The sequence below is a fragment of the Zea mays genome, chromosome 8, assembly GCF_902167145.1.
Source record: "Zea mays cultivar B73 chromosome 8, Zm-B73-REFERENCE-NAM-5.0, whole genome shotgun sequence".
Classification (NCBI taxonomy): domain Eukaryota; kingdom Viridiplantae; phylum Streptophyta; class Magnoliopsida; order Poales; family Poaceae; genus Zea; species Zea mays.
Genome location: NC_050103.1, coordinates 128,459,733 through 128,529,425, shown reverse-complemented (window position 1 = coordinate 128,529,425; position 69,693 = coordinate 128,459,733). Strand labels below are relative to the sequence as shown.

At 51.0% G+C, this 69,693-nt stretch overlaps 5 protein-coding genes and 2 non-coding genes across 10 annotated transcripts in view; 5 read left to right on the top strand and 2 right to left on the bottom strand.

The window, feature by feature from the left end:
- Nucleotides 1-14,111: 14,111 nt before the first annotated feature.
- LOC100170236 (starch synthase IV) lies at nt 14,112-23,021 on the bottom strand. 2 transcript variants are annotated; one of them, XR_556671.4, is made up of 16 exons: nt 22,612-23,021; nt 22,007-22,115; nt 21,691-21,766; nt 20,677-21,604; nt 20,510-20,561; nt 18,149-18,271; nt 17,994-18,069; nt 17,736-17,920; nt 17,439-17,630; nt 17,279-17,347; nt 16,045-16,254; nt 15,831-15,969; nt 15,475-15,624; nt 15,097-15,158; nt 14,929-15,004; nt 14,112-14,829 (listed from the first exon to the last, which is right to left on the bottom strand). XR_556671.4 is itself a non-coding variant. In NM_001130118.1 (16 exon segments), coding segments are annotated over 16 exon segments (2,730 nt in total). In that variant the 5' UTR covers nt 22,737-22,895; the 3' UTR covers nt 14,232-14,658.
- A 1,674-nt stretch (nt 23,022-24,695) lies between these two features.
- TRNAV-UAC (transfer RNA valine (anticodon UAC)) lies at nt 24,696-24,768 on the top strand. The gene has a single exon. It is a non-coding gene; the product is annotated as a tRNA-Val (tRNA).
- A 754-nt stretch (nt 24,769-25,522) lies between these two features.
- Nucleotides 25,523-26,071, top strand: LOC100277828 (uncharacterized). The gene has a single exon (NM_001321545.1). It carries the CDS (start codon nt 25,655-25,657, stop codon nt 25,919-25,921), a length of 267 nt encoding a protein of 88 aa, NP_001308474.1. The 5' UTR covers nt 25,523-25,654; the 3' UTR covers nt 25,922-26,071.
- Nucleotides 26,072-28,944: 2,873 nt separating this feature from the next.
- LOC100277841 (uncharacterized) lies at nt 28,945-31,577 on the top strand. Its single transcript, NM_001151304.1, is given in 3 exon segments — nt 28,945-29,210; nt 29,782-29,892; nt 29,994-31,577. Coding segments are annotated over 3 exon segments (1,611 nt in total). The 5' UTR covers nt 28,945-28,994; the 3' UTR covers nt 31,278-31,577.
- A 431-nt stretch (nt 31,578-32,008) lies between these two features.
- On the top strand, nt 32,009-32,081 carry TRNAK-CUU (transfer RNA lysine (anticodon CUU)). Its single transcript has one exon. It is a non-coding gene; the product is annotated as a tRNA-Lys (tRNA).
- Nucleotides 32,082-32,302: 221 nt separating this feature from the next.
- LOC103635877 (uncharacterized) lies at nt 32,303-37,068 on the bottom strand. 2 transcript variants are annotated; one of them, XM_008658260.4, is made up of 9 exons: nt 36,344-37,068; nt 35,350-35,589; nt 35,033-35,246; nt 34,822-34,931; nt 34,511-34,632; nt 33,674-33,777; nt 33,161-33,348; nt 32,889-33,088; nt 32,303-32,700 (listed from the first exon to the last, which is right to left on the bottom strand). In XM_008658260.4, the coding sequence occupies exons 1-9, from the start codon at nt 36,582-36,584 to the stop codon at nt 32,458-32,460; spliced, it is 1,662 nt and encodes a 553-aa protein (XP_008656482.1). In that variant the 5' UTR covers nt 36,585-37,068; the 3' UTR covers nt 32,303-32,457. The 2 variants fall into 2 exon arrangements, with proteins under 2 accessions (XP_008656482.1, NP_001334121.1); NM_001347192.1 differs by having other exon boundaries at nt 32,384-32,700; nt 34,511-34,710; nt 36,344-37,038.
- Nucleotides 37,069-67,672: 30,604 nt separating this feature from the next.
- LOC103635876 (flowering locus K homology domain) overlaps nt 67,673-69,693 on the top strand; it is a 3,303-nt gene continuing 1,282 nt past the window's right edge. The window contains exons 1-2 of one of the 2 annotated variants that reach the window (XM_020543267.1): nt 68,966-69,236; nt 69,380-69,611. In XM_020543267.1, coding sequence (XP_020398856.1) covers nt 69,108-69,236; nt 69,380-69,611 — 361 coding nt within the window. In that variant the 5' untranslated portion in view covers nt 68,966-69,107. Of the gene's footprint in view, nt 68,122-68,965; nt 69,237-69,379; nt 69,612-69,693 lie in introns of those variants that run through there. The other variant, XM_020543268.1, reaches the window with a different exon arrangement.

Here is a 69,693-nt window from a genome sequence, read left to right as displayed (position 1 = left end):
ATGGAGCAGAATGGGGTCACACCAAACCTGAACTGGCAGACCCCGTACCTAGAATATCTCCTCTGGGGAGAGCTGCCCCTCGACAAGGCCGAAGCTCGGTGACTGGCTCGGCGCGCCAAGTCGTTAGTTTTACTGGGTGATGAAAAGGAGTTGTACCACCGCAGCCCCTCAGGCATTCTCCAACGATGCATATCCATCGCCCAAGGACAAGAGCTGTTACAAGAAATACACTCGAGGGCTTGCGGTCACCATGCAGCACCTCGGACCCTTGTAGGAAACACTTTCCGACAAGGTTTCTACTGGCCGACCGCAGTGACCGATGCCACTAGGATTGTACGCTCCTACCGAGGGTGTCAAGTCTACACGAGACAAACACACCTGCCTGCTCAGGCTCTACAGACAATACCTATCACCTGGCCGTTTGTTGTGTGGGGTCTGGACCTCGTCGGTCCCTTGCAGAAGGCACCCGGGGGCTTCACGCACCTGCTGGTCGCCATCGACAAATTCTCCAAGTGGATCGAAGTCCGACCCTTAACCAGCATCAGGTCCGAGCAAGCGGTGGCGTTTTTTACAAATATCATCCACCGCTTCGGAATCCCGAACTCTATCATCACCGACAACGGCACGCAGTTCACTGGGAAAAGTTCCTAGACTTCTGCGAAGACCACCACATCCATGTGGACTGGGCCGCCGTAGCTCACCCAATGACAAATGGGCAAGTGGAGCGCGCCAATGGCATGATTTTGCAGGGGCTAAAACCAAGGATCTACAACGACCTCAACAAGTTTGGCAAGCGGTGGATGAAAGAGCTACCCTCGGTGGTTTGGAGTCTGAGGATGACGCCGAGCCGGGCCACAGGTTTCTCGCCGTTTTTCCTAGTCTATGGGGCCGAGGCTATCCTACCCACAGACTTAGAATACGGCTCCCCGAGGGCAAAGGCGTACGATGACCAAAACAACCAGACCAGCCGAGAGGATTCATTGGACCAGCTGGAAGAGGCTCGGGACGTAGCCTTGCTACACTCAGCGCGGTATTAGCAGTCTCTGCGACGCTACCACGCCCGAAGGATTCGGCCCCGAGGCTTCCAGGTGGGAGATTTGGTGCTTCGGCTACGACAAGACGCCCGAGGGTGCCACAAGCTTACTCCCCCCTAGGAAGGGCCGTTCATCATCGCCAAAATTTTAAAGCTCAGGACGTACAAGTTGGCCAACGACCAAGGCAAGGTCTACAGCAACGCTTGGAACATCGAACAGCTACGTCGCTTTTACCCTTAAAATGTTTCAAGTCGTTCATGTACCTCGGTCACTTTACATGTGCAAACAAAAAGTCTAGCTGTTAAGGGAGGATCGGCCTTGCCTCAGCAAAAACCGACCCTCCCTTAGGGGCTAGAAGGGAGGAACCCCCTCTGTGTCAAAATTTTCCTCGGAAAAGTTTTCTACCAAAACAACTTTCGTGTCTTTCGACTATGTCGATAGCGGAATCCTAAAAACGACGCGAGAGACCTTGAACGGCAAGGCCGACCGAGCCGAGGGACTCCTATGCCTCCGGGATACGGATACCTCACTCATCACCTTCCACGAAAGGTAGCTCACTCTCGGATAAGTGATTCTGCTATCGAAAAAGTCCTAACGCTCGGGTAAAAAATGACTTTCGTGCCTTTTCGACTATATCGATAACAGAATCCTAAAAACAAGCGAGAGAGACCTTGAACGGCAAGGCCGACCGAGCCGAGGGACTCCTACGCCTCCGGGATACGGATACCTCACTCGTCACCTTCCACGAAGGGTAGCTCACGCTCGGATAAGTGACTCTGCTACCGAACAAGTCCTAACGCTCGAAACAAGAGGAAAGAAAACGCAGCTTTATACTCTAACATTGAAAATGTTTAGGCCTCAGCGGCCGCAAGAAACTTATACCTACTTAGAATAAACTGTTCCCCACAGGCTCAGGTCTCGGTAGGGGGAGGAGCAACACCCTCGGCGTCGTTCCTACCCGTGGCGCAATCCGGCCCGGCCTCGGACGGTAACACGGGCGGAAGGACCTCCACCTCAAAGAAGGAAGCCAACGCCGCGCCTGGGCCCTCGGCAACCGCATCAAGCCTTTGGACCTCCACCAGGGCGGCATCCTCGTCATCAGGTAGGCACTAGCCCTCGCTGACCAGCTCCAAATCCACGTCGTAGTGGGAAGCGAGGACGGTGAAGGCCCGCCTAACGCCGTGGTGCAGCGCCCCACGGAGTCTGCTGCGCACGTGGCCGCCCAAGGCCCGCAGGCGACTCTGGGGGGAGTTGCCCGATGGGACGTCGTCGAGGCCAAAGGTCCGGAAGAAGGCCGAGATGGCCTCAGACATGGCCGTGCGGTCGGCCTCTTTCTGCTCAGCCGCCTGGGCAAGCGCCTTGCAGTTCTTGACGGACTCGTCGAGAGCCGCCTCGAACCCTGAAGACAGCCGAACGATGTTCCTCAGACATGGCCGTGGCGGTGCAGTTTCTTGCACGTAGTAACCAGCGCGCCGATTACATGACGTGTGGGCCTGGGCCTCCATGCTGGACGCGTCGAAGTCGAAAGGGTGCGCCCCCCTGGGTGCGGTTGCATGCCGCCTGCATGGCGGTCTGCCCTTTCACCCGCTGGCCTGGGCGAAAGTGGAATAATGCTTGTAACCGCTGGGCAGTTGCGCGCACCATGTGCGACGGTTTGGCTTTGTCTGCCCTGGGCCAGCTTGCATGACGCGTGGGACCCAGCCCCCGTGTCGTAGGGGGAGGACCTTGGAGCGTGTTGGAGAAGACTCAGCCCGCGACGGCTGAGGACGCAAGTGGGGAGAGTTGCCTTTAAAAGGAGGGTGACCCCCTTGAAAGGCAACCATGTCTTCGCGCTCCCCTCATGCATCGCGTCTTTCCACCTTCCGAGCCCCCAGATGGGGGGCGCCCGCGGTTCTTCCGCCTTATCGTCGTTGGGGGAACGCAACTTCGCAGAAGTTGGTGCCTTTTAGCCATTGTTCGGCTTCAAGGATTTTCATCAGGCAGCCCGGCTGCATCCCCTCGCCGGTGGTCACCCAAGACGGTGACCACCAGTTTGATGGTGGGGAGAAGCAAACCGGGCTGCGGCCTCTGCCCCTCCCTCAGCTTCAAGGATCTTCATCATCCTTGCTGGGGCGGAGAGCGAGGCGAGCCGGGGCTCTACCTCCTGCACGGGTCGACCGGCCACCTCTTCTTCCAGCTTCTGGTGGTGGAAACCATCCTCCAGCTCTATGGAGGGGGCGTCCTCCAACCATGCCGGGGAAGGCGAACTGTTGCTGCCCAGCTAGGATGCAACATTCCGTCCTCTGTCCTCGCTTTCATGGCGAGGACGAGAGTGAGGACCTGCCGGTGCGCTTTGGAGCGGCCTGCGCTTGCTGGTGCGGTGTTGAGGTGGTGGCAGCCGGAGAAGGCTTCTCTGCCGACGAGATTGCCAACTCCGCCTGCACCCCCAGACCTCCGTCCCCTGACTTGAATGGCTGGTTCTCGTCCTTCGTGGGCGAGAGCCCTTCTACCGCAGCATCCGCCCGGAAGCCGTTGCTGCAGCTATTTCGCCGCTCGGGGCGGAGGTTTTTGTCGCTGCTGCCGAAGCGGGCGGCGGTGAGCCACGTGGAGCCTTGTCGCCCTGCCGGTCCCCCAATGTGGGGGGTTGTTCGTACCCGCGGGGGCGGAACCGGAGTTCCGTTTGTAATGGCACCTTGAGTGCCGGTGTTTGTTCATTGTGGCTGTCGGGGCTAGAACATGTATGTATTTTTGGCGTGAAGCCGTGTTTTTTCGCTCATTTTTTAGCACTAGGACTCGCCTGTCAGCTAACTGAACCGCTTCACCAAGTGTGAGTTGCCTCGTGCGAAGATGACGAGTGAGGTATCCGTATCCCGGAGGCGTAGGAGTCCCTCGGCTCGGTCGGCCTTGCCGCCCGAGGCTTCTTTTGCTTAGTTAAAGGAAACCCTCGGCCGCTCTTCGATGAGCCAGAGCCGGAGGCAGCGGTATCAGCGTGGACAGAGGCAGAGTTGGCTCGAAAAGAAGACTTCGTCGGCCAGAGCCTGACCGGGCCATCCACTGGCGGGACCGGCACCGAAGTCGAGTTGCCGAGGCCATGGGTCGGGCTGATGTCCTCGGGGGATAGCTGGCTGAGGCTTCGAGGCGATCGGCCGAGCCGTCTGCTCGAGCCGGACTCCTAGAGGAGACCCTGGCGGCGATGGACCGGGCGTGGTGCTGACGTCGTCCTTCGGAGCGGAGATCCTCCGACTGTGTTGCCGTTCGAGGCTCGGTCGGACTTCGCCGAAGGTGGTGTTGACGCCGAGGGTGCTGCTGCTCCCCCTCCATCGAGGTCTGAACCTGCAGGATCGGTTTATCTTGTAGTGTGCGTATGTTTTCTGCGGCCGCCGAGGCCTAAACATACTGTCGTTGTGTTGTAAAGCTGCGTTTCTTTTTCCCTTTGTTTCGGGTATCAAGACTTATTTGTTGGTAACAGAATTGTTTGTCTGAGCGAGAGTTACTTTTCACGGAAGGTGATGAGTGAGGTATCCGTATCCTGAAGGCGTAGGAGTCCCTCGGGTCGATCGGCCTTGCCGCTTACGTGTACTCTTACTCGTCCGTAGGATTCTGCTAACGATGTAGTCGAGAAGGCCCGAAAAATCATTTCAGCAGAAAGGTCTCCGAGCATTAAGACTTGTTTGGTCAGCGGAATCGCTTATCCAAGCGTGAGTTACTTATCGCAGAAGGTGATGAGTGAGGTATCCGTATCCCGGAGGCGTAGGAGTCCCTCAGCTCGGTCGACCTTGGCTGCTTACGTGTACTCCGTCGTTTTCAGGATCCCACTTTTGAAGTAGTCAAAAAGCACGAAAGACGTTCTGGCAGAAAGACTTTTTCCGAGGAAAATTTTGACGCAGAGGGGGTTCCTCCTTCTAGCCCCCGAGGGAGGGTCGGGCTTTGCCGAGGCAAGGCTGACCCTTCCTTGATGGTTAGACTTTGTACGTGAACGAGGTGCACGAACAACTTGAAAACATCTTAAGGGTAGAAACGACGTAGCTGTCGGATGTTCCAAGCATTGTTGTAGACCTCGCCTTGGCTGTTGGCCAGCTTGTATGTCCCGGGCTTCAGAACCTTGGCGATGACGAACGGCCCTTCCCAGGGAGGCGTGAGCTTGTGCCGCCCTCGGGCGTCTTGTCACAGCCGAAGCACCAAGTCGCCCACTTGGAGGTCTCAGAACCGAACCCCTCGGGCGTGGTGGCGTCGCAGGGACTGCTGGTACCGCGCCGAGTGTAGTAAGGCCATGTCTCGAGCCTCTTCGAGCTGGTCCAGTGAGTCTTCTCGGTCGGTCTGGTTGCTTTGGTCGTCATACGCCCTCGTCCTCGGGGAACCGTATTATAAGTCCGTGGGCAAGATGGCCTCGGCCCCATAGACTAGAAAGAACGGTGTGAAGCCCGTGGCTCGGCTCAGCATTGTCCTCAGACTCCAGACCACTGAGGGGAGTTCCTTCATCCATCGTCTGCCGAACTTGTGGAGGTCGTTGTAGATCCTCGGCTTGAGTCCTTGCAGAATCATGTCGTTGGCACGTTCCACCTGCCCATTCGTCATGGGGTGAGCCACGGTGGCCCAGTCCACCCGGATGTGGTGACCCTCGCAGAAGTCCAGGAACTTTCTGCCAGTGAACTGGGTGCCGTTGTCGGTGATGATGGAGTTCGGGACCCCAAAGTGATGGATGATGTTGGTGAAGAATGCCACCGCCTGTTCGGACCTGATGCTGTTCAGGGGTCGGACCTCGATCCGCTTGGAGAATTTGTCGATGGCGACCAGCATGTGCGTGTAGCCCCCGGGTGCCTTCTGCAAGGGACCGACGAGGTCCAGTCCCCACACAACAAACGGCCAGGTGATGGGTATTGTCTGCAGAGCCTGAGCGGGCAGGTGGGTCTGTCTTGCATAGAATTGACACCCTTGGCAGGCGCGAACAATTCTAGTGGTGTCGGCCACCGCGGTCGGCCAATAGAAACCTTGTCGGAAGGCGTTTCCAACAAGGGCTCGGGGCGCTGCGTGATGACCGCAAGCCCCCGAGTGTATTTCTTGTAAGAGCTCCTGGCCTTCGGCGGTGGATATGCATCGCTGGAGGATACCGGAGGGGCTGCAGTGGTAGAGCTCCTTCCCGTCACCCAGTAAGACGAACGACTTGGCGCGCCGCGCCAGCCGCCGAGCCTCGGCTCGGTCGAGGAGCAGCTCTCCTTGGTGGAGATATTGCAGGTACGGGGTCTGCCAGTCTCGATTAGGCTGGACCCCATTCTGCTCTTCCTCGACGTGCAGTGCCTCACCCTCGGGGGCCGAGGGTGCCTCTGGCCAAGCCGAGGGCACCTCGGGCTGAGCCGAGGGTGCCTCGGACTGGGCCGAGGCCTTCTCGGGCTCGGGCGTGTCGTCGGTCTTGACTGAGGGTTGCTGTAGGTCTCGGGAGAAAACGTCCAGGGGAACCGTTGTCCGCCCCGAGGCTATCTTAGCCAGCTCGTCCGCAGTCTCGTTGTATCGTCGGGCGATGTGGTTGAGCTCAAGCCCGTAGAACTTGTCCTCCAGGCGCCGAACCTCATCGCAGTAGGCTTCCATCTTCGGGTCGCGGCAGTGGGAGTTCTTCATAACTTGGTCGATGACGAGCTGCGAGTCGCCGCGAGCGTCGAGGCGTCGGACCCCTAGCTCGATGGCGATGTGCAACCCGTTGACCAGAGCTTCGTACTCAGCCACGTTGTTGGATGCCGGGAAATGGAGGCAGAGTACGTAGCGTAGGTGCTTCCCGAGGGGCGAGATGAAGAGCAGGCCCGCGCATGCCCCTGTTTTCATCAGCGACCCATCGAAAAACATGGTCCAGAGTTCTGGTTGGATCAGAGCCGTCGGGAGCTGGGTGTCGACCCATTCAGCCACAAAGTCCGCCAAGACTTGGGACTTGATGGCCTTCCGAGGGGCGAACGAGATTGTCTCGCCCATGATTTCCACCGCCCACTTTGCAATCCTACCCGAGGCCTCTCGGCACTGGATGATCTCCCCCAGGGGGAAGGATGACACCACAGTCACCGGATGAGACTCGAAGTAGTGTCGCAGCTTCCGCCGTGTCAGGATCACCGCGTATAGCAGCTTCTGAATTTGCGGGTAGCGGATCTTGGTCTCGGACAGTACCTCACTAATGAAGTAAATCGGCCTCTGGACGGGCAATGCATGCCCTTCTTCTTGTCTCTCAACCACGATCGCGGCGCTGACCACCTGAGTGGTAGCGGCGACATAGATCAAGAGGGCTTCTCCGGCGGCGGGGGGCACCAAGATGGGCGCGTTCATAAGGAGCGCCTTCAGGTTCCCGAGGGCTTCCTCGGCCTCGGAGGTCCAAGTGAAGCACTCGATCTTTCTTAAGAGGCGGTACAGAGGTAGGCCTCTTTCGCCGAGGCGCGAGATGAAACGGCTCAGAGCCACAAGGCATCCCATGACCCTCTGTACGCCTTTCAAGTCCTTGATGGGCCCCATGTTGGTGATGGCCGCGATTTTCTCCGGGTTGGCCTCGATGCCCCGCTCGAAGACGATGAACCCCAAGAGCATGCCTCGGGGGACTCCGAAGACACACTTCTCGGGATTGAGTTTTACGCCTTTCGCCTTGAGACACCGGAATGTCGTTTCAAGGTCGGAAAGGAGGTCGGAGGCTTTCCTCGTCTTGACTACGATGTCATCGACATAAGCCTCGACCGTTTGACCAATGTGTTCGCCGAACACGTGGTTCATGCACCTTTGGTACGTCGCACCCGCATTCCTCAAACCAAATGGCATAGTAACATAGCAGTACATGCCAAAAGGTGTGATGAAAGAAGTCGCGAGCTGGTCGGACTCTTTCATCCTGATTTGGTGATACCCTGAGTAGGCATCGAGGAAAGACAGGGTTTCGCATCCCGCAGTGGAATCCATGATTTGATCGATGCGAGGCAGAGGATAGGGAACTTTTAGGCATTCTTTGTTTAGACCAGTGTAGTCTACACACATCCGCCATTTCCCTCCTTTCTTTCTCACAAGCACGGGGTTGGCAAGCCATTCGGGATGGAATACCTCTTTGATGAACCCTGCGGCCATCAGCTTGTGGATCTCCTCGCCTATGGCTCTGCGCTTTTCTTCGTCGAATCGGCGTAGAGGTTGCTTCACGGGTCGGGCTCCAGCTCGGATATCCAGCGAGTGCTCGGCGACATCCCTCGGTATGCCAAGCATGTCCAAGGGACTCCACGCGAAAACTTCGGCGTTTGCACGAAGAAAGTCGACGAGCACTGCTTCCTATTTGGGGTCGAGCTCGGAGCTGATCCGGATCTGCTTGGAGGCGTCGTTGCTGGGGTCGAGAGGGACGGACTTAACCGTCTTCGCTGGCTCGAAGTTGCCGGCATGGCGCTTCATGTCTGGCGCCTCCTTGGAGAGGCTCTCTAGGTCGGCGATGAGGGCCTCGGATTTGACGAGGGCCTCGGCGTACTCCACGCACTCCATGTTGCATTCGTACGTGTGTCGATACGTGGGGCCGACGGTGATGACCCCGTTGGGGCCCGGCATCTTGAGCTTGAGGTAGGTGTAGTTGGGGACGGCCATGAACTTGGCGTAGCATGGCCTCCCCAGCACTGCGTGGTAGGTTCCTCGGAACCCGACCACCTCGAACGTGAGGGTTTCCCTTCTGAAGTTGGAGGGAGTCCCGAAGCAGACGGGCAGATCGAGTTGTCCGAGGGGTTGGACGCGTTTCCCGGGGATGATCCCATGAAAAGGCGTCGCACCGGCCCGGACCGAGGATAGATCGATCTGCAGGAGCTCGAGGGTCTCGGCGTAGATGATGTTGAGGCTGCTGCCTCCGTCCATGAGGACCTTGGTGAGCCTGGCGTTGCTGATGACGGGGTCGACAACGAGCGGATATTTCCCCGGGCTCGGCACGCGGTCGGGGTGATCGCCCTGGTCGAAGGTGATGGGCTTGTCGGACCAGTCTAGGTAGACTGGCGCCGCCACTTTTACCGAGCAGACCTCCCGACGCTCTTGCTTGCGGTGCCGAGCCGAGGCGTTCGCCACTTGCCCACCGTAGATCATGAAGCAGTCGCGGACCTCGGGGAACTCCTCTGCCTTGTGATCCTCCTTCTTGTCGTCGTGGTGGGCCCTGCCACCCTCTGCAGGTGGCCCGGCCCTGTGAAAGTGGCGCCGAAGCATGGCGCACTCCTCAAGGGTGTGCTTGACGGGTCCCTGATGATAGGGGCATGGCTCATTGAGCATCTTGTCGAAGAGATTGGCGCCTCTGGGAGGTTTCCGAGGGTTCTTGTACTCAGCGGCGGCGACAAGGTCCGCGTCGGCGGCGTCGCGTTTCGCTTGCGACTTCTTCTTGCCTTTCTTCTTGGTGTCGCGCTGAGTGGACGCCTCGGGAACATCTTCCGGCTGGCGGCCCTGGGGCTACTTGTCCTTCCGGAAGATGACCTCAACCTCCTCCTGGCCAGAGGCGAACTTGGTGGCGATGTCCATCAGCTCGCTCGCCCTGGTGGGGGTCTTGCGACCCAGCTTGCTCACCAGGTTGCGGCAGGTGGTGCCGGCGAGGAACGCGCCGATGACATCCGAATCGGTGACGTTGGGCAGCTCAGTGCGCTGCTTGGAGAATCGTCGGATGTAGTCCCGGAGAGACTCTCTCGGCTGCTGGCGGCAGCTTCGGAGATCCCAGGAGTTCCCAGGGCGCACGTACGTGCCCTGGAAGTTACCGGCGAAGGCTTGGACCAGGTCGTCCCAGTTGGAGATCTGCTCCGGAGGCAGATGCTCCAGCCAGGCTCGAGCGGAGTCGGAGAGGAACAGGGAGAGGTTGCAGATGATGAGGTTGTCATCGTCCGTTCCACCCAGTTGGCAGGCCAGCCGGTAGTCCGCGAGCCACAGTTCCGGCCTTGTCTCCCCCGAGTACTTTGTGATGGTAGTCGGGGTTCGGAACCGGGTCGGGAACGGCGCCCGTCGTATGGCTTGGCTGAAAGCCTACGGACCAGGTGGTTCGGGCGAGGGACTCTGATCCTCCCCGCTATCGTAGCGTCCCCCACGCCTGGGGTGGTAGCCTCGGCACACCCTCTCATCGAGGTGGGCTTGATGGTTGCGGTGGTGGTGCTCGTTGCCGAGGCGACCCGGGGCCGCAGGCGCTGTGTTGCGCGTGCGCCCGGTGTGGACCGAGGCTTCCCGCATGAATCGGGAAGTCGCGGCGCGATACTCCGAGGGGTATCCCTGCCTTCGGGAGGCAGAGCTTTCGGCCCGTCGGACCGCGGCATCCTCCAGGAGATTCTTGAGCTCTCCCCGGATACGCCGCCCTTCGGTGGTTGATGGTTCCGGCATTGCGCGGAGAAGTATTGCTGCTGCAGCCAGGTTCTGGCCGACCCCACTGGAAGCCGGTGGTGGCCTTGCCCTGACGTCGTCGGCGATGCGGAGCTGGATGCCCTGGGGTAGATGACGCGTTTCTCCAGCCGGAGCTTGGTCTGCCCATTCCTGCCCGATGTTCCGGCAGAGCGGCTCAAGTGTTCCTGCTCCCTCGTCGAGCCTGGCCTGCATCTCGCGGATTTGCTCGAGCTGTGCGTCCTGACCCCCCGTAGGGACTGGGACCACAGCTAGCTCCCGAAGGATGTCAACGCGAGGCGCAGGCCTAGGGGGATCACCGATTTCCGGTATACCAAGATGGTTGCCTTCGTCGGGACCCCCTAGATCGACGTGGAAAAATTCACGACTTGGGCCACAGTCTTTGTCGCCGAAGCTGCGGCTACCGTCGGAACAATCGGAAAGGCAGTAGTCGCATGCGGTCATGAAGTCCCGCATGGCACTGGGGTTACCGAGCCCTGAGAAATCCCAACCAAAGTCAGGCTCGTCATCTTCCTCGGAACACGAGGGTCCGTAGGTCGAGACGGCCGTCAGCCGGTCCCAGGGTGACCGCATATGATACCCCAGAGGGTTGGTGCATGCCTCTATGAAGGCTTCCACCAAAGCGGGGTCGCTTGGTGGGTCGAGGCTGAATCCAAAAGGCACGAGATGGGAATCGGTCGGTACCTCTTGGTCGACAGGCGGTGACGAAGTCACGTTAGGGGCGGACTGCACCGTCGTCTCAAGCACGAGGGCGACGCCCAGCAAGTCCTTCGCGAGCGTGCTGGTGTCGTCCGCCCGCTTGGAGTTGGCGTGTTGCGGGGAAACGGCGCTCGTCTTCGTCTCAGGCGCGAGGTCGACGCCCGACGTGTCCCTCGTCGGGGCGCCGGCGCCGTCGACTCGCTCGACAGCCGACGAGGTGTCGCCTCCTGCTTGGCCACGGTTGCCCCACCTTCTCCTCCGTCGGCGGGGGAGGTGACGGGACAAACTCGGATGTTGTTCTTCCGCCTCGTGGGGAAGACGTCGTTGATTCCGTCGCCGGCGGGCGGGTTGTCGGTCGCCATTGTCGCTATCGCGCGGCGGAGGAAGGAGTATCATGTCGTAGCTACCGTCGAGGGACATGAACTCAAGACTCCCGAAACGAAGCACCGTCCCGGGTTGGAAAGGTTGCTAGAGACTACCTATCTGGAGCTTGATGGGAAGCTGTTCGTCAACAGCAGCAGGCCCCTACCTGGCGCGCCAACTGTCGGCGTTTCGACCCCGGGGGGTCCCTAGACTGACGAGTAAATTGTCGCCGCGTGTCCCAGCCCAGATGGGTCGGCGCGAGACGGAGCACGAAGGGGGAGAAGAGAGGAGGGAGGCAGGCAAAAATGGGAAACCCGCGGCCTTCGTGTTGTCCTGCGCCCAGGTCGGGAGCGCTTGCAGTAGGGGGTTACAAGCGTCCGCGTGGGGGAGAGCGAGGGACTCTACGCGTCGTCCCATCCTCCCGCGCGGCCGACCTCCTCATAAGAGAGCCCTGGTCCTTCCTTTTATAGGCGTAAGGAGAGGGCCCAGGTGTACAGTGGGGGTGTAGCAATGTGCTAACGTGTCTAGCAGAGAGGAGCTAGCGCCCTAAGTACATGTCGTCGTGGCAGCCGGAGAGGTCTTGACACCCTGTTCATGTGATGTCGTGGTCGTCGGAGGAGCGCTGGAGCCTTGAGGAAGGACAGCTGTCGGGGCTGTCGAGTCCTTGCTGACGTCTCCTTGCTTCCGTAAGGGGCTGAGAGCCGCCGTCGTCACGGAGCACGCGGGGCGCCATCATTATTATTTGTTTACCGGGGCGAGCCTGATGGGACGCCGGTCTTGTTCCCCGTAGCCTGAGCTAGCTAGGGGTAGGGTAATGATGGCCCCTCTTGCGACGTGGTCGGTCCGAGCCCTAGGTCGGGCGAGGTGGATGCTCCTCCGAGGTCGAGGTCGAGTCCGAGCCCTGGGTCGGGCGAGGCGGAGACTATCGTCCGAGGCCAAGGCCGAGTCCGAGCCCTGGGGTCGGGCGAGGTGGAGTTCGTCGTCTTCCGGAGCCGAGGCCGAGTCCGAGCCCTGGGGTCGGGCGAGGCAGAGTTCGTCGTCTTCCGGGGCCGAGCCCGAGTCCGAGCCCTGGGGTCGGGCGAGGCGGAGTTCGTCGTCTTCCGGGGTCGAGGCCGAGTCCGAGCCCTGGGGTCGGGCGAGGCGGAGTTCGTCGTCTTCCGGGGCCGAGCCCGAGTCCGAGCCCTGGGGTCGGGCGAGGCGGAGTTCGTCGTCTTCCGGGGCCGAGCCCGAGTTCGAGCCCTGGGGTCGGGCGAGGCGGAGTTCGTCGTCTTCCGGGGCCGAGCCCGAGTCCGAGCACTGGGGTCGGGCGAGGCGGAGTTCGTCGTCTTCCGGGGCCGAGCCCGAGTCCGAGCCCTGGGGTCGGGCGAGGCGGAGTTTCCTATGGCGCCCGAGGCCGGACTTGGCTGCTGTCAGCCTCGCTCTGTCGAGTGGCACAGCAGTCGGAGCGACGCAGGCGGCGCTGTCTTCTTGTCAGGCCGGTCAGTGGAGCGGCGAAGTGACTGCGGTCACTTCGGCTCTGTCGACTGAAGGGCGCATGTCAGGATAAGGTGTCAGGCCATCCTTGCATTAAATGCTCCTGCGATACGGTCGGTCGGTATGGCGATCTGGTCAAGGTTGCTTCTTGGCGAAGACTGGGCCTCGGGCGAGCCGAAGGTGTGTCCGTCGCTTGAGGGGGTCCTCGGGCGAGACGTGAATCCTCCGGAGTCGGCTGCCCTTGCCCGAGGCTGGGCTCGGGCGAGGCGAGATCGTGTCCCCTTGAGTGGACCAAGCCTTGACTTAATCGCACCCATCAGGCCTTTGCAGCTTTGTGCTGATGGGGGTTACCAGCTGAGATTAGGAGTCTTGGAGGTACCCCTAATTATGGTCCCCGACATATGGACAACCGACTAGTTATATACTCAAATATAACTATTGTTTATTTCTAAATACTAAATTACGTGTGGTCTGGTGATTAACCCTAAATTTCTGATAACAGGGGATGTGGGTTAAGTGCTCACTCTACACTATTTTTTACACGTTATGGTGGGTGAGCCTAAAATGTTAGCGTGGGGGTGAAGTCGTAGTATCTATCACCATATGCTCATATTAGTTTCTTAATGGATTAGTAAGTATAGACTAGTCTATTTAATAAAGCTTCACCCCACCCCGTCTAGATTGGATCTAAATTCATTTTATTAACAAACATTTTTGGATCCAATAGCTCTACTGTGATTCAGCTTTACTAATACCATGAGAAAACAGACTTAGATTCATCTTTTTAGCCAAACGTTTTTTTATCTAGGAAATCTACCCTGGATCTGTTTCACCAATAGATTTATTCCAGGTTATGGAGCACCCTAAAGATTCTTTACAAATTCTAAGTTTAAAGTTTTTTTTTAAAAAATAGCATACGAGTCATTAAAAAAGTTATATTTTTTCTTTCCCGACTTTGTTGAAATTTCATTGTTTCCAGAAGTTAACTTCAATCAGCCTGTTGTTGATTTTGAGGCCCGTATCTACTGCAGAAGTTAACTTCAATCAGCTTGTCGCAGCACTTCCTTAGTGGAGATCTCATCGTTTGCAAAAAAATGTCATATTAAAGTATTATAAAATATGGATGAAACTATATTATTCACAATACATAGTCTAGTTTTAGTGTTTTATAGGGAGTTTAATTCCAAGACTCATATAGAGCTAGAAATGAAGGCAACCGAGTTTCATACCCATAAAACTCTTATTTTCTCTCTTTTCTAAAAACCCCTCTCGTCTTAAACGTCATTTTAGCATTTTATACCAAGCAACATTGTTGAGACAACACAGACTTCGCACTGGTCACTGGTCAGAGTACATAACTCACACTAGTTTATGAAAACGTCGCGTGAATACACTATAGAAATCTTTCAATTCACAGCTTGATAGAGCTGAGCAATCGCGTGTATAACTGGGTATTTGCTCGCCCTGGCAGGTCTCGTATATATGTGCTTCTGCACCGAAAGTAGCTGCAGCACCAAACGTCCTGATCCCAATGTGTGCTTCACAAGATATCCGTTCTGTACAGCTGTACTTCTGTCTCTTTGCTTCGTTGGGGACTGCACGTAACGCCACGTCGCCCCTTGTACACCCGAGTCCGGATGCACCGCGCTTCCTCGGCAGATGCTTAATTCTGAGCTGATACAGACCATATTTCTTTACCATACGGTTAAGCACAGCATCTAGGAGACTTCATGGAGACAGCAGGGAACTGTCTCAATGTCTCTGCTGTTTATGCCGCTGCCCTGGCTCGAGTGGCTGTTTTCTGATAGATTTCTTCGTATTGAGAAACTGAAGTATCCCAGCTGAAATCTATCTTCATGTCTTTCTGCACCAACTGTTTCCAAACTTCAGGTTTTCTGTGGTAGTAGTTGAAAGCTCTTTCCAGTGCATTACCAAAATCCTATCGAAGTGAAACATCACACGTTAGCTGTACCGCAGCCACCAAAATATCTTAAATTCCAATGCTTTATGTTAGGATGTACACAGACATGGCAACCACCTGCTCATCAGCCTTCAAAAAGGTGAAGCCATTTCGCACCTCCATGGGTATCGTTTCATCGTCCAAATCGAAGACACTAAAATCACAGGTCACATCAGCACGGTATTATCAATACATGTTTGAAGGTGAGTAACCTTTTGGTGAATGAATAGCTGGTTTAGGATTTACCTGTCATTCAAACCGCCGGTTCTCCGAACAACTGGCACAGAACCATATCGCATAGCTACCATCTGTGGATGAAAAACAAGTTAGAACTGCACATCAGAAGACTAGCAAAAATCATCAAGGAATGAGTTGCGCAATTACAATATGATATACTATGATGAAGATGGTAAAGACAGACTGATCGACAGAAAATCGCACTCCCTCGGCTCCAAAATGTCAGTTTAGTTTTGTCACAGGTCAAACTTCTCTAACTTTGATCAATTTTAACTAAAACAACCTTCGTATCGTACTGAAATCGACAGGAATTTCCTGTACATACTAATCCGCACTCTGCACAATGCTAATCGCTAAATCATTAGATCAAATATGAAGAAAGCATACCTGAGTGAGGCCACATGGTTCAAACATAGAAGGAACAATGAACATGTCTGATGCTGCAAAGATCATATGTGCCAGAGCATCATCATACTTCAAAAGCAGCCTGACATTGTTGTTGTTCTGAAATTGGTCCGCAATACCCTCGAACTCTCTCTGAAACAAATGAACAACAAATACATCAAGAATTACGACCATAAGCAAACAGCTGTTCGGCCCAGGGAGCAGACAAATACTGTATTTCAGACAATAAGGTCGTGCTGCTTCATGATTAATTAGCTATTCATGAGGAGCTCAAGGCTGTTTTTCTAGATTTCAAGATTGGCCAAATGCAACTGCATGAATACTCCAAGAAAACACACCTGGATATGCTGTACTGGACTTGAACCCAGCAGAACAAATTGACCACCCAACTCAGTTATTTTATATATTGCATGCCTGATGAGATGTACACCCTTTTGAGGAACTAGCCTCGTAATGCAACCAACCTGCTTGAGGAAACTTCAGTTCTCTAATAAATCTTGGAGAGAGGAAGATGTTCAAACAAGTACAAGGTTGTGAGGATAGAAAGCATACTAATGGTTGAGAAGCTTGTGTGGAAGCAAGCTTCAACTGCTTCCTAAGAGCTGCTTTGTTTGCTGACTTTCCATATAGATCATTAGCACTGTATTGAACCTTGAGAAACCTATCCGTAGACGGATTCCAAGTATCTGTGTCAATGCCATTAAGTATTCCAACAAATTTCTTGGAGTGCACTTTGAGTGTATCTTGGAGCCCACGCCCACCCTGAGCAACAGAGTAAATTCGTCAGAAACAAAGCGAGGAGACACTTCATTTCACAAAGGGGTAAAACTCAATGAGATTAACAATGATGACAAAGCTTAATACAGAAGACATGGTTCTAAAATATATTAATCTCAAATCAAAACACCAGAACCATTTCAGGCCTTATGTAAGATAGTGTATCTGAATTAGGAAAGTTTCAAGCATTCAACCTCTTGATCCAACTCCTTACGATGCAAAAATAAAACACCGACGGATAGTTTCAGGTCAGTTCATTTTATCCCATTTGTCCAGATTAATTTAATGAAAATGAGTTTCAGATAATGTCCCGTTTGGATCATTAGAATTAAATTCCATTCTAATAATAGTAATTTAGGCATATATCAATTAAGCTAATTCAGTTTTATACAAAATATACTTGTATACTATTATTAGCAAGATGTCGAAGATATTTATACGCTATATTTTTACTATAGAGGAGTGAGGCGAAGAGTGTCACGTAAGTTACAGAGTAGAAACAAATTCTACTACTGTATAAAACCATTTCTCATCCTCCACCCCATGAATTTAAGATAGACTAATATCTGAACTTTGGAAAGTGGTGGAATGTCAAATTCCAAACTAAATAAGTTACTTTATTGAGTGAATTCCAATTCCTCTAAAATGAAGGGATCCAAACGCCCCGTAAGCAAAATTTGCATCCATAGCAGCTTTTGTGTAATGATCTACAATATTTTTTTATCATGAAGAAATATCAAGAAGAAAACAATGGAATGTTGCACAATTGGATAAATACTAGATCTTTTGGGGAATATTTATTGCATTGTCTCTTTAGTTTTCTTTTAGATGTCTTTACAGTTTTTAGTAAGAGAAGGAAAATATGGGTGCGAAAATGTTTCTATTATAGAACATACAAGAGAAAAGGCCAGAATTTTTTTTTCTTCAAAACAGAAGACCAAAAGTCAATACATTAGTTGCAAAGTTGCATCCAATGGAGCCACATTGGACCTAGAGGTCATAATATTACCTCTGAGCGAACCTCTTGTGCATATGTTGGTGATACAGTTGTCACAATGTTGGAATATACAACTGCACCCTGAACAATAAGTGCATAAAAGTGTTAGTGCTACCATAAGACTGAAGTCTAGTCCCAACTCTCCTGTTACAAATTTTCCATAGGTAAATACCTTAACAACATTTATTCTGCCATGTGAATTATCCCGCATTCTGTCTGGTCTATCCAGGTGATCAACATCAAGACCACAATATGCTAAGTCCTGAGCTGGAGCGATTCCTTGATATTCAAAATTGTGACAGGTAAAACAAATTCTAGCTGAGTTGAAGCCCAGGTTTGCATATACATCCCAGTAAAGAGGTGCCTGGAGTTTACAATGTAAAGAAGAAACATAATTTAATACCCAAAACTTAGTAACTAATAAAAACAAGATCCATTTTCAGCTGGAACATGATCATTTAAATCTTACAACAAATGCAGTCTGCCAGTCATGGCAGTGAATTATGTCAACTTTCTTCCCAGATTGGTAAAGCAATTCCAGTGCAACACGGCTAAAGTACGAAAAACGTTTGAAGTCATCATGCTCTCCGTAGTATTGTGCCCTCCAGAAGAACTTACCTGGATGTTGCGGTTCAATAAAGTAGACCGGAAGACCTGCATATGCAAATTTAGTTAGACAACTGTAGATTAAATTTTATATGATGGTTGAACTGAGTGCTGACTGGACCTTCAACAGTTCCAGTCCATATCTTGTTGGCAAACATATTTCCTTCAAAGTAAGACTTCACCACAACATCTAGAACCTGTAAATCACCAAACACCAAAACTAATCAAGCAAAAGATGGAAATAAAAGTATAAAAAGAGTTAACAAAAATGTATACCTTAAGATTATTTATTTGGTTATGCTGCATGCAATCATATTTGGGAAGAATAATCTCTACAAGGTGCCCCTTTTTTTGAAGTGCCTTCCCAAGACCAGAGATCACATCTGCCAGACCACCAACCTACATAATCAAGTGCATACCAAAAGGCTATAAGATGACCAACAGGGTTGAAAATTAAGGGGCTGTTTGGTAGCCAAGTTTATTTACAGTTCCAATGTGATACTATGGTATTTGAAAATACTGTAGTATTCTGAATCAAAAGGTGTTTAGTTGAACTTTTTAAGGGGGTGTTTGGGAGTTGGGACTGCACCACTCCACGTTTTACGGCTCTGCTCCACAATTTCCTTGCCAAACAATATCAACTCTAGCAACTCTGCTCCTCAAAAAACGCGGAGTTGGGGTCAAATCCACCATTTTGGTGAAGCAGTCAAATAAGTTCTCCACAAAACATGTTTTCAGATGTAAATGTGGAGCTCGGGAATAATTACCCGCCAATGCCACTCGTTATGAAGAAATAACAAAACGTTTTTCCTTATGTTCTTTCCTCCTCCGGTCGTTCTTTCCTGCACGCACACATTTTCCTCAAGGCAAAACCCTATCTCCCACCATAGATGAACCTCTGGAGGCGGATTTGATTAGACTGGATGGGCAAATCGATCCTCCTCACCTTCCTCATCCTAGTCCCCACGTTCTTGGAGCTGATTTAGTACCGAAATCATCGGATTTCGCGCCATCAATCTCCACTGCAGCTATGGCGGCGACGGCTCACCAATTTCTACTGCAGACATGAAAGAGGCGGCACCAGTCTCCACTGTACGTACGCGCCAATCTCCACTGCATCGCGGCCAGCATGGCCATGTCCCGGGCGGGCACTGTTGGCGTCCGAGCATGTGCCACCAGCAGCTCGGCCAGCCTGACCATGGCTGGCGCGGCCAGTGCTTAGGGTAAGAGAGACATTTTTCAACAAAATCTTATTTTCTAGAGCTGGAGCTAGGTTACAAGCCAAACACATCAAAATATTTATAAACTTTGGAGTAGATGTGCTCCATAGTGGAGTTGATCGAGCAGAGCTAGAGTTTTTGAAGCGGAGCAGTCCCAAACACCCCCTACAACACTGTTTTTAATACCTCAGATAGCCAAAACTGCACTGTTTTTTGTAGTATTGATACTGCAGTCTAGACTAAAGTTCTCTAAACCATGGTATTGTTGTCACATACAATTGCAGACCATGTTATTCTAAAACCATAATATCAAAAAAAAGGTAGCAAACAGGACTTAGTCAGCATAGACACCAACAAGTGTCTAAATTGGTTAGTAAATCATCATATTTGTAATTAAATCTAAGAAACCAGTGTAATATACATTATATACTCCAGCAGATGGAGGTCAATGCAACTCAACTTATTAAGTTAAAGTTTGTTTTTACAGCTCCAGTCAATTTAGTACTGAATCAACATCAAGTTTACGGCTTTATGGGCAACCACGTCTGAACAGCAACACATTTTCAACTGTATCAGATTCGTTGTTATACCCAATCAGCCCTTAAGATTCAGTCTGGAAAATACCTGAGGCGAAGCAACTTTACACTACTAATGAGTTGGAAAACACGTCTTAATACTCATTTGGTGTGCTCCCCTATTTGTCAACGATACTTCACTAACCAAGCCATTCCCATATCCAAATCCAATATTCTTTGGTACTCGATACTTTCTCTATAGTCTATATTACCAAAATGTTTTTTTCATAGTCGTGTATTGTCGTACCCGTATCGGAGATGCCTAGGTCTCCCTATTAGAACTTACTCCAGTTCAAATGGGGGACAGGAAGAGTGTTGATTTACGATGAACACTTCAACAGGACAACCATACCTAGAAAAATGTCTTTTCTGTTTGCACTTAGTTGTGAAAGGGCCTCTAGCCTCAACAGGACAACCATACCTAGAAAAATGTCTTTTCTGTTTGCACTTAGTTGTGAAAGGGCCTCTAGCCAATTGGTTACGTGGTCTGAGTACCATTCCTTAGGTTTTAGGTTCGACTCCCCAAGGGAGCGAATTTCAAGTTGTGGTTAAAAAATCATCTCGTTTGTCCCACCCCAAAACTCGGGCCCAGTCGCGGTCGTTCTCATATGGTCTACGGTATCGCTGCGTATGGGTGGGTGGGGCAGGGGTTCGGGGTTTTTCTCGACCTGCGTGAGAAGGTCTTCTTCTTAATGTAATGTCGTGGGGGCGGTCTTACCCCCGCATATCGATTTTTTTTTGCACTTGGTTTTTATGCAACATATTACGAAGAAATTTATTAACAAATGAGATAATGGGAACATATACACTTGATGAAAAACTGGATTAATAACAAGGATCACCTTTGCGACAGGAGCCATCTCTGCTGCTATGTGGACAATGTGCAAACCAGAACTGCAATGAATAATAAATAGTCAATCATACCAAACACAACAGGTTGATATTTTCTGAAGCAAAGTTGTTGTATAAACAGGTTTTCCCCTATTATTGGCAAAGGGGAAAGTGATACCTTGTTCCTGGTAGTGCCATCTTTAGAAAACTATCTATCAGTTCCCTCTCTTCCATTCCTCTGGATGACAAGTAAGCTTCCCGGAGGCGATTATCCCTTTTCCAAGCCATTTCTCTCAACATACTTGCATCATTAATGGATATTTTCTTCTCAAGCGACCACCCATCAATCAGAAGAGAGATCCTACTCCAGAACTCTGATGGCATGCCTTCTGCATAATGCTCCATTGACTTTTTCTCACTTTCATTTATTAGTTTGCTGAGAGTACCATGAAACTCCACTATTGAGTGTTCATAAAGTTCAATTTGTGAATGCATTTCATGATTACATGCTTGAAAGCGCTCTTCTACTGATTTTACCCTTTGCTGCAAAATATCAACCAAATAAAGACAGAACTCTGATACGTTTGTTGTTCCCAATGATGCTTTTAGTTTGTCAACCTTATCCTGGAAATCACGGTAACCATCTAGCGTCAAAGAAGCATGCTCCACTTGGTTTGCTGTGGAATCAAGCAAGTCTTCCAAATTTTCTACTTTCTCCCACCAGGCATCTTGTTGCAGAGGGCCAAGTTTCAACACATCAGATTGGGCAGAAGTGGATGTACACTCGAGCTCCCTAAGGGAAGCATTTAGAAGAGCACACTCTTTCTCCAACTTGAATAGACTCTCCTCTGTCTCAGTTATCTCAATAAGCTTTCCTTTTAGAAAATTCATCTCATCCTTCAGTAGCATATTCTCTTCCTTTACGACATCAAACTCCAGACTCTCTTCATCAGACTTTACTTCACTAGAAAGCACAGATTGTTTACCTGTTTCTGACAGTTTCATCTCTAAAATGTTTATCTTCTGTTGCAAAGTTTCTTTCTCTTTAAGAATTTTGTCAGCACGTTCCAATGCTTGAAGACGAGCTTGATTCAGAAGCAATATATCTAACCAAATAAAATTTGAAATTAAAGTTCATTATATGCACATATCGTACAAAAAATAAGAATATTCAGAGGAAGGAATCTCCTACTCTTCTGGGTATTCTGTATCATTCCTACCAGATCTTCCAGTTGAATGTCTAGTAGGCCATTTTCATCTTCAGACATCTGCCGCAAAGAGATCAAAACAGAAATGCTTAAAAGAAAAAACAGTGAATAAACTAATATAGAAAAGTAGAAGAGTATTGATATTTCTAATGACGTTAGTTTTAAAATTGACAGTTGCAGTGTAAGAGTAAGAATTAAAAACATATGAAACATGGAAAAAATACTCAGTGTCAAACACTATAGATTATAAAACATCTTATCTTATGGAAGACAAAATTGCTAAAGAATTTGCTGCAGTACCTGTTTCTGTTCTTCATCAATGGAAGCTGATGCTCTATCTCTCTGAATGCTAGCCCTGTTACGATGGTTAGCACTAGGTGCACTCTTCTGATGAGGGTGCACACCAGTCCTAACACAAGAAAATGGAAGCTTGATACATACACGATACATAATTTTCAAATTCTAGAAACTAAACGTTGTACATAACATACAGCAATGTTTAGAAATGGGCAGAACAGTGACATCAATCAAACATGAACCTCAGCAGCGCAAAATTGAGCGAAAAAGATGCAATCATGTTTTCAGAACAAAAATTATTTTGGCACAAATGTTTACAAATAAATAGAACAGTGCGTTCATACATGACAGTGGTGTTCAAAGAGACTGCAAACGGCCATTTCTTAAACATATAAAAAGAAAAAGACAAGCACGGTTGACGACTCCCGTAGTTTGCAGCCACTGCAAAGTGCGCAAATAACGTAGTACAACAATACGATTCAATCCATGACCCGGGGATCGCCAAGCCCACCCCAACGCTCCAATGTCACATGCAATACCCCGAACACATGATGAGCACCTTCCACACGAAGCTCCTTCGGAAACACTCGGGTATAAAAGCAACCCACCTGAGGTTTCGGCGCGAAGTCCGGCGAGACATAGCGAGGCGGTGACGCCCGACGATCGTGGACGGAGCGGCGCTGCGGAACAGGAGAGCGGTGGCCTCGGCGCCCGCCGCCGCCGAGCACGACATGGGAAGCCGAGGAGGATGGGGTTGCAGGGTAAACGGAGTGGAGCTCGAGGCGGCCGCGTCGGGGTTCGCGTGGGCGGCGGTTGGAAAAAGCGGAGTGGATGTGTGGGCTGGGTCGCGTGGCCGTGCACGTGCAGTGGGTCTGGGGCGGAAGGCGTGGGCGGCGGGTGTCCCGTGCGCTCTGCGCTGCGCGCGGAAGGCGGAGGAAGGAGAGCCAGAGGCGGGGCGCGGGACTAATCTGGCTGCCAGGGCCCGTTGATCGGGAGGCGTGGGGCACAACGGCTGCAGTGCGGTACGAGTCATACTAAAGAAGACGTGTCAATTAAAGGAGACTGTACCTGTATACAAGTTCTCTTTACCTCGTTTCTTATCTGTTTCTTATATATAGATGTCCAAACGGGCGGTCCGGTACAAGCCCGTTAGGTCCGACAGATAATCGAACCGTGTTTGGCTTGTTTAATTTGTCCATGTTATCCCATTAAATCAGAAAAATGACAAAAAAAATTGTACGTAATAGGGCATGTAAGAGACTAACCAGTAAAACTCTAGTACATTTATTGTAAATAGCAAATATAAAATCTAAATATATATACATTATGTTTTATAAAATAAAAAATATAATTGTGTCGAATCGGGTCGGCACTGTGGGCCGAGGCAGCGGCCCAAGAACGGCACGGCTGTCGTGCCATGCCCAGCCCGGCACTATTAAATGGGCCGTGATTCGGACCGGCCCGTCAAAAACGACCCATTTAGCCATCTATATTCGTATATATCAAAACTCATATTTAAATTTTACACATACGTAATTATCATATGAGTCATTTGTGTCATTTTTAAAAGTATTTTCTATTTATGCGATCCGACGGGTTCAAAAATTTAAAAATGTTTTTCCTTTCTAAAATAGTCATATAGATGTGAATTAGTGAAATCTTTATTATTCGCATATAAATAGTCCTCCAAACCTTTATAGGCATTACAAGTATTTCTTACACTGCCAATAGTTTCACAAGTGCTCTAACCAAACAACTTTGAATTTTTATCATAGCTCATAGCAGGTTTTACACAGCCCACAACGCACATCTCACAATAACTTCTATAAAAACCACAGGCCATCCAATCTAGACTAAATAGACAAAAGGTGAAGTGGATTTATCGTATCATAGATTATAAGCAAATTCATCATATTATCTCTCTATATATAAATAGAAACATCTGCATATTAAAATGATCAAACATTAAACACACACATATATGTATTATCATCTATTGTTAGAGTATCCTTACCAAAAAACGTAAAAAGTATAAAACACCATTTTGACATTGTATTGTAGATAGAGTGAAGTTTTAAATAGCTTATGAAATAAATTCTAAGATAGCCTTAGCTGTCAAGATTCTTGAACGAATGTTATATACTTTTTGAAGCAATAACAAAGGAAGCATCGATATTAGTAGATTACTACACATCAAATTCTATCTGATCAATTTGTTAACTTTTATTACATATCCACCTATAGTTAGGTTATATTAATGATAGAGTGATTTCTTGTACATATCATTTTCTAAATAACCAAACCTCATCGTGTCAAAATTAGCATGTGCTTATTAACTATATAATCCATACTTCATTAAAGCATCAGTTTTGTGCGTCACTCAAAGCACGTAAACTAGATCAATTTTTCTTCCTCATGTCTTGACCAAATCGTATTTTTTTCAAAAAAAATGAAAAATTTAAATTCACATTTAAAATATATTATATATTAAACAATATCACAGTAAAAACTAATAATTATTATGAATTTTTTAAATAAGACGAGCCAATTAAACTTAGACTAATAAGTCGAATGAATTATAAATTAAAATAGAGAAAACATTTTTATGGGGAGAGTTGTGTCTTCGTTGCTTTGGAGTGGGCTGGGCTGGACGTAAATATATATTATCAAAACTGTATGAATATACGTCAAAGTTGCTGTGGTGTAGTGGTTATCACGTCAGTCTTACACACTGAAGGTCTCCAGTTCGATCCTGGGCAGCAACATTTTTTTCTGTTTTATATATAGTTTTTTTTTCTCGCTCCATGTTGAGTTGTTGACTTCGTCTCCTTTCCTCCGCACATTTTTTTTCTTCACATCTCGTTCCACGCTACAGGGTCGAGGCTCAGGCCTTGTTCGTTTGTGTCAGATTGGTGGATCAGAACGATTCCGAACCGGATTGCTTCTCTAATTTATATAAACTTTGATTAGTTGGAACGATTCTGGGTGCAATCCGACACAAACGAACAAGGCCTCAGGCTGCCCAGTGCCCACCGGCCACCGGCATGCTCCATCCATAACTTGTGAGGCTATCTGCAACCGTTACCCCTAAATTTTTCCCCCTATATCACTTTTTCCCCCTATTTTCCCCCCTATTTTTTCATCTCCCGCAGCGGTTCCCCCTAAATACTCCTTTATACCCCACTACAACTATAAAATATCATTTTCTATATCAACTATCAATTTTTTATCTACTAACAATTACTCGTGGACCCACAGCACAGTGTTTAGGGGGATGAACAGTGACACGCTAGATTGGTGGGAGAGAGAAGAGTGCCGACACGTAGGGGGCGCTGTAGGGGGCACCGCTGCGGCCGTAGGGTGCCCCCTACAGACGACATGCAAGGGGAGGGGGAGTGCTAGCGGTGACCGCTGCGCACAGTCTGACTTTAAGATAGGGAAAGATTAGAAGGAACGGATCGAGTAGGCAGCTTAGCTGTTTGCTTAGACTTTATAGAGACAAAACACTCCCACTGTCCCACACCCTCAGTCCACAGACTCGCACTGCACTCGTCCAATCCAGGGAGGCTGGGAAGGATCAGGGATCCATCCACCGTTCTGTCTTCTCAGGTCGACAGGAGGCCAGACCAGGTGCGCGCGTCCGTGTCGGCGATGAGCGCGGGCGGGAGCCGGGCGCGGCAGAACGCGATGCGCTCAGGGGTGGTGGTGCTGGGCGCCGTGGCCTTCGGCTACCTCTCCTTCCGCGTCGGCTTCAAGCCCTACCTCGACCAGGCTCAGGAGGCCATCGACTCCGCCCGCGACCCCGACCCTGACCCCGCCACCACCGCCGCGAGGGACGCGTCCGACGATCCCGGCGCCGGTCGCCCAGGGGGAGACCTCGGGCCGTCCAAGGACCCGGCCGTCGTACTGCGCGACTGAGGCCCGGTGCGGGCGTTTGGTTGCGCCATTTTGGCAAACACCTTGTACGCGGGCCCTTGCTTCGACTGTTTTGGTAGTATGGGCCACCCTGTGTGAGATCTTCTTCCCTGCTGCTTTGAAGTTTGAACTGGTTTCTGTGTGATGCCCACATAAAGCTTCCTGTTCGATCCGTCGTTATGCACTTCGAAGAAATCGATTCGAGCGTTGGATGGTCCGAGGAAACGACGGTGCTGTAACTTGTAGATAGACTCTGTGTAAGTGCCCGAGGCTAGCTGATGAACTCCAACAGTGACTAAAGTTTAGTCAGATAGAAACTAAATATTTAAATGGAAAAGCAAAAAACGACTAAAATAATAAAAAATATCGATTTAGTTATTTTAACTGTTTATGTTTGGATCTTTAGTTTTTAAGTAATTAAACATTAATCACTTTTGTTTTATATTCTGAGATCAAACACTATCAGGCTATCCGCAGCGGTTCCCTCTAATTTTTCCCCCTATATCACTTTTTTGTGTCACATCATCAACATTTCACCTCCTATTTTTCATCTCCCGCAGCGATTCCCCATAAATACTCCCCCTATATCCCACTACAACTATAAAATATCATTTTCTATATCTACTATCAATCTTATATCTACTAACAATTACTTGTTGACCCACAGCACAGTGTCGTAGGGGATGAACAATGAACCCTTGGATTGAGGGGGAGAGAGAAGGGGACCGCGCCGTGGGGAGCCCCGTAGAGGGCCGCGCCGTGGGCTGCCGCGTGCTCCTGTTACCACCATGCAAGAGGAGGGGGCGAGCACGCGGCAGCCGCTGCGGCTAGTCTCAGGAACATAAGAGTGGAAGTAAGATGGAAAACACCTTCGAATTATCAGGAATGTATTATTAATTATAGCCATGAAATTGATCATAGAAGACTGAGGACATGCTTACGATGCTTTAGGGTATGTATAACTTCAATTTAAGGTATCTTACACTTAATTTAGAATAATCTAAATAATCTATATATAATTTAGTTAACAATTTGCTAAATAGCACAACATAATCCAAACGTCTTTTACCCAACAACAAAAAACTAAAAAGCTTCTGAAGTCCTCACGGTAACGCAGCCTATGAATGCAGCCTATGCACATTATTTAGTGTGAAGTGACGAGGGAGCGAGCGACAGTCAATTTTAGCGGACAACTATAACATCCACTATTATAGAGGAGTTTGCAGGAGGAAGAGCGACCATGAGAAAGCGTTTATTTAGCGGAGACAAGAATTTAGGGTGTGTTTAGTTGGATTTATAACAAGGGATGAAACACAATTTTTATAGTGTTTGGATGAGTCACGTGGGAGCGAAGGTGGGAGCGAGGTAAACGTCGGAGAAATTTTTTTAGTGGACGTGATCCCAAAAATTGAGGGGACGGTGTCACCCCGCCTTATCTTACTTTGACCTCAAATTAAACACAATATTAGAGTGTGTTGTTGAAGACGAACAGACAATCTTATACCTAAAATTTAGGTCTTATATCTAAAATTTAGAGAAAATTACCCTCATCTAATTTAACATCGTCCTCTAGACGATACTCTAGATATAATCTTTTTTATTCATTTTAATACTTTAAACAATAAATTTATAAAAACTAAAATATGTAAAAAAATATTTGAGAAATTTGATAAATATGTACACATAAAAAATAAAAAGTGAGAAGAGAATCATTTAAAGGGGATTATAAAGGATATATATAAATGATAGATATAGAGACTTTACCACGTGGCACCTTCAAATTTGAGCCGCCAATCCTTTCAATAACAAGATTGAAACCTGAATTTTGCAGAATTTTATATGTAAACAGAGAAGGGGTGAATATCCATACAACTAAATTATTAAGTCGTTGTCTAGTAAATCATGCATATGATCATTTAAAATATTGTTTTATAACATAGATGATATTATTATTTATATAGCAAAATTTGAAATAGAATGTGCTGTAGCTCGAGCCGCTCAAACAAATTTAGGAGCTGAATTCTGGTTCCTATGTAGACGTACTCGTCCTAAAATAATAAGTGTTTGCTATAGTATTTATGGCTGTTATTTAAAAAAAAATTAACTAGATTTTAGAAAACACTAGTAATATTATATTTTAAATAAATTTATTGTAAAAATGGACTCAATAATCTATCTAATAAGATTAATTTTGTATTATAAATGCTAAATTTTCATATATATTTGATTAAAACTAAAAACATTTGGTTTCTCGGGAGGTGGAAACTACGATTAGGGCATGTACAACCTAGATACTGCTGCACGGTACTCCAAGTATAAGATACAACTAAAACACAACATAATATAGTGGTCATGTTTAAAACATGTGTCTTACGATATTCATTGTACCAATCAGAGCATTCAATAAATTAAAGTGACCAATCAGCTAGTCTCCTATCTCGAACATAGAGCTAAGACACTGTGTCTTCGTCAAGATACGTGTCTTGAGTTTTTTTACATTCACCCTCCTAGACACACTGTAAGACACAACTTAGGGCCCCTTTGGCAGAGCTCTGGCTTCTCCAAAAACGGCTTTGGCTCTGGCTCACGAGGTGAAGCCACTTCTTTAGATGAGCCAAAGCCATTCTGAAAAATCATTTGGCAAAACGGCTTATAGGTTGTTTTTCAGAAAGACCCTTGTATAGTTTTTCTGAAAAATCTCTCCTGTACGTGGCTAGGGATTGAGGGCAGGACAAAAAAAATAATTTGGACTGGTGGGAGGGCTATTGTGCAAAAATGACGTGAGCTGAAGCCGGGTGAGCCACTTTTTTTGGCTCATGCCCTCTAGTTCATTTTGGAAAAGCACTTCACTGGTGAAGCCATTTGAAAAAGAGGTGTTTGGCACAACTTTTGCATGAGCCAGAGCCGAAGCTGAAAAATAAGCCCTATCAAAGGGACCCTTAAAACACCCACTGTACATGCCCTTATTTTAAGAGCGATCGGCACGAATATTTAAGACAAAGGCCGGATAGCCAGAGTTCACGTTCAAATTCCCCATCTCCAAAGGCTTCCTCTTCCCGACCGTTGCGCCCCAACTATGGAGAAGCAGAAGTTCCTCGGAGCCAACTCGACGGCGCGGCGGCGCCCGCTCAGCTCCCTCTCCGGAAACAAGCCGAGCCCGGCGCTGCAATCCCTGATCTGCAAGGCCCACCCTCACGCCGACCCCGCCGCCCAAGCGACCACCGCCGAGGTAGACGCGGCGCTCGACCGCCTCCTCTTCGCCCGCACCGACCTCGTGGGTATCGTTTCCCAGGTCGACCCTTCTCCACTCCCAAATCCCAATCCTAGCTCTCTGATCTTCATTTCCTTGGTGTTTGGTGATTTCTTGATGTCGGAACCTGTGTCGCGCCTCCTTTAACAAAATGAGTTGTCGCCCCAACTATCTTGTCAAATTAGATTGATATTCGCGCTTTCCTGCGTTATTCGTGATTTGGGTTGGCGACTTTGTGGTGATGTTCTTGAATACTTGTGTACTACTAGTCTACTAGTATCATGTTGGCTTCAGAAAGGTAGGGCTTAAGAAAATCTCCGTGCTGCTCTGTCGCTGTGTTTTTTTAGAGATTATCTGTTTACTGTCTGCACAATTTGTGACCGGCAATTGGAATACTACAGTTATAAAATGAGGCGAAAAACAGAATATCTCCGTCCCAAGGGTGTAACTCATTCGCTTGTGCACAAATCAATTAATGGCTCGCTGGTCCCTGAATCAGTTCTACCATGATGGATCATATATGCTCCAAAAGTGTTTTGAAATGTCAGTTTTTTCTGTTTCTGTAACACTAACATACTCTTCGATTTTTTTTCCCGTTCTTTTTGTTTGTTAGATTGACGAATTGATCTCTGAAGCCTTAAAATGCCAAAATGTGTCCAAAAAAGCAACACGAGAGATAGAATCCTTCAATGGCTTCTTAACAGACACTAAGGCTTCCTTCAAGGTATGTACTGTATGTAATTAAATCTTTCATTGTCCTCTATATATGACCCCCTTGTATTGCTGTTCTCTTTACCATCATGTTTTTTTTCTTTGTATAAACAGCAATGGTCTTCAAGACTGAAGCAAGCACTAGAGACCGGTCTGGTGAAAACCGAAGCTATCCCAAAAAACACACCGGGAACTTGCTTAAATACTGCTGCAAAAGGGAATGACAAGTTGATCAGCTGCAGTACCAAGCTACCTGATACAGGTAGCTCAAAAAACACACCAGGAACATGCTTAAATAATGCTGCAAAAGGGAATGACAAGTTGATCAGAGGCAGCAGCAAGCTACCTGATACATATAGTTCACAAAACACACCAGGAACATGCCTACATACTGCTGTAAAAGGGAGTGGCAAGTTGATCAGCGGCAGCAGCAAGCTACCTGATACAGATCCACTGGAGTCACCTTGCAGCAACTTTACTGAGGTCGACATGATTGTCTCACCTTCACCACTTGTCTCATGGAACACTGGATCTTGTATAGTTGAGAGCGGAAAGCAGTTGTTTCTCTTGACACCACTGCCAAAAACAAAAGCATGCTCGTCAAGGTGCCAAACATCAAAAACCCAGATGAAGACAGTTTCTAGCACTGACCAATTGAACAATCTTCTAAGGCCTGTTTCAAAGCTAACCATTTCTGATAATAATCATCCTGATCTAGAGCAAAGTGTGAAGGTAAAGGAATCATGGACTAGCACTACGACACCTCATGTTGCTCTAGCAAACAAGGCCTCACTAGAAGACAAGCTCTGTTCGCCTCGTACTTTCTCAGTTCAGAAGAGCAGAACACTGCCTAGATCATGCCTGAAGACAGCATTATCTAGCAAGCAGCAGCTGTTCTCTCCAATCCCGGAGGGAAGGAAGGAGGAAGACATTGACAGCAATGGTTCAATTGGGGATGACAAATGCTCATCTGATAAAATCTCAAAGGATTTAGCATCAAGATATGATATTTATGGGCTTAATCAATCAAACAGACAAGTCGAAGATCCTCTTCAGTGGTTTCTGTCACCACTGAAGACAATGGTGTTAATAGATCCATCAGAGGATAATCAACTTCCAACTCCAGCGAGGAGTAACATGGGGGAAAGATTGGATATTGCCGATGACAAGCCCATCCACACTCCTGCTGTGCATAGCAAGGCCTTACTTGGTACCCCCTGGAAAGGCTTGGAGAGCACGAACCTGAAGGGAAGGTGTGCTGGAGAAACTACTCTTAAGAAAGAACTGTGGACTCGATTTGAGGCGGCTTCAACCAATGAGCTGCACTTTGATAAGGTGCGCTTCCAGCAGACAGACGCAAAATGTTTTCTGGACATGCTTGAAGAAGAGGCGTCGTGATTCTAGAATGTACAGTAGGTCGGTTGGCACTTGGGTTAGTTTTTTTTTTTTGGTTGTAACAAGACGCCTAGGACTGGGACTGGGGGACTGCACACTGCGATGTCTGAGTGCTTAAAGCCGAACTGAACTGCTCGAATGCAACAGCAGAGTTGCCAAATGTTATTACGGCAGAGTGCCTTTGCCATGGTCAGCCTGAGGTCTCGAAGTTTGTGCTGAATGGCATGAAGTGTTGCAACTACTACAGTAGTCCATTGTGCTTATAAATCTAGGCTCTAAGATAAAACTGATTATCCTTCTGCATTGTCTCGTGTTCATTTTATTCTTACCACAATGGGGTCGCGTAGTTCTGTTAATAAGTGTTAGTTGCCGTTCTGCTTGCCTACATAACACCTTTCAGTCTCTGTAGCTCTGCATGTCTGTTGCTTTCCACTTTTTTGTTTTCAGCTTTCTATGGTTGTGCTTATGGCCTGTTTGTTTCAGATCACTTTTAGACCACTAACTTTTGGACTTCCAAACAACTCTCATAATCCAAAAGCCTAAAAGCTCATCCTAGGGAGCTTTGGATTCTTGACTTCGTGAGTTTTTTTACTATTGAATGGTCCAAAAACTGAAGCACAAAATCGTCGAGCAGCCGAAACAAATGGTCCTTTAGCTGCAGCCTTGGGAACATTGGTTATACTCACATATATTTTACGTCAAGGATAATATATTTTATCCTTTTGTAACAAGTTGCCCGTCTAGCTCAGTCGGTAGAGCGCAAGGCTCTTAACCTTGTGGTCGTGGGTTCGAGCCCCACGGTGGGCGATGTTATTTTTTTGGCGGTCTGCCTCGGCTGTGTGGGTCTGGTAGGCTCATTTTTTTGACGTCTGGGTCGACTGTGCGTGGCCCAATTGTTATTCTGCGGTCTGGGCCTAGTGGGCTCATTCTTTTCGCAGTCTGGCTCGGCTGTGTAGTACTAGTTGTGCTTGTACAATTTTTTTCCAAAACAAAAGGGCGAACTGAGACGAGCATACAATAACAGAACATAATATCAATGGAACCGAAGATAATATGAATGGAGAAAATTGAATGTTGGGTTGCCGCTGTTATGTACAACAATGATGAAGAATAGCTATGAACAAATCTCGCCGGGGCACGATTACAGGCCCCAGACCTAATGGAACAATGTTCCTGTGTGGGACTATCCAGACTCTGCTACTGAGAAAAAAACTTGCGTCACATTGGCATCCAACCCCTGGGCGATGGGTTTCGGGAGACGCCGTCGCGAGCTCGATTTTTTCTCCCTTTTCCGTTTCACGGAGGGCTTCTTTGTCGGAGGAGCTTTCCTGCTACCTACCCGGACATTCGCGTGCGTCACAGCCGCCGCCAAAGGGGGCATCCTACCAGATGCAATCATCTGCTCCAGTAGCTCCCTGTGGTATACCTGGTGCCAATGTAAACAGCAACAGATGTAGTTGTGAGCTTAACATGCACTACCGGTAGGAGTGCACCCAAAATAAAGGGCCACTTGCCTTTTATTTTACTTGTGCACTAACTGTGAGGCAGCCGTGCAACGAAAAAAAAGAAAGGTGCGGGAGGACCGGGTGACATAACGGATTGTGGGGGCAATACCTGAACGACAAAGTTGCGCCTTTCGCAGTCCATGAACATCTCAGGCATCCAGCCAACTCTAGCCCTGATTTTGTCCCGGACCGTGCTGAAACTGATCTGGTCCCTGGAGGTGAAGCGATCAACCTCATTGAACCATACGCACGTGAACAGGTTCGTGATGGGGATGTGCTCTCTGATGATCACACAGCCTTCGGGGACATCTGCACGCGGAGCAAAGGGATTTCAGCAAAAAAACCGAAGCGCTTTTACCGTAATCTGATGAGATCACTGACCGCTTGTGATGGGAAGCTTAGCAGAAGAATAATGCGTTAGGCCCTCGTTTCTGTAGAACTCTATTTGGTAATCGATTGACGCGTTGTCGTACTTTCCAGCAGCTTTGTTCGCTTCTGCTTCTTCAAACACATCAAAGCGTTTGTAATGCCGAGAGATTGCAAAAGTGGTATTCTTCCTCCAAAGGAACCTAACAGGTAGAGTGAGAAATCAGATTACTCATTATCACTTACAGCAGCCCAACTTTCATGGATCAGTCAAATAAATGTCGTACTACAATGATGGGATACAGATGCAACAAAACCCTACCACAGATCCAAATTTGCTGGGACCAGTTCACGATAGCATTGGCACTAAGAAATTGAAGTGAAGTTGCTAGGGTGCAAGACAGCCCCAAATTCATTTACCTCAATTTCACAGGTCATATATCTTCTCCAGATTTTCTCTTTTAAGAATAGTTATAGAACCATCAAAATGTAGGACATTACAAGTAAAGCTCTCTACATCAAGAATACCTCTCAAGCAGGAGATAGGGATCCACAACAAGCTCAAGTTTTGCATCTATCCAAACTGAAAATCTCACATTTGGAAAAAGCCTATGGAGCAGAAGTTTTGGAATCTGCACAGATAAGCATTTGTCCATTTAACTTGATCAAAACAATGTACAGATAAGGAGGTAACCACAGCTGATGCAAATAAAAAATACATTTCCTGCAATCAAACTACCACTAAAGTTAATGAAACTAAAAGCTATATATAGAAGAATCTTCAGACATATGAAAGGAATTACTTTAAACGACACATAGAAAACACATAAGAGGTGAAATTTATGCCTTCTCTCATGATAAGTTGCCTCAACTATTGAATCATATAATAGTTGCCTACTCGAAAACAAATATAAGTTACAGAAGCTAAGTCAAAGCAAAAGAACATCTAACAAAAATCAATTATATAGGCCACCATATGTTGAGTATCTATGAGACAGACATGATGGATAAGACAAGAGCATAATTTGCATAGTAGCTCCCTCAATAAGTTTGACAAGCATACAGACTATCAATTTATCCAAGCACTTAAGTAATCCCAAATTTCTTATGATGTTCTAAGATATGGCTATAATAAAAAAACTAGTGCCATTAATGTATAAATTATATGAACATTGTAGTTCTTTCTGTTTCAAAAGAAGCTTCACTGTGTTTAGGTTAGGTGGTATTTTGATATGAGATTCATATTCATTAGGTATAAATGACGAAAACCATTAACTTTTTGTTGATTCTTGAAATGGATGCTGATAATAGAAACACAAATCACAAGGAAAATTTGTTGATTATCACAATTTATAAGATAAGCACCTTTCCCGTACGCCTTGGGTCTTCATAAGGGAGGTTTCGGACAACCACCAGCCTCCACAGTCCAACTTTATTATTGTTGTACAGAGAACTAGAATTCTTGACATAAGCCTCTGTTTCTTCATCTACAAACATATAAAAGCATGCATTTGCCTTTGAAAAATCACTGATGTTCCTCGGATGCTGAATCATATCATAATTTCCTGAGCGGTGGTATACAATAGTGAGCAGAGAAATTCATTGCAATCACAGTGATCAGTGAAGACCTTTTTTAGGGCAAATAGTGGATACTATTAGCGAAAAGTGATGCATACCAAAAATAGCAGAAGCTACGACTAGATCGTGGCATTGCTCCATCTCTAGCAGATCGTCATCCTTGATATCGAATCCAGTACCTTGGCCAGGCTTCTTTCCTCTGACAAAGCTGATAGAGATAGTATAGAACATTCACTTCAGTATTCACGTCTGAAATTACATTTATTTTAAATAAGTATGAATTTAGTACAAGGGATGCATGTAACCTACCCGCAGTGGACAGTCATTGACTCATTAATGTTGAAAGAATCGTTTCTCTGATCCAGGGATGGATGCCCTCCAAATCCAGATCCCTGATTTGATAAATTTGCAGTAACACCATCTTCTGATACATAGTTTAAGTCCTTTAGGACAGGTGATGGTGAAGCTTGTAGGGGCATCAAGGCAAATGCCTGGTCCACGGAAACATAGCAAACAGGGCATGCTACAGAGGGAAATGAGAAATAGATAACATGATCAGTGATTAATGATTATTTACAAATTATTTTTGCAATGCTAGTGAAAAAAAATCAAAAAGCAACTCTTACGCCGGGGTCCAGTGCGTTTCTTATCAACCAGGGGAGGAGGAACTGAGAAACCTTCACAAGGATGTGTGAAGTTTGCAAATGAAAGATGAAGCCGATTTGGAAAATCAATTTTGTTGACAACACTGGTGGACTCTTGGTTTCCAGACATCATTAGAGGTCGTGTTCTGCTGGGATACACTGACTTCTGTATGGCATTTGGGACTTCGTAATTATTTACAATACTAGTTGAATTGGCGTCATCTGAAACAAAGTTATGAGGAAAACAGTCAGTGCCTATACTAATTTCTAACTACAAGGCACATTCCAGTTGAAAACGCATGTTTGACAATTCTTGGGGACATTGTCTACTCGTTAACAAAAGGCATACAGCACGAGCAGGAAACTGAAATGACCATATATGGCTTGGATCAGCATACAGGACGGCCACCTCAATTAACAACAAAATCGATTGCTAAAGGCCATGCAAATGCAATAGGCACAAGCTCTACTCCACCACCTGATTTCTCAAAAAAAAACAGAGACCAAAATCATCTCAGAGCAAAGTCTCAAATCATTCGAAACATATCGATTGGCAGTTCTTCCGCGCCATGAAACATAATTGACCGAACAAAAAAAAATGATCCACTAGTTCACAGACTCACAGTAGACCAAGTCATTGGCTACAACATCCAATTATCCACGATGACACAGCACTATGACGTGAGATCTGACAAGGGGGTCGTCACACGATCAGCGCGGCAAGTATGTAATGTACCTCTAAAAGTATGCACACACATTGTTCCCCGTTGTTTAAAACACAACAAACCAGTTCAAATCCTGTAAACGCCAGCAGCATGACCCCAGCAAGCACAATGATAATCTTCTAAGCTAAAAGTGACCCGCAACACAAGGACCAGACCTGCGAACAGAGCGCCAAAGGCGCGCAGAAGCAGCAGCAGCAGCATTAGGGGAGAGGAGAGGAGACCAGGGAGCTAGCGGGGGTGGGCCAGCGGACCTTTGACGACGGCGAAGAGGGAGCAGAAGAGAGCGGCGGACGCGACGGCGAGCAGCAGCAGGACGCCGGTCCTGCGGCGTCCGACCAGCCGCAGCGCGCGGTGCAGGCGCTCCTTCTCCACGCGCAGCGTGCGGCAGGCGGTGGCGCCGGCCTTCCTCCCGCCGCTGCCGACGACGGCGGCGGCCGCGAGGGAGCCGTAGCTCCCGGACCGCAGGCCCAGCGAGGCCGCCGAGCCGGTCATCGCCGGCGCGCCGCTGTCATCCCGATCGCCGGACCGTGGGGCCGGGGCCCGCGAGATCCCGCGCCGGGAGCGCGAGGTTCTGCGGCGGCGGCGGCGGCGGCGGCGATGCGATGGCCGCGGGTGGGAACCAGATCACACGGGGAGCGAACCGAGGCGGGGTACTTGACGCGCTGGGCTGGGAGGGTGGGATCGGAGGCAGAGTTGGGTGGGGGTTAGAAGCGCGGCGGCGCGGTTTGCCTGTATGGAGTCGGAGAGCGAGCGGGCAGTGGAGCCGGGGAGAGTAGAGCTCGTGATGCGATGCGATTTTGCGCGTGCAGTGCCAGGCGAGGCGAGGCGAGGCGAGACGGACGACGGCGCTCGCGCCTGCGGGGCGGTTGCTTCCAAGTTCCAAATACGGCTTCGCCTCGCCGTCGCCACTGTCCACGGCCGACTGGCTGTCTGGCTGACTGCCGCTTACTGCGACTAATGAATACGGAGTACACTGACCCGCCAACAAATAAACGCGGCCGCCGGGTGATATGGGGACGTCAGCGAGACGACTACGACGCACCGGCCGGCCGATCTGCGGCTGGAAGCGTTTATTTCCGTCGGTGCGATGGCGAGGAGGGCCTGTGGGAGGGTGAGCAGTGCACGTTTACATACACGTCTGATGATGCCGGAGCTGGAGCTATAGCATATTAGCATTTCCTATTGCTAAAGTCCTCGCAAACAGCCGTCGATGTCTCGTGCCTTTTTTTTCACATTGCGGTCGTGGTTAGTTGTATATTTAGGGTCTGTTTAGTTCACGGCTAATTGTGTCACACTATGTCTAAGGTTAGTCGTATGAATTGAAGAACTAACCTTAGGCAGAAAAGTTAGGCAAAGTGTGGCAAGTTAGGTAGTAAATCAAATAGGCTTTTAAGGCTTTGAAATTGTCATAATTTTATGTCACACTTATTTAAGGTTAGATGTTTAAATTTTGCGGTACATATAAGCATGTCTAAGAGAATATTATCATATTTTTGTTCATCATTGACAAATGAGATCTATACAATATGAGAAAAATCTTGACACAACTATGATACAAAACAAACACATATCTAGCTCAATCAAACACATCTAATCTTAAATATGACAAATCGTGATAAGTGAGACAATCAACCAAACATGCCATGTGTGTCTCTCTCTTAGAGAGTCTCTAGTAAATATCATATCTCATTGTGTAATTTGCAATCGTAGATCCTCTATTTTACTCGATGTGAAACGACGTTTCAGCCTTTGGTTCATTCATGGATCCATCGGCTCGCGTCGAGTGCGCATGCATGGACTAGTGTAACGAAATCGCATCACGTGCACGTTCGAAAGAAGGCAGGACAGGCTGCTGCGGTACCACAAACCGCTACAGCTCCACGCTACGGTCCCTAACGTACACATACATATCCTGTCGTCTACCAACCAAGCAACCCCTGGGTGCATGCACGTGAGTACGCTCTCCACGGATGTGATATTCCTCGGTATCCTTGTTCTTGCAACCGTCGTCCATGGACCCTGTCGTACGTGGGGACCACACGTCAGTGGCTCCTCCGCACGTCAGAGGACCTCGTCTCCGGACCTTGCATTGATATTTGATAGAACAGCGAGGCATAAATGGGTATTTGTTTTCGTTCGATTTCGTTCAAGTAAAGTTTAGTCTCTGTCACATTAAATACTTAAATAATAATTACATGGATAAATACTAAAAGACGAGATAGATTTATTAAACATAATTAACCTATATACAATACTCGTAATTGATATTCTGACGCGGAATAAACTTTAGTAGGAGAAATCAAATACCCTCTAACATTTTTATTAGTGCTTTACAGTTTACTTTGTTCGTGATAGAAAAGAGAGGACTACTAAGGGCTTGTTCGGTTATTCCCAATACACATGGATTGGATGAGACTGGAAAAAATTGAGAAGAAGTTTGACTTGTTTGGGATTAAAATCTATCCAATCTCACTCTGTCGGGGACCATAATTAGGGGTACCCTCAAGGCTCCTAATTCTCAGCTGGTAACCCCATCAGCATAAAGATGCAAAGGCCTGATGGGTGCGATTAAGTCAGGGATCAGTCCATTCGAGGGACTCGATCACGCCTCGCCCGAGCCCAGCCTCGGACAAGGGCAGCCGACCCCAAAGGATTTCCGTCTCGCCCGAGGCCCCCCTCCAGCGGCGAATATATTTCCGGCTCGCCCGAGGCCCTGTCTTCGCCAAGAAGCAACCCTGACCAAATCGCCGCACCGACCGCCCAAATCGCAGGAGCATTTAATGCAAAGGTGGCCTGACACCTTTATCCTGACGCGCGCCCCCCAGCCGGCAGAGCCGAAGCGACCGCCGTCACTTCGCCACTCCACTGACCGGCCTGACAGAAGGACAGCGTCGCCTGCACCACTCCGACCGCGGTGCCACTTGACAGGGTGAGACTGACAGGCAGTCAGGCCCGGCCGAAGGCACCATAGGAAACTCCGCTCCGCCCGACCCAGGGCTCGGACTCGGGCTAAGTCCCGGAAGACGGCGAACTCCGCTCCGCGCGACCCAGGGCTCGGACTCGGGCTAAGTCCCGGAAGACGGCGAACTCCGCTCCGCCCGACCCAGGGCTCGGACTCGGGCTAAGTCCCGGAAGACGACGAACTCCGCTCCGCCCGACCCAGGGCTCGGACTCGGGCTAAGTCCCGGAAGACGACGAACTCCGCTCCGCCCGACCCCAGGGCTCGGGCTCCGCCCTGGCCTCAGCTGACGGCCTCCGCCTCGCCCGACCCAGGGGCTCGGACTCGACCTCGGCCACGGAAGGCAGACTCGACCTCGGCCACGGAAGACAGACTCGACCTCGGCTTCGGAGGAGCTTCCACATCGCCCAGCCTAGGGCGCAGACCCGCCACGTCAACAGGAGGCGCCATCATCACCCTACCCCGAGCTGACTCGGGCCACAGGGAACAAGACCGGTGATAGTCGCCTAGAGGGGGGTGAATAGGGCGAAACTGAAATTCTCAAAAATAATCACAACTACAAGCCGGGTTAGCGTTAGAAATATAATCGAGTCCGCGAGAGAGGGCACAAAACAAATCGCAAGCGAATAGTGAAGTGAGACACGCGGATTTGTTTTACCGAGGTTCGGTTCTCTCAAACCTACTCCCCGTTGAGGAGGCCACAAAGGCCGGGTCTCTTTCAACCCTTCCCTCTCTCAAACGGTCCCTCGGACCGAGTGAGCTTCTCTTCTCAAATCAAAGTCGGGAATAAAACTTCCCCGCAAGGGCCACCACACAATTGGTGCCTCTTGCCTTGATTACAATTGAGTGTTGATCACAAGAGCAAGTGAGAAAGAAAAGAAGCAATCCAAGCGCAAGAGCTCAAAAGAACACGGCAAATCTCTCTCTCTAATCACTAAAGCCTTTTGTGGAATTGGAGAGGATTTGATCTCTTTGGTGTGTCTAGAATTGAATGCCTAGCTCTTGTTAGTGGTTGAGAAGTGGAAAACTTGGATGCAATGAATGGTGGGGTGGTTGGGGTATTTATAGCCCCAACCACCAAACTTGACCGTTGGCTGGGCTGTTTGTTCGATGGCGCACCGGACAGTCCGGTGCCCCCGCCACGTCACCAGTGCCGTTGGAAATCGACCGTTGGAGTTCTGACTTCTGGGCCCGCCTTGATGTCCGGTGGCGCACTGGACATGTACTGTAGAGTGTCCGGTGCGCCAGCATGGGCGTGCCTGATCTCTGCGCGCGCTGGCGCGCAATAAATGCGCCGCAGGTAGCCGTTGGCGCCTGAAGTAGCCGTTGCCCCGCAGATGCACCGGACAGTCCGGTGCACACCAGACAGTCCGGTGAATTATAGCGGAGCGGCTGGAGTGAAAACCCGAGGTTGGCGAGTTCCTGAGGACGACCTCCCTTGGAGCACCGGACACTGTCCGGTGTACACCGGACAGTCCGATGAATTATAGCGGAGTGGCCTCTGGAAATTCCCGAAGGTGGCGAGTTCGAGTTGGAGTCCTCTGGTGCACCGGACATGTCCGGTGGTGCACCGGACACTGTTCGGTGGCACACCGGACAGTCCGGTGTGCCAGACCAGAGGTGCCTTCGGTTACCTCTTTGCTCTTTCGTTGAACCCCACCCTTGGTCTTTTTATTGGCTAAGTGTGAACCTTTAGCACCTGTATAACTTATACACTAGAGCAAACTAGTTAGTCCAAAGATTTGTGTTGGGCAATTCAACCACCAAAATTATTTAGGAACTAGGTGTAAGCCTGATTCCCTTTCAATCTCCCCCTTTTTGGTGATTGATGCCAACACAAACCAAAGCAAATATAGAAGTGCATAATTTGAACTAGTTTGCATGATGTAAGTGTAAAGGTTGCTTGGAATTGAGCCAATATAACTACTTACAAGATATGCATGGATTGTTTCTTTCTTATTTAACATTTTGGACCACGCTTGCACCACATGTTTTGTTTTTGCAAACTCTTTTGTAAATCCTTTTCAAAGTTCTTTTGCAAATGGTCAAAGGTAAATGAATAGGATTTTGCAAAGCATTTACAAGATTTAAAATTTTCTCCCCCTGTTTCAAATGCTTTTCCTTTGACTAAACAAAACTCCCCCTAAAGGAGATCCTCCTCTTAGTGTTCAAGAGGGTTTTGATATATCATTTTTGAAATACTACTTTCTCCCCTTCTTGAACTTAATAAGATACTAATTGAAAAATATTCTTAGAAAACACTAAGTTTTTGAAATCGGTGGTGGTGCGGTCCCTTTGATTTGGGCTCATACTCTCTCCCCCTTTGGCATGAATCGCCAAAAACGGAATTATTAGAGCCCTAGAAGTAATGACTTCCTCTTTGGTCATAAACAAATGAGTTAAGATTATACCAAAGATGAAGTCCTTTTGTTCTCTCCCCCAAAGATGGAGAGTGGCTTGGAGCGACGGCGAAGGATGGGTTGCGGAGTGGAAGCCTTTGTCTTCGCCGAAAAAAAACTCCAATTCCCTTTCAATATACCTATGACTTGATTTGAAATAGACTTGGAAACACATTAGTCATAGCATATAAAAGAGATATGATCAAAAGTATATAAATGAGCTATGTGTGCAATCTAACAAAAGAAGTTGCGGGAATCAAGAATATTGAGCTCATGCCTAAGTTTGGTAAAAGTTTGTTCATCAAGTGGCTTGGTAAAGATATCGGCTAATTGATCTTTAGTATTAATGTAAGCAATCTCGATATCTCCCTTTTGTTGGTGATCCCTAAGAAAATGATACCGAATGGCTATGTGCTTAGTGCGGCTATGCTCGACGGGATTGTCAGCCATTTTGATTGCACTCTCATTATCACATAGCAAAGGAACTTTGGTTAATTTGTAACCATAGTCCCGCAGGGTTTGCCTCATCCAAATTAATTGCGCGCAACAATGACCTGCGGCAATGTACTCGGCTTCGGCGGTTGAAAGAGCGACCGAATTTTGCTTCTTTGAAGCCCAAGACACCAAGGATCTCCCCAAGAACTGGCAAGTCCCCGATGTGCTCTTCCTGTTAATCTTACACCCCGCCCAATCGGCATCCGAATAACCAATTAAATCAAATGTGGATCCCCGAGGGTACCAAAGCCCAAACTTAGGAGTATAAGCCAAATATCTCAAGATTTGTTTTACGGCCGTAAGGTGGGATTCCTTAGGGTCGGATTGGAATCTTGCACACATGCAAACGGAAAGCATAATGTCCGGTCGAGAAGCACATAAATAGAGTAAGGAACCTATCATCGACCGGTATACCTTTTGATCCACGGACTTACCTCCCGTGTCGAGGTCGAGATGCCCATTTGTTCCCATGGGAGTCTTGATGAGCTTGGCATCCTTCATTCCAAACTTGGTTAGAATGTCTTGAGTGTACTTTGTTTGACAAATGAAGGTGCCCTCTTGGAGTTGCTTCACTTGAAATCCTAAGAAATACTTCAACTCCCCCATCATAGACATCTTGAATTTCTGTGTCATGATCCTACTAAATTCCTCACAAGTAGATTCGTTAGTAGACCCAAATATGATATCATCAACATAAATTTGGCATACAAACAAATCATTGTCAAGAGTTTTAGTGAATAGAGTAGGATCGGCCTTGCCGACTTTGAAGCCATTAGCGATAAGGAAATCTCTAAGGCATCCATACCATGCTCTTGGGGCTTGCTTGAGCCCATAAAGCGCCTTAGAGAGCTTATAGACATGGTTAGGATACTCACTGTCTTCAAAGCCGGGAGGTTGCTCAACATAGACCTCTTCCTTGATAGGTCCATTGAGGAAGGCACTTTTCACGTCCATTTGATAAAGCTTAAAGCCATGGTAAGTAGCATAGGCTAATAATATGCGAATTGACTCAAGCCTAGCTACGGGTGCATAGGTTTCACCGAAATCCAAACCTTCGACTTGGGAGTATCCTTTGGCCACAAGTCGAGCTTTGTTCCTTGTCACCACACCATGCTCATCTTGCTTGTTGCGGAAGACCCATTTGGTTCCTACAACATTTTGGTTAGGACGTGGAACTAAGTGCCATACCTCGTTCCTTGTGAAATTGTTGAGCTCCTCTTGCATCGCCACCACCCAATCCGAATCTTGTAATGCTTCCTCTACCCGGTGTGGCTCAATAGAGGAAACAAACGAGTAATGATCACAAAAATGTGCAACACGAGATCTAGTAGTTACCCCCTTATGAATGTCACCGAGAATGGTGTCGACGGGGTGATCTCGTTGGATTGCTTGGTGGACTCTTGGGTGTGGCGGCCTTGGTTGTTCGTCCTCCTTGTCTTCATCATTTGCATCTCCCCCTTGATCGTTGCCGTCATCTTGAGGTGGCTCATCCTTTTGATCCTCTCCTTCATCAACTTGAGCCTCGTCCTCATTATGGGTTGGTGGAGATGCTTGCGTGGAGGAGGATGGTTGATCTTGTGTATTTGGAGGCTCTTCGAATTCCTTAGGGCACACATCCCCAATGGACATGTTCCTTAGCGCGATGCACGGAGCCTGTTCTTCACCTATCTCATCAAGATCAACTTGCTCTACTTGAGAGCCGTTAGTTTCATCAAACACAACGTCACAAGAAACTTCAACAAGTCCTGAAGACTTGTTAAAGACTCTATATGCCCTTGTGTTTGAGTCATATCCTAGTAAAAAGCCTTCTACAGTTTTAGGAGCAAATTTAGATTTTCTACCTCTTTTAACAAGAATGAAGCATTTGCTACCAAAAACTCTAAAATAGGAAATGTTGGGCTTTTTACCGGTTAGGAGTTCATAGGATGTCTTCTTGAGGATTCGGTGTAGATATAACCGGTTGATGGCGTAGCAAGCGGTGTTGACCGCCTCGGCCCAAAACCGATCCGGTGTCTTGTACTCATCAATCATGGTTCTAGTCATGTCCAAAAGAGTTCGATTCTTCCTCTCCACTACACCATTTTGTTGTGGCGTGTAGGGAGAAGAGAACTCATGCTTGATGCCCTCCTCCTCAAGGAAACCTTCTATTTGTGAGTTCTTGAACTCCGTCCCATTGTCGCTTCTAATTTTCTTGATCCTTAAGCTGAACTCATTTTGAGCCCGTCTCAAGAATCCCTTTAAGGTCTCTTGGGTATGAGATTTGTCCTGCAAAAAGAATACCCAAGTGAAGCGAGAATAATCATCCACAATAACTAGACAGTACTTACTCCCGCCGATGCTTATGTAAGCAATCGGGCCGAATAGGTCCATGTGTAGGAGCTCCAGTGGCCTGTCGGTCGTCATGATGTTTTTGTGTGGATGATGGGTACCAACTTGCTTTCCGGCTTGGCATGCGCTACAAATCCTGTCTTTCTCAAAATGAACATTGGTTAATCCTAAAATGTGTTCCCCCTTTAGAAGCTTATGAAGATTCTTCATCCCAACATGGGCTAGTCGGCGGTGCCAGAGCCAACCCATGTTAGTCTTAGCAATTAAGCATGTGTCGAGTTCAGCTCTATCAAAATCTACCAAGTATAGCTGACCCTCCAACACACCCTTAAATGCTATTGAATCATCACTTCTTCTAAAGACAGTGACACCTACATCAGTAAATAGACAGTTGTAGCCCATTTGACATAATTGTGAAACGGAAAGCAAATTGTAATCTAAAGAATCTACAAGAAAAACATTGGAAATAGTATGGTCAGGTGATATAGCAATTTTACCCAATCCTTTGACCAAACCTTGATTTCCATCCCCGAATGTGATAGCTCGTTGGGGATCTTGGTTTTTCTCATATGAGAACATCTTCTTCTCCCCAGTCATGTGGTTTGTGCACCCGCTATCGAGTATCCAACTTGAGCCCCCGGATACATAAACCTACAAAACAATTTTAGTTCTTGACTTTAGGTACCCAAATGGTTTTGGGTCCTTTGGCATTAGACACAAGAACTTTGGGTACCCAAACACAAGTCTTGGAGCCCTTGTGCTTGCCCCCAACATATTTGGCAACTATCTTGCCGGATTTGTTAGTCAAAACATAAGATGCATCAAAAGTTTTAAATGAAATGTTATGATCATTTGATGCACTAGGAGTTTTCTTTCTAGGCAACTTAGCATGGTGTCGGCGTTTCGAGACAGGGGGGTCCCTAAGCCGACGAGTGAGTGTGCTGCGTGCCCCAGCCCAGATGGGTCGAGCGCGTGGGCGAGCGCGAAGGGGGGAGAGGCGAGGTGGCCGGAGTCGAGCGTGAGAGAGGTGGAAGTCCCGCGGCCTTCGTGTTCGTCCCGCGCCCAGGTCAGGTGCGCTTGCAGTAGGGGGGTTACAAGCGTCCACGCGGGTGAGGGAAGCGAGCGGCCCCAAGAGAGCGCCTGTCCCGTCCTCGGTCCCGCGCGGCCAACCTTCTCTAAGAAGGCCCTGGTCCTCCCTTTTATAGTCGTAAGGAGAGGATCCAGGTGTACAATGGGGGGTGTAGCAGAGTGCTACGTGTCTAGCGGAGGGAGAGCTAGCGCCCTAGGTACATGCCAATGTGGCAGCCGGAGAGATCTGGGCACCCTGCTGGCATGATGTCGTGGCTGTCGGAGGTGCGGCGGAGCCTGGCGGAGGGACAGCTGTTGGAGCGGTCGAGTCCCTGCTGACGTCGTCCTGCTTCCGTAAGAGAGCTGGGGGCCGCCGTCGTCATAGAGCTTGTGGAGCGCCATCATTGCCCCTCCGGCGGAGCTGGCCGGATGGGACGCCGGTCTTGTTCTCCGTGACCCGAGTCGATTCGGGGTAGGATGATGATGGCGCTTCCTGTTGACGTGGCGGTCTGTGCCCTAGGCAGGGCGACGTGGGGGTTCCTCCGAAGCCGAGGTTGAGTCTGCCTTCCGTTGCCGTGGCCGAGCCCGAGCCATGGGGTCGGGCGAGGCGGAAGTCGTTCGGCCGAGGCCAGGGCGGAGTCCGAGCCCTGGGGTCGGGCGAGGCGGAGTTTCGTCGTCTTCCGGGTCTTAGCCCGAGTCCGAGCCCTGGGGTCGGGCGGAGCGGAGTTTCGTCGTCTTCCGGGTCTTAGCCCGAGTCCGAGCCCTGGGGTCGGGCGGAGCGGAGTTCGCCGTCTTCCGGGTCTTAGCCCGAGTCCGAGCCCTGGGGTCGGGCGGAGCGGAGTTCGCCGTCTTCCGGGTCTTAGCCCGAGTCCGAGCCCTGGGGTCGGGCGGAGCGGAGTTCGCCGTCTTCCGGGTCTTAGCCCGAGTCCGAGCCCTGGGGTCGGGCGGAGCGGAGTTCGCCGTCTTCCGGGTCTTAGCCCGAGTCCGAGCCCTGGGGTCGGGCGGAGCGGAGTTCGCCGTCTTCCGGGTCTTAGCCCGAGTCCGAGCCCTGGGGTCGGGCAGAGCGGAGTTCGCCATCTTCCGGGTCTTAGCCCGAGTCCGAGCCCTGGGGTCGGGCGGAGCGGAGTTCACCGTCTTCCGGGTCTTAGCCCGAGTCCGAGCCCTGGGGTCGGGCGGAGCGGAGTTCGCCGTCTTCCGGGTCTTAGCCCGAGTCCGAGCCCTGGGGTCGGGCGGGGCGGAGTTCGCCGTGGTGCCTTTGGCAAGGCCTGACTGCCTGTCAGACTCACTCTGTCGAGTGGCACTGCAGTCGGAGTGGCGCAGGCGGCGCTGTCCTTCTGTCAGACTGGCCAGTGGAGCGGTGGAGTGACGGCGGTCACTTCGGCTCTGCCGGGGGCGCGTGTCAGGATGAAGGTGTCAGGCCACCTTTGCGTTAAATGCCCCTGCAATTTGGTCAGTCGGTGTGGCGATTTAGTCAAGGTTGCTTCTGAGCGAAGCCAAGGCCTCGGGCGAGCCGGTGATGTGTCCGCCATAAAAAGGGGGCCTCGGGCGAGACGGAAGTCTCTCGAGGTCGGCTGCCCTTGGCCGAGGCTAGGCTCGGGTGAAGCGTGATCGAGTCACTCGTGTGGACTGATCCCTGACTTAATCGTACCCATCAGGCCTTTGCAGCTTTATGCTGATGGGGGTTACCAGCTGAGAATTAGGCGTCTTGAGGGTACCCTTAATTATGGTCCCCGACAGTAGCCCCCGAGCCTCGAAGGGAGTGTTAGCACTCGCTTGGAGGCTTTCGTCGCACTTTTTTGTAAGGGGACCAGCCTTTCTCGGTTGCATTTTGTTCCGGTGGGTGCGCGCGAGCGCACCCGCCGGGTGTAGCCCCCGAGGCCTCGGAGGAGTGGTTACACTCCTTCGAGGTCTTAATACCTCGCGCAATGCTTCGGCTGGTCTGGTCGTTCCCTCATGCGAACTGGCCGTAGCCCGGGTGCACGGTCGGGGTCCAAGCTCTCGGGCTGGTATGTTGACGCTGTCAACGATTTGGCCGGAGCCGGTTTTTGCGAGAGCAGCCCCCGAGCCTCTGCACAGGGCGAGAGGGCGATCAGGGACAGACTCGACTTTTTACATACGCCCCTACGTCGCCTTTCCGCAAGGAGGAGGGGGGGAGTGCGCCATGTTACCCTCGATGGGCACCGAACATGGTGTCTCCGGTGAGCTGCAAGCGGGTAATCCGAGTGGACGTCCGTGCCCCGTTCGTTGGGGGTCGGCTAGGGGCCCAGAGGCACGCCCAAAAGTACCTGCGGGTGATTTGCCGGACCCGGTCCCCTGGCGACGGGGTCCGAGGGCTCGATGCCTCCCTCCGATGGGATTCCGTTACAAGATCGTTTCCCGCTGGTCTCGGAAATGTCCTAGGGTACCTTGGGAGCACAGCCCGAGCCTTGGTTATGTATCGAACGTACCCCTGGTCATCCCTCGCTCGGTGTCTGAGGCGACTGTGAACCCTTCGGGGGCCAGCCTTCGAACCCCTGATCAGTAATGGGCGCGGAGCCCGAGTAGCCTGAGGCGGCCATGGAACCCTTCGGGGGGCTGGCCTTCGAACCCCTGACCAGTAGTGGGTGTCGGGCCCACGCGATCTGAGGCGGCTGTTGAACCCTTCGGAGGGCCAGCCTTCGAACCCCTGATCAGTAGTGGGGGGCTCGGAGCCCGGTTCCTTCGCGGAGAAGGATCCCTTTCGGGGTATCCCCCTTTCCCGGTCCCTGTTGCAAGAGATAGAGAAAGAGGAAAACGGAAAAGGATACGAAATCGGACGACGTGGCGTACCTTTTCTGACGCGATTATTACGGCGAAGGTGAAGCGTCGTGCGCTCCTCCTGCCAGAGGCGCCGCGTGTCCCGCCGCGGAGTTAATGCGACGGGGCGAGTGGTTGGCGGGGCGGCTGTTGCGTGCGTGCGATCTGTTCGAGGAACGGGTCACGGGTGCACCGTCTCCACGCCGTGAGAGGAGGCTCTCTTGCTGTCCCAGGATGGGACGTGAGCCTGGCTGACGACGTGACTGCTGCGCCCGCCTGCCTGCCACCGCTATTACTGCCGGCCCTCTTTCGGTCGCTTTGACCGACGCGCCAGGCTGGCGCTGTTGGGTCGCCTCGAGTCGCGGCATTGGCTCCGCAACCGAAGAGGCGCGATGGTGGCACAAGTGGCGGTGCGGTTGCTTGCATGCAGCAACTGGCGCGCCGGTTGCTTGACGCGTGGGCCTGGGTTCCCAAGCTGGCGTGTCAGAAGTTGGAGAAGCGCGTCCATCTGGCGCTGTTGCATGCCACCTGCATGGCTGCCCGCCCCTTCTGCCCGTTGGTCTGGGCGGAAATGGGGGGTCGCTTGTAACTGCTGGACGGTCGTGCGCACCACGCGCGGCGGTTCGGCTTCTTCTGCCCTGAGCCGGCTTGCATGACATGCGGGACCCAGCCCCCGAGTCGCAGGGGAGGGCCTTGGAGCGTGTTGGAGAAGACTCAGCCCGTGGCGCCTGGGGGCGCACGTAGGGAGAGTTGCTTTTAAAAGGAGGGAGACTCCTTTCGGAAGGAAACCATGTCTTCTTCCTCCCTTAAGCGTCGTGTCTTCCCATCTTTCAAGCCCCCGGATGGGGGGTATCCGCCGCCTCTCCGCCTCCTCGTTGGAGGAACGCAACTCCATGGGAGTTGGTACCTCTCAGCCATCGTTCGGCTTCAAGGATATTCATCACGCAGCCTGGCCACGCTCCGCCACCGGTGGCCACCCAAGATGGTGACCTCTAGTTCGACGGTGGGGGAAGCGGGCCAGGCCGCGGCCTCTACTCCTCCCTCGGCCTCAAGGATCTTCGTCATCCAGGCCAAGATGGAAGATGAGGCGAGTCGGGGGGCCGCCCCCGCGTGGGTCGGCTGCCCTTTTCTTCCCCCCGCGCCCGGGGGTGAAGGGCGTCCTTGAGCCCCACGGAGACTTCCTCCAGCCATGTCGGGATATGTAGGGCGCTAGTGGCCCTGGATCTCCGTCTCCCTGCCTGAATGGCTGGTTCTCGTCCTCAGCGGGGGGGAGTCCTCCTGCCGTGACACCTGCCCCAAAGCTGCTGCCTAAGCCGCTTCGCTGTCTAGGGCAGGGGTGGTTGTCGTCGCGGTTGGAACGGGCGGCAGCGAGCCGCTCATCGTTCTTCAGTTACTCCGCAGGCCTTCCCCCTCGGAGGGGGGTTGTTCGTACCTGCGGAGGTGGGAACCGGAGTTCCGTTGGTAGTGGCATCTCGAATGCCAGTGTTTTTTGTTCATTGTGGATGTCGGGGCCTGAACATGTATGTAATTTCGGCACGGAGCCGTGTTTTTTCCTCATTTTCGAGCACTAAGTCTCGCCTGTTGATTATCTGAACCGCTTTACCAAGCATGAGTCGCCCCATGTCAAGGTGACGGGTGAGGTATCCGTATCCCGGAGGCGTAGGAATCCCTCGGCCCGTTCGGCCTTGTTGTCTGGGGTTCCTCTAGCTTAGTTAAAGAGACCCCTCGGCCGCCCTTCGGTGGACCGAGGCCAGGGGTAGCGATATCAGTATGAACAGAGGCGGAGTTGGCTCGAGAATGGGAACCTGGTTGGCCGGAGCCTAGTCGTGTTGTCCGTCAGCGGAGCCGACGCCGAAGTCGATCAGTCGAGGCCTCGGGTCGGGCTGGTGCCCTTGGAAGCCGGTTGACCGAGGCCCCAGGGGTAACCGGTCGAGCCGCCTGCTCGGGCCGGATTCCCGGAGGAGTCCCTGGGCCGCGTCGCCGCCCGAGGCTGGGTCGGGCTTTGCTGAAGACGTCGTCGATGCCGAGGGTGCTACGGCTCCCTTCAGCGTGAAGACCCGAGCCTGCAGGATCAGATCATCTTGTAGCGTGTGCTTTCTGCGGCCACCGAGGCCAGAAAAAACACACCCTCGCCACGCTTGCGAAGCTGCGCCTTTTTTCCTCTTGTTTCGAGCATCTGGACTCTGTCGGTAACAGGGATGTTTGTGTGAGCGAGAGTTGCTTTTCGCGGAAGGGACGAGTGAGGTATCCGTATCCCAGAGGCGTGGGAATCCCTTGGCTCGGTCGGCCTTGCCGCTTACTCGTACTTTCACCCGTCCATGAGGCCCTGTCCCCGACTTAGTCGAGAAAGCTTGAAGGACTGCTTCGGCAGGAGAGCTTCCGAACGTGAAGACTTGTTCGGTCCACGGAGTCGCTTTATCCGAGCGCAAGTTACTTATCGCAGAAGGTGATGAGTGAGGTATCCGTATCCCGGAGGCGTAGGAGTCCCTCGGCTCGGTCAGCCTTGGCTGCTTACGTGTACTCCGTCGTTTCCAGGATCCGCTTTCCGAAGTAGTCAAGAAGCACGAAAGAAATCCTGCTAAAAAGAGATCCTTTTTCGAGGAAAAATTCGACGCAGAGGGGGTCTCCCCCCTTTTAGCCCCCGAGGGAGGGTCGGGCTTTGCCGAGGCTAAGCCGACCCTTCCTTGATGACTAAACTTTGCGTAGGTGCGAGGTATATGAACAACTTGAAAACATCTTAAGGGTAGAAGCGACGTAGCTGTTTGATGTTCCAAGCGTTACCGTAGATCTCGCCTTGATGGTTGGCCAGCTTGTATGTTCCGGGCTTCAGAACTTTGGCGATGACGAATGGCCCTTCCCAGGGGGGCGTGAGCTTGTGCCTCCCTCGGGCGTCTTGCCACAGCCGAAGCACCAGATCGCCCACCTGGAGTTCTCGGGACCGGACCCCTCGGGCGTGGTAGCGTCGCAGGGACTGTTGGTACCGCGCCGAGTGTAGTAAGGCCCTGTCCCGAGCTTCCTCCAGCTGGTCCAGCGATTCCTCTCGGCTAGCTTGGTTGCTTTGTTCGGTGTAGGCCCTCGCCCTCGGGGAGCCGTATTCCAGGTCAGTGGGCAAGATAGCTTCAGCCCCGTAGACCAGGAAAAACGGCGTGAAGCTCGTGGCACGACTCGGCGTCGTCCTTAGGCTCCAGACCACCGAGGGGAGTTCCTTCATCCATCGCTTGCCGAATTTGTTGAGGTCGTTGTAGATCCGAGGCTTGAGCCCTTGTAGAATCATGTCGTTGGCACGCTCTACTTGCCCATTCGACATGGGATGAGCCACGGCGGCCCAGTCCACCCGGATATGGTGATCCTCGCAAAAATCCAAGAATTTTTTGCCGGTGAACTGGGTGCCGTTGTCGGTGATGATGGAGTTCGGGACCCCGAAGCGATGGATGATGTTGGTGAAGAACGCCACCGCCTGCTCGGATCTGATGCTGTTCAGAGGTCGGACCTCGATCCACTTGGAGAATTTGTCGATGGCGACCAGCAGGTGCGTGTAGCCCCCAGGCGCCTTCTGCAAGGGACCGACGAGGTCCAGACCCCATACAGCGAAGGGCCAAGTGACGGGTATTGTCTGCAGAGCCTGAGCGGGCAGGTGCGTCCGCTTCGCATAGAATTGGCACCCTTCGCAGGTGCGGACAATTCTAGTGGCGTCAGCCACCGCTGTTGGCCAGTAGAAGCCTTGCCGGAAAGCATTTCCGACAAGGGCTCGGGGCGCTGCGTGGTGGCCGCAAGCCCCCGAGTGTATTTCTTGCAGCAGTTCCCGACCTTCGGCGATGGAGATGCATCGCTGGAGGATGCCCGAGGGGCTGCGATGGTAGAGCTCCTCTTCGTCGCCCAGCAAGACGAATGACTTGGCGCGTCGCGCTACCCGCCGAGCCTCGACTTGGTCGAGGGGTAGCTCTCCTCGACGGAGATATTGCAGGTACGGGGCCTGCCAATCTTGATCTGGCGTGGCCCCGCTCTGCCCTTCCTCGACGTTCAGTGCCTCACCCTCGGAGGCCGAGGGTACCTTGGGCTGTGCCGAGGGTACCTCGGGCTGTGCCGAGGGTACCTCGGGCTGAGCCGAGGGTACCTCGGGCTCGGGCGCGTCGTCGAGCTTGACGGAGGGTTGATGCAGATCCCGGGAGAAGACGTCCGGGGGGACTGTCGTTCGCCCCGAGGCTATCTTAGCCAGCTCGTCTGCGGTTTCGTTGTAGCGCCGAGCGATGTGGTTGAGCTCGAGCCCGAAGAACTTGTCTTCCAGGCGCCGAACCTCATCGCAGTAGGCCTCCATCTTTGGGTCGCGGCAGTGGGAGTTCTTCATGACTTGGTCGATGACGAGCTGCGAATCACCGCGGGCGTCGAGGCGTCTGACCCCTAGCTCGATGGCGATCCGCAATCCGTTGACCAGAGCTTCGTACTCGGCCACATTGTTGGACGCCGGGAAATGGAGGCGCAGCACGTAGCGCAAGTGCTTTCCGAGGGGCGAGATGAAGAGCAGGCCTGCGCCGGCCCCCGTCTTCAGCAGCGACCCATCGAAAAACATGGTCCAGAGCTCCGGTTGGATCGGAGTCGTTGGCAGCTGGGTCTCGACCCATTCGGCCACGAAATCCGCCAACACCTGGGACTTGATGGCCTTCCGAGGGGCGAACGAGATCGTTTCGCCCATGATTTCCACCGCCCACTTTGCGATCCTGCCCGAGGCCTCTCGGCACTGGATGATCTCCCCCAGGGGGAAGGATGACACCACAGTTACCGGATGAGACTCGAAGTAGTGTCGCAGCTTCCGCCTTGTCAGGATCACAGCATACAGCAGCTTTTGAACTTGCGGGTAGCGGATCTTAGTCTCGGACAGCACTTCGCTGATGAAGTAGACCGGCCTCTGAACGGGCAATGCATGCCCTTCCTCTTGCCTTTCGACCATAATCGCGGCGCTAACCACCTGAGTGGTCGCGGCGACGTAGACCAAGAGGGCTTCTCCGTCCGCCGGGGGCACCAAGACGGGCGCCTTTGTAAGGAGCGCCTTCAGGTTGCCGAGGGCTTCCTCGGCCTCGGGGGTCCAAGCGAAACACTCGGCCTTCCTTAAGAGGCGGTACAGAGGCAGACCTCTTTCGCCGAGGCGTGAGATGAAGCGGCTCAGGGCCGCGAGGCATCCCATGACCCTCTGTACCCCTTTTAAGTCCTTGATGGGTCCCATGCTGGTGATGGCCGCGATCTTCTCCGGGTTGGCTTCGATGCCTCGCTCGGAGACGATGAACCCTAGGAGCATGCCTCGGGGCACCCCGAAGACACACTTCTCAGGATTAAGCTTGACTCCTTTCGCCTTGAGACACCGGAATATCACTTCAAGGTCGGAGAGGAGGTTGGAGGCCTTCCTTGTCTTGACTACGATGTCATCGACGTAGGCCTCGACTGTGCGACCGATGTGTTCGCCGAACACATGGTTCATGCACCGCTGGTACGTCGCGCCCGCATTCCTCAAACCGAACGGCATGGTGACATAGCAGTACATGCCGAACGGCGTGATGAAAGAAGTCGCGAGCTGGTCGGACTCTTTCATCCGGATCTGGTGATACCCTGAGTAGGCATCGAGGAAGGACAGGGTTTCGCACCCAGCGGTGGAATCCACGATTTGGTCGATGCGAGGCAGAGGGTAGGGAACCTTCGGACATGCTTTGTTGAGACCAGTGTAGTCTACACACATCCGCCATTTCCCCCCTTTCTTCCTCACAAGCACAGGGTTGGCAAGCCATTCGGGATGGAATACCTCTTTGATGAACCCTGCTGCCATTAGCTTGTGGATCTCTTCGCCAATCACTCTGCGCTTCTCCTCGTCGAATCGGCGCAGAGGCTGCCTGACGGGTCGGGCTCCGGCCCGAATATCCAGCGAGTGCTCGGCGACATCCCTCGGTATGCCGGGCATGTCCGAGGGACTCCACGCAAAGACGTCGGCGTTCGCGCGGAGAAAGTCGACGAGCACTGCTTCCTATTTGGGGTCGAGCCCGGAACCGATCCGGACCTGCTTGGTGGTGTCGCCACTGGGGTCGAGAGGGACGGCCTTGACCGTCTCCGCTGGCTCGAAGTTGCCGGCGTGGCGCTTCACGTCTGGCACCTCCTTGGAGAGGTTCTCCAGGTCGGCGATGAGGGCCTCGGACTCGGCGAGGGCCTCGGCGTACTCCACGCACTCCACGTCGCATTCGAACGCGTGTTTGTACGTGGGGCCGACGGTGATGACCCCGTTGGGGCCTGGCATCTTGAGCTTCAAGTAGGTGTAGTTGGGGACGGCCATGAACTTCGCGTAGCATGGCCTCCCTAGCACGGCGTGGTAGGTTCCTCGGAACCCGACCACCTCGAACGTCAGGGTCTCCCTTCGGAAGTTGGAGGGTGTCCCGAAGCAGACGGGGAGGTCGAGTCGCCCGAGGGGCTGGACGCGCTTCCCAGGGATGATCCTGTGGAAGGGCGCAGCGCCTGCTCGGACGGAGGACAGATCGACGCGCAGGAGCTTGAGGGTCTCGGCGTAGATGATGTTGAGGCAGCTGCCCCCATCCATCAGGACCTTGGTGAGCCTGACATCGCCGACAACGGGGTCGACGACGAGCGGGTATTTCCCCGGGCTCGGCACATGATCGGGGTGGTCGGCCTGGTCGAAAGTGATGGGCTTGTCGGACCAGTCTAGGTAGACGGGCGCCGCCACCTTCACCGAGCAGACCTCCCGGCGCTCTTGCTTGCGGTGCCGAGCCGAGGTATTCGCCGCATGCCCTCCATAGATCATGAAGCAGTCGCGGACCTCGGGAATTCTCCTGCTAGGTGATCTTCGTTCTTGTCGTCGTCGCGGGTCCTGCCACCCTCGGCGGGTGGCCTGGCCCTGTGGAAGTGACGCCGAAGCATAACGCACTCCTCGAGGGTGTGCTTGACGGGCCCCTGATGGTAGGGGCACGGCTCCTTGAGCATCTTGTCGAAGAGGTTTGCACCTCCGGGGGGCTTCCGAGGGTTCTTATACTCGGCGGCGGCGACAAGGTCCGCGTCAGCGGCGTCGCGTTTCGATTGCGACTTCTTCTTGCCTTTCTTCTTGGCGCCGCGCGGAGCAGACGCCTCGGGAGCTTCTTCCGATGGGCGGCCCTGGGGCTGCTTGTCCTTTCGGAAGATAGCCTCGACCGCCTCCTGGCCAGAGGCGAACTTGGTGGTGATGTCCATCAGCTCGCTCGCCCTGGTGGGGGTTTTGCGACCCAGCTTGCTCACCAGGTCGCGGCAAGTGGTGCCGGCGAGGAACGCGCCGATGACATCCGAGTCGGTGATGTTGGGCAGCTCGGTGCGCTGCTTCGAGAATCGCCGGATGTAGTCCCGAAGCGGCTCCCCCGGCTGTTGCTGGCAGCTTCGAAGGTCCCAAGAATTCCCGGGGCGCACGTATGTGCCCTGGAAATTGCCAGCGAAGGCTTGGACCAAGTCGTCCCAGTTGGAGATCTGCCCCGGAGGCAGGTGCTCCAACCAGGCGCGAGCAGTGTCGGAGAGGAACAGGGGGAGGTTACGGATGATGAGGTTGTCGTCGTCCGTTCCACCCAGTTGGCAGGCAAGGCGGTAGTCCGCGAGCCACAGTTCCGGTCTCGTTTCCCCCGAGTACTTCGTGATAGTAGTCGGGGGTCGGAACCGGGTCGGGAATGGCGCCCGTCGGATGGCCCGACTGAAGGCCTGCGGACCGGGTGGTTCGGGCGAGGGACTCCGATCCTCCCCGCTGTCGTAGTGCCCCCCACGCCTGGGGTGGTAGCCTCGGCGCACCCTTTCGTCGAGGTGAGCCCGACGGTCGCGTCGATGGTGCTCGTTGCCGAGGTGGCCCGGGGCCGCAGGCGCGGTGTTGCGCGTGCGCCCGGTGTAGACCGAGGCTTCCCGCATGAATCGGGAAGTCGCGGCATGAGGTTCCGAGGGATAACCTTGCCTTCGGGAGGCAGTGCTCTCGGCCTGCCGGGCCGCAGCGCCTTCCAGGAGATTCTTGAGTTCTCCCTGGATTCGCCGACCCTCGGTGGTTGACGGCTCCGGCATCGCGCGGATGAGCATTGCTGCGGTTGCCAGGTTCTGACCAACCCCGCTGGATGCGGGCGGCGGCCTGATCCTGACATCGTTGGCGACGCGGTGATGGAGACCTTGGGGCAAGTGACGTATTTCTCCGGGCAGGGGTTGGCCCACCCATGCTTGTCCGACGTCCCGACGGATCGGCTCAAGCGCTCCTGTTCCCTCGTTGAGCCTGGCCTGCGCCTCGCGGACTTGCTCGAGTTGTGGGTCGTAACCCCCCGCCGGAGCGGGGACCACAGCTAGCTCCCGTGGGATGTCGGCGCGAGGCACCGGCCTAGGGAGATCACCGTCCTCCGGCATGCCAAGATGGTCGCCTTCGGAGGGATTCCCTAGCTCGATGTGGAAACATTCGCGGCTTGGGCCGCAGCTCTCGTCGCCAAGGCTGCGGCTTCCATCGGAACAGTCGGATAGGCAGTAGTCACATGCGGTCATGAAGTCCCGCACGGCACTGGGGTTGCCAAGTCCGGAGAAATCCCAAGCGATGCTGGGATCGTCATCTTCCTCGGACCCAGAGGGCCCGTAGGTCGAGACGTCCGTCAGTCGGTCCCAAGGCGACCGCATACGGAACCTCAGTGGGGTTGCACTCGCCTCAATGAGAACGCCCGCCAAAACGAGGTCGTTTGGCGGGTTGAGGCCGAGTCGAAATGACGCAAGATGGGAGTTAGTCGGTACCTTTTTGTCGACGAGGAGCGACGTAGTCACATCGGGGACTGGTTGCACCGTCAACTCTGGTTCGAGGGCGACGTCCTGCAGGCTTTCCGCGAGCGCGCCGGCGTCGTCTTCTTGCTCGGGGTCAGCGTGCCGCGGGGGGACGGCGCTTGCCTCCGTCTTGAACGCGAGGTCGACGTCCAGCGTGCCTTCCGTCGGGGCGTCGGGGGCGTCGATTCGCTCGACGGCCGACGAAGCGCGGCCTCCCACCTGGCCTTGACGGCCCCGCCTCCTCCTCCGTTGGCGGGGGAGAGAACGGAGCGAGCCCGAATGTTGCCCTTCCACCACGCGGGGAAGACGTCGTCGATTCCGCCGCCGGCGGGCGGGTTGTCGGCCGCCATTGTCGTAGTCGCGCGGCGGTGGAAGAAGTATCATATCGTAGCTGCCGTCGAAGGACATGAACTCAAGAGTCCCGAAATGAAGCACCGTCCCGGGCCGGAGAGGTTGCTGGAGACTGCCCATCTGGAGCTTGACGGGGAGCTGTTCGTCAGCACGCAGCAGGCCCCTACCTGGCGCGCCAACTGTCGGCGTTTCGAGACAGGGGGGTCCCTAAGCCGACGAGTGAGTGTGCTGCGTGCCCCAGCCCAGATGGGTCGAGCGCGTGGGCGAGAGCGAAGGGGGGAGAGGCGAGGTGGCCGGAGTCGAGCGTGAGAGAGGTGGAAGTCCCGCGGCCTTCGTGTTCGTCCCGCGCCCAGGTCAGGTGCGCTTGCAGTAGGGGGGTTACAAGCGTCCACGCGGGTGAGGGAAGCGAGCGGCCCCAAGAGAGCGCCTGTCCCGTCCTCGGTCCCGCGCGGCCAACCTTCTCTAAGAAGGCCCTGGTCCTCCCTTTTATAGTCGTAAGGAGAGGATCTAGGTGTACAATGGGGGGTGTAGCAGAGTGCTACGTGTCTAGCGGAGGGAGAGCTAGCGCCCTAGGTACATGCCAATGTGGCAGCCGGAGAGATCTGGGCACCCTGCTGGCGTGATGTCGTGGCTGTCGGAGGTGCGGCGGAGCCTGGCGGAGGGACAGCTGTTGGAGCGGTCGAGTCCCTACTGACGTCGTCCTGCTTCCGTAAGAGAGCTGGGGGCCGCCGTCGTCATAGAGCTTGTGGAGCGCCATCATTGCCCCTCCGGCGGAGCTGGCCGGATGGGACGCCGGTCTTGTTCTCCGTGACCCGAGTCGATTCGGGGTAGGATGATGATGGCGCTTCCTGTTGACGTGGCGGTCTGTGCCCTAGGCAGGGCGACGTGGGGGTTCCTCCGAAGCCGAGGTTGAGTCTGCCTTCCGTTGCCGTGGCCGAGCCCGAGCCATGGGGTCGGGCGAGGCGGAAGTCGTTCGGCCGAGGCCAGGGCGGAGTCCGAGCCCTGGGGTCGGGCGAGGCGGAGTTTCGTCGTCTTCCGGGTCTTAGCCCGAGTTCGAGCCCTGGGGTCGGGCGGAGCGGAGTTTCGTCGTCTTCCGGGTCTTAGCCCGAGTCCGAGCCCTGGGGTCGGGCGGAGCGGAGTTTCGTCGTCTTCCGGGTCTTAGCCCGAGTCCGAGCCCTGGGGTCGGGCGGAGCGGAGTTCGCCGTCTTCCGGGTCTTAGCCCGAGTCCGAGCCCTGGGGTCGGGCGGAGCGGAGTTCGCCGTCTTCCGGGTCTTAGCCCGAGTCCGAGCCCTGGGGTCGGGCGGAGCGGAGTTCGCCGTCTTCCGGGTCTTAGCCCGAGTCCGAGCCCTGGGGTCGGGCGGAGCGGAGTTCGCCGTCTTCCGGGTCTTAGCCCGAGTCCGAGCCCTGGGGTCGGGCGGAGCGGAGTTCGCCGTCTTCCGGGTCTTAGCCCGAGTCCGAGCCCTGGGGTCGGGCGGGGCGGAGTTCGCCGTGGTGCCTTTGGCAAGGCCTGACTGCCTGTCAGACTCACTCTGTCGAGTGGCACTGCAGTCGGAGTGGCGCAGGCGGCGCTGTCCTTCTGTCAGACTGGCCAGTGGAGCGGTGGAGTGACGGCGGTCACTTCGGCTCTGCCGGGGGCGCGTGTCAGGATGAAGGTGTCAGGCCACCTTTGCGTTAAATGCCCCTGCAATTTGGTCAGTCGGTGTGGCGATTTAGTCAAGGTTGCTTCTGAGCGAAGCCAAGGCCTCGGGCGAGCCGGTGATGTGTCCGCCATAAAAAGGGGGCCTCGGGCGAGACGGAAGTCTCTCGAGGTCGGCTGCCCTTGGCCGAGGCTAGGCTCGGGTGAAGCGTGATCGAGTCACTCGTGTGGACTGATCCCTGACTTAATCGTACCCATCAGGCCTTTGCAGCTTTATGCTGATGGGGGTTACCAGCTGAGAATTAGGCGTCTTGAGGGTACCCCTAATTATGGTCCCCGACACATGGGTTGGTTGCCTAGAGCTAGATGTCTCACCCTTATACATAAAAGCATGATTAGGGCCAGAGTGAGACTTCCTAGAATGAATTCTCCTAATTTTGCTCTCGGGATAACCGGCAGGGTATAAAATGTAACCCTCGTTATCCTGAGGCATGGGAGCCTTGCCCTTAACAAAATTAGACAATCTTTTAGGAGGGGCACTAATTTTGACATTGTCTCCCCTTTGGAAGCCAATGCCATCCTTGATGCCCGGGCGTCTCCCATTATAAAGCATGCTACGAGCAAATTTAAATTTCTCATTTTCTAAGTTGTGCTCGGTAATTTTAGCATCTAGTTTTGCTATATGATCATTTTGTTGTTTAATTAAAGCCATATGATCATGAATAGCATTAACATCAACATCTCTACATCTAGTACAAATAGATACATGCTCAACAATAGATGTAGAGGGTTTGCAAGAATTAAGTTCAACAATCTTAGCATGAAGAATATCATTTTTATCTCTAAGATCGGAAATTGTAACTTTGCAAACATCATAATCTTTAGCCTTAGCAATTAAATTTTTATTTTCTACTCTAAGGCTAGCAAGAGAAATATTCAATTCTTCAATCCTAGCAAGCAAATCATCATTATTATCTTTAGGATTGGAAGTTGAAACAATGCAAACATGAGAATCAACCTTAGCATTTAAACTAGCATTTTCATTCCTAAGGTTGTCAATCATCTCACGGCAAGTGCTTAGCTCACTAGATAATTTTTCACATTTTTCTACTTCTAGAGCATAAGCCTTTTTAACCTTAACATGTTTCTTGTTTTCTTTAATTAGACAATCCTCTTGGGAGTCCAAAAGGTCATCCTTTTCATGAATAGCACTAATCAATTCATTTAATTTTTTCTTTTTGCTCCATGTTAAGATTGGCAAAAAGAACACGTAAATTATCCTCCTTATCACTAGAAGATTCATATTTAGTGGAGGAGTTAGATTTAACCTTCTTCCGTTTGCCGTCCTTTGCCATGAGGCACTTGTGGCCGACGTTGGGGAAGAGGAGCCCTTTGGTGACGGCGATGTTGGCGGCGTCCTCGTCGTCGGAGGAGTCGCTTGAGCTTTCGTCGGAATCCCATTCCCGACAAACATGGGCATCGCCGCCCTTCTTTTTGTAGTACCTCTTCTTTTCCCTCCTCTTGCCCTTCTTGTCGTTATCCCTGTCACTGTCACTTGACAATGGACATTTTGCAATAAAGTGACCGGGCTTACCACGCTTGTAGCAAACTTTCTTGGAGCGGGATTTGTAGTCTTTCCCTCTCCTTTGCTTGAGGATTTGGCGGAAACTCTTAATGACGAGCGCCATTTCCTCATTGTCAAGCTTGGAGGCGTCTATTGGTTGTCGACTTGGGGTAGACTCCTCCTTCTTTTCTTCCGTCGCCTTGAATGCGACGGGTTGAGCTTCGGATGTAGATGGATCATCAAGCTCGTTGATCTTCCTCGAGCCTTCGATCATGCATTCAAAACTTACAAAATGCCCGATTACTTCCTCGGGGGTCATTTTAGTATATCTAGGATTACCACGAATTAATTGAACTTGAGTAGGGTTAAGGAAAATAAGAGATCTTAGAATAACTTTAACCATTTCGTGGTCATCCCACTTGACGCTCCCGAGGTTGCGCACTTGGTTCACCAAAGTCTTGAGCCGGTTGTACATGTGTTGTGGCTCCTCCCCTTTGCGAAGCCGGAACCGACCGAGCTCCCCCTCGATCGTTTCCCGCTTGGTGATCTTGGTGAGCTCATCTCCTTCGTGTGCGGTTTTGAGCACATCCCAAACCTCCTTGGCGCTCTTCAACCCTTGAACTTTGTTATACTCCTCTCTACTTAAAGAGGTGAGGAGTATTGTTGTCGCTTGAGAGTTGAAGTGCTCGATTTGGGCCACCTCATCCTCATCATAATCCTTGTCCCCTACGGATGGTACCTGTGTACCAAACTCAACAACATCCCATATACTTTTGTGGAGTGAGGTTAGATGAAATCGCATTAAATCACTCCACCTAGCATAATCTTCACCATCAAAAGTTGGTGGTTTGCCTAAAGGGACGGAAAGTAAAGGTGCATGTTTAGAAATGCGAGGATAGTGTAGGGGGATCTTACTAAACTTCTTACGCTCTTGGCGTTTAGAAGTTACGGAGGGTGCATCGGAGTCGGAGGTTGATGTTGATGAAGTGTCGGTCTCGTAGTAGACCACCTTCCTCATCCTCTTTTGCTTGTCCCCATTCCGACGCGGCTTGTGGGAAGAAGATTTTTCCTTCTTCTCTTTGTGGTGAGAAGAAGATTTCTTCTCCTTCCCTTTGTTGGAGGAGATCTTCTTTTTCTCCTTCCTCTTGGTGCGGGACTCTTCCGATGAAGTGCTCCCGTGGCTTGTAGTGGGCTTTTCGCCGGTCTCCATCTCCTTCTTGGCGTGATCTCCCGACATCACTTCGAGCGGTTAGGCTCTAATGAAGCACCGGGCTCCGATACCAATTGATAGTCGCCTAGAGGGGGGTGAATAGGGCGAAACTGAAATTCTCAAAAATAATCACAACTACAAGCCGGGTTAGCGTTAGAAATATAATCGAGTCCGCGAGAGATGGCACAAAACAAATCGCAAGCGAATAGTGAAGTGAGACACGCGGATTTGTTTTACCGAGGTTCGGTTCTCTCAAACCTACTCCCCGTTGAGGAGGCCACAAAGGCCGGGTCTCTTTCAACCCTTCCCTCTCTCAAACGGTCCCTCGGACCGAGTGAGCTTCTCTTCTCAAATCAAAGTCGGGAATAAAACTTCCCCGCAAGGGCCACCACACAATTGGTGCCTCTTGCCTTGATTACAATTGAGTGTTGATCACAAGAGCAAGTGAGAAAGAAAAGAAGCAATCCAAGCGCAAGAGCTCAAAAGAACACGGCAAATCTCTCTCTCTAATCACTAAAGCCTTTTGTGGAATTGGAGAGGATTTGATCTCTTTGGTGTGTCTAGAATTGAATGCCTAGCTCTTGTTAGTGGTTGAGAAGTGGAAAACTTGGATGCAATGAATGGTGGGGTGGTTGGGGTATTTATAGCCCCAACCACCAAACTTGACCGTTGGCTGGGTTGTTTGTTCGATGGCGCACCGGACAGTCCGGTGCCCCCGCCACGTCACCAGTGCCGTTGGAAATCGACCGTTGGAGTTCTGACTTCTGGGCCCGCCTTGATGTCCGGTGGCGCACCGGACATGTACTGTAGAGTGTCCGGTGCGCCAGCATGGGCGTGCCTGATCTCTGCGCGCGCTGGCGCGCAATAAATGCGCCGCAGGTAGCCGTTGGCGCCTGAAGTAGCCGTTGCCCCGCAGATGCACCGGACAGTCCGGTGCACACCAGACAGTCCGGTGAATTATAGCGGAGCGGCTGGAGTGAAAACCCGAGGTTGGCGAGTTCCTGAGGACGACCTCCCTTGGAGCACTGGACACTGTCCGGTGTACACCGGACAGTCCGGTGAATTATAGCGGAGTGGCCTCTGGAAATTCCCGAAGGTGGCGAGTTCGAGTTGGAGTCCTCTGGTGCACCGGACATGTCCGGTGGTGCACCGGACACTGTCCGGTGGCACACCGGACAGTCCGGTGTGCCAGACCAGAGGTGCCTTCGGTTACCTCTTTGCTCTTTCGTTGAACCCCACCCTTGGTCTTTTTATTGGCTAAGTGTGAACCTTTAGCACCTGTATAACTTATACACTAGAGCAAACTAGTTAGTCCAAAGATTTGTGTTGGGCAATTCAACCACCAAAATTATTTAGGAACTAGGTGTAAGCCTGATTCCCTTTCAACCGGCGTCCCATCTGGCTTGCTCCGCCAGATGGGCGATGATGGCGTCCCGCATACTCTGTGACGACGGCGGCTCTCAGCCCCCTTACGGAAGCAAGAGGACGTCAGCAAGGACTCGACAGCCCCGACAGCTATCCCTCCGCCAGGATCCAGCACTCCTCCGACGGCCACGACATCACACCAGCTGGGTGCCAAAATCTCTCCGGCTGCCACGACGGCATGTACTTAGGGCGCTAGCTCTCCTCCGCTAGACACGTAGCACTCTGCTACACCCCCCATTGTACACCTAGATCCTCTCCTTACGCCTATAAAAGGAAGGACCAGGGCCCTCTTAGAGAGGGTTGGCCGCGCGGGGACGAGGACGAGACAGGCGCTCGCTCGGAGCCGCTCGCTCCCTCACCCGCGTGGACGCTTGTAACCCCCTACTACAAGCGCACCCGACCTGGGCGCGGGACGAACACGAAGGCCGTGGGATTCCCACCTCTCTCACGCTGGTCTCCGGCCGCCTCGCTTTCCCCCCTTCGCGCTCGCTCTCGCGCTCGACCCATCTGGGCTGGGGCACGCGGCGGCATTCACTCGTCGGCTTAGGGACCCCCCGGTCTCGAAACGCCGACACACTCAATCCACATGGATTGAGAGCTAACCGAACAAGCCCTAACATGGGTGTCCTTTCTTATGCTCTATAGGTCACTTAAATGTCTCGTCTCTATATCTTAAATATATATTTAGTGTGACTATAGATAAGTATTATTTAGTAAATAAATCTAGATTATCACACGACTTCTAAGGGCACATATTCGTATCTAGGGTCCGCTTCTCCCACGCTTACATATTTTTTCCCAGATAGATTCTATCAGGGCGGATGCAAAGGGGAGGGGGGTTGCATCCCCGCCCGACCATGGGTTAAAAGATTAGGAGCATGTCTTCAAGCTAGTCCAAATGTCTTACTCTATTACACACATCTCGCATCAGCTACATCCACATCTAACAAGACAATCTAACTTTTTGCTATCTGTACGAAATGGATTATGGATGTCACACAAAATGCTATATTAACGACTCGGTTGTCAGTGATTGATAATTTAGTGTCATCTGTGAAGATGGTAAAAGACGAACCATATCATCGGTCTTGTTAAAATCTATGTCCTAATCCTAGCCGCCCACACCTATGCTGCCCGTTAGTCGTCGACTCGTCGTTGTCGTCAATCAACATGCACATGCATCCGTGCTTAGGCGCTAGAACGGCATACAAGGTACCAGTCATCTGTTGCCTGACCACCAGTGCCATAGTTGGTCGGCTTACTATCTCCTCTTTGATCTATTCCTCTTTGGAATCCACCACTAGATCCTATATACATGGCATATAACTAATGTAGAGCTGAGTTGCATTCACAATTATCCCGGTTAATAAGGATATATCCAACATATTATTTTGTATTTTAAAATAGAAGTTGAGTGCCTAAAATATAGACCTGAAACTCGAGCGGCAGCCCCCTGCGCCCCGGTCGGGGAGTCGGGCACCCCGCAGGCACGTACACCCGGCACTGCTGGCTCGTGAACACCGACGCCTGCCGCGACGTCTGGACTAGAAAGTAGCCGCCCGGGCCCGACTGCTCCGACACCGTCAGCGCGCGCCGCCCGTGCTTGCACCGCAAGTACATCTGCGTGCGCTCGCCGTTTGTATGTGCATGCATGCCAGTGGAGTCGGGAGTGGATGCACACGCATGCGCGGGCACCGTACTGGGCAGAAGGTCGGTCAGCATGCATGATACATGCATGTCCGTTTGCGTTGTCGTCTCAGCGGCGAAGAGGAATGCAACTAGTGAAAACTAATAGTAAAAAACACATAATAAAATCAGAACAATAGCAGCCGTTATAAATCTGTTCAAAAAATAAATAAAATCCTCACCGGCGAAGCCGAGTTGCCATCGGAGGCCGCCTCCCAAACAGAGAAGAAGATGAAGAGAAATACAGGGAAAGAAAATAAACAGTTCAAGCATTAAGATAATAGCGCGTTTTTTTTCAAACACGTGTTGGCATGTGAGGCCCGCGACTCAGAAAGAAACACACGTAGGTGTAGGACACGGACGGCGCAGTTGAAAGAAAGGGGTCATGTTGGTTTTTAGTTTTCTTCAAGGATCCGCAGAGGAGCAACGCGAGAACGGGGAAGTGGTGTGCCTTAATGGGCCTAATGGTCTAGGCCCAGAAAACCCCATAAAGGCAACGTAACTTCAGTATTGGCCCACGATGCCTCGGCCGCCCAAATTTGAACGGGACGTGTGTGCAGCTCGTACAGTGGTACTGGTGAGAGAGAGACAGACAGACACAGTTCTGTTTAAAAAAGAAGACTAAAGCTTTTTTCTATTATTAGAAAATAGAAAAGAAACCCACGTAGCCGTACGAGTTCATGGCGCGATGATTGATGGCATCCATATATTCCAATGGAAGCGCATGCGCGTGCGCGTGCCCCGTTGCTATCGGAGCCCTGACCTTTTCCTCCGGCGGGGCTCGCGGAAATGCATTCCTTCAATCCACCTATCACTAGCGCCTCTTGTACACGCAAGCTATACTGGAGAGAAGGGGTTGTTGCACGTTTTCTGTTGCTGCACGCCTGACAACTAGTTCTTCCATCCTGTCCTGAAATTCAAAGAAAAATTTAGGTTATCTACAATCAAACAATTGTAAGTTTGCACGAGTAAAAGTACGTCTACCATGTCAAAAAGGTAAATCCTAACAATAGTTTGATAATATATTTAAGGAAGCACATTCAATAATCTAGATATTATACTTCATTTGTTCGTGTTGGGGGTGTGATCTCTACAGCTACTAGTCATCAGTGACCGGATTAGACTAAATCAACTATCCATCTCCTTAAACGGGCCTTGATTGAGAGGGCCCACGAGGCACGCTGACCTCGGTTGGAGCCCCCAGTCACACGACGATATATATATAGGACTAAGAGGTTGCACGAAAGACTAACGCTAGTACCTCGCCCCAAAACTCTAATCCCTACAGAGACTCCTATCGCCTAAGCGTCGGAGTGTCTAGAAGCGCGACAACCCACAACCGTTCGGATCCCGATGCCTGAAGCTCCTCTGCAAGGCAACAAAATGACGATGACAATAACGACAAATCTCCAACAACAATAAAGGTGTGTTTCCGAACAGATCTACTCGTCATCGAGATATTCTAGTTCACGGATTGGTATTCTAGGGACTTAGTAATCGATCTTAGGCACCATAGAATCTATCATATCGATCAATCAACATACTCATGCATGCAATCAACATTTATTCAACATTAAACAGACTAATTGTCTGTTGGGTGATTTAATAGATCATGGGGTAAGTAAAAAAATACAAAGGAGAGACATATAGATATATGTGCTGTAATAGTGAATGAATATTGTCACGGTCATCAAGGCGCTTATAATTTCATAGCTAAGCCACATAACAGTATTTAATGTTAAGATTCCTTAGCTATAAAGTGTGGAACAACAATGTCAACATGCATGCCATCTAAACAATTGTGCTCCTCTATTTAGATCAATGTTCGTTAATCGTAACTAGGAATGGTAAAGCGCTCTAAATTTTGTACTATAAAAATAAGGATTGGATTAGGACTGGTCTATATTTCTATTCATTTTTAATTAAAATTAATTAAGAGCTCAAATAAATTGTGAAAAACATTTGAATTGTGATCTATTACCACCACTAATCGTAACACATACCCAAATATATAAGAACCGCTGCCTCAAGTTAAAAATATACAAATACATGAACATTGATGCAGCTGGTTTTGAAATTTTCTTCGTCTTATGATTATAGAAAATGTTAACAGGCTTACTACATGTCTACAATTACAACATTGATGTGCAGTACCACAGCAGCTGGCGTTCATTTTAAATTTACTCTTTTCAACTTATTTCACCCTCAGCTTCTTAGCTAGCTATGTACATTAATTAATCTTTACTACTACTTAAGCCAGCAGTGTAGGCGTCCACATTTTTTTGGTTCTGCCTCGCTCCTCCAGCCGCGTCTCGCTCCCCCGCAGCGTCGGCTCCCATGGCTGTGCGACGCGAGATTGACTCCCTTTCCTTGCGCGAAGGAGATCGAGCCCACAAATCGCGCTCCCGTGTGCCCCGCGTGGCCCGCTCCCCTCCCCCAGTCGCGTCCCGCTCCCCCCGTAGCTCTGCCCCACCGCGCACCCGCCGCCGCAATCCGCGCCCGCATCCCACCATCCCCGTGCGACCCCTTCACCGTGATGCTCGCCCACGCATGATAGAAGGCACGCCCGCATCTCGATTCTCACCAACCCCGCCCCGCCACCGCAATCTTCGCCTCTCACTGACTTCGATGGAAGGCGTACCGCTCGCCCTCACCTGCCCGCGACGCTCACCCCTCCCCATTGCTGGGGCCAGGTAAGGATCATTTCCACCATCGCAAACCACTGCCCCCGCAAAACGGCGTCGTCATCCGCCGTCCTGCTCGTCCCTAACCACCGCCCGCAGATGGATTCCACTCCCCCACCGCGCACAGCTCCACGCATCTCGTGAACGCAGCGTCCCGCTGGCGGATAAGCACGCAGCGGCTCACCATGCCTGGGTCGCCAACAAACCCATGCCTCTCCTTCTCATCCCCACCTGCCAGTGTAGGAGAAGAGGACGGAGGTTAGCAGATCTCGTTGCGCTTCCATCGAACGACGACATTCACAGGAGGAGCGGTACCTGTTTGCCTATGCGAACGACGACGTAGGGATCGCTGGATCAGAGGTCGCGGACGGCGAGGTTCACCCCCTCACCACGTGCAGCTTCAGCAGCCCAACGAGATGGTCCAGCATGGGGATTTCCCTCTTCTTCACCACTGAGTTCTCTCTTCTCTGACTACTATATATTCATCCAAGCAGATCTCGTCGCGCTGGTGGAGATGGCCGAAGCCGCGGAGTGCGAGGAGGAGCGGGACCTGTTTGCCGATGCGAATGACGACGTAGGGATCGCTGGATTGGAGGTCGCGGATGGCGAGGTTCACCCCCCTCACCACGCGCAGCTTCAGCAGCCCGACGAGATGGTCCAGCATGGTGATTTCCCTCTTCTTCACCACTGAGTTCTCTCTTCTCTTACTACTATATATTCATCCATCAGAAACATTAGAGAAACAAATTGTTGGGTATTTTCCTGACGTAACTGAGGTCTTTGTTGAAGTCACAGAAGAAGAAAAGCAGAATGTTCTTTACTGGCACAACGAGAAGCTGACAGTTGCTTTTGCATTACTTAGTTCAGAACCTAATACTATGATAAGAATTGTGAAAAACTTGAGGATGTGTTTAGACTGCCATAACACAATCAAATTGATTTCAAGGTTGTATGGAAGGGAGGTTGTTGTGAGGGACAGAACACGCTTCCATCATTTTAGACATGGATTCTGCTCTTGTAAAGACTATCGGTAACTCCTTATGCATCAACCACATAACGTAGCTGCAATCTGTAGCCTAATTTTTGAGCTCTGAGTGATCACCTGATAGGCGAGCATGAGTTCTCGCTAAAATGTAGCATTGAGTATTGACTGCAGTTCAGTAAGTAAATTAAAGCATGATAATATTGTTGATCCAGTGAACCCTTCATCCTATATTCTCTTTGAGCTAATCTTCTTGCACCTTGATGTAAACCTTGACATATCTGATGGTTCTGCTTGCACAACATTTATTCAGAGAAAGGTAATAATATATTCTGCTACGTGTTATAAAAAATATGTTCTGCCTTTGTTAGAGTATTGTTTTGAGAAGATTCTGATTCAAATTATTGAATGTTGAAATATCTATTGGTGGTAGAGTTATAAGTGTCATCAATGTCTAATTAAAAAACTCGACCCACATTAAGAAGACCTTTGTTTATATTTGATCAAAGAACCTTGTGTAGATTGTAACTAGCAATAGTAACATTCGATTAATATCTCTTGCTAAGTAAGTAGCTTGCATCGATCAATATAAACTGAAGACTGGAACTAAATACCTCCTCTGCTGGTGAAAGCAAGTATCCTGGTTGGCCTGGAACTACTGTGTTCAGGATGCTGATTCCTGCACAGAAGGTCGGTGCAATAATCGGCCACAAAGGTGAGAGGGTCAAAAGACTGTGTGAGGAAACAAGAGCATGTGTTCGTATTATTGGCGGTCATCTTTGTGCGGCAGAGCAAGCTGTAAGATATCCATCAAATGATCCTCTACAGTTAAAAATTCTTTTAAATATGTCTTGGTGGCTCATGAGAAGAAAAAACATGATTTATGTTTTGGCTCAACTGAAAAGAAAGATATCCTAAAATTTGCTTTAATTTTTGGAAAGGTAATCATTTTTGGAAGGGAGCAGCTTGATGAGCCATTACCTCCAGCCATGGATGCCCTACTAAGAGTATATCAGCAAACAATTAACAATGACTCTTTAGATGTGGGACCCGATAATGTGATTGTGAGGCAGATTCTTGCACCAAGTGAGCAGGCAGCAAGCCTTATTGGCGAGCATGGTGTGATGATTAATTCAATCATGGAAGCTTCTCAAACCGACATTCGTGTCCTTGGTAACTTAATTTGACGTAACCTCCCAACTCAATTTTTGGCAACTACTATTTGCTTCTGCTCAGTGCTTGTGTCTTAGATTAT

Bases quoted from the DNA above. Each gene is read 5' to 3' on its own strand.
- LOC100277828 (NM_001321545.1), top strand. From the start codon at position 25,655: ATGAGCGCGGGCGGGAGCCGGGCGCGGCAGAACGCGATGCGCTCAGGG.
- LOC103635877 (NM_001347192.1), bottom strand. From the start codon at position 36,584: ATGACCGGCTCGGCGGCCTCGCTGGGCCTGCGGTCCGGGAGCTACGGC. The intron at 35,247-35,349 runs GTAAGAGTTGCT...TTCCCTCTGTAG, and splicing joins GAAACGCACTGGACCCCGGC to CATGCCCTGTTTGCTATGTT. The intron at 33,349-33,673 runs GTATTCTTGATG...TCTACCTGTTAG, and splicing joins CCCTATCTCCTGCTTGAGAG to GTTCCTTTGGAGGAAGAATA.